Source organism: Artibeus jamaicensis, unplaced genomic scaffold (genome assembly GCF_021234435.1).
Source record: "Artibeus jamaicensis isolate MK-2021 breed Jamaican fruit bat unplaced genomic scaffold, CSHL_Jam_final scaffold_474, whole genome shotgun sequence".
Lineage (NCBI taxonomy): Eukaryota > Metazoa > Chordata > Mammalia > Chiroptera > Phyllostomidae > Artibeus > Artibeus jamaicensis.
The window spans coordinates 43995479-44066762 of NW_026522046.1; the positions used below are offsets into that span (position 1 = coordinate 43995479).

The 71284-nt window shown below is 46.2% G+C and overlaps 1 protein-coding gene and 1 pseudogene across 19 annotated transcripts; one reads left to right on the top strand and one right to left on the bottom strand.

The window, feature by feature from the left end:
• Window positions 1–1531: 1531 nt before the first annotated feature.
• B3GALT5 (beta-1,3-galactosyltransferase 5) lies at window positions 1532–32364 on the bottom strand. Of its 19 annotated transcripts, XM_037144617.2 has the most exons (9): window positions 32193–32364; window positions 28590–28679; window positions 20896–21029; window positions 17067–17145; window positions 12219–13139; window positions 5116–5180; window positions 4935–5022; window positions 4574–4719; window positions 1532–3916 (listed from the first exon to the last, which is right to left on the bottom strand). In XM_037144617.2, the coding sequence occupies exon 9, from the start codon at window positions 3914–3916 to the stop codon at window positions 2981–2983; it is 936 nt and encodes a 311-aa protein (XP_037000512.2). In that variant the 5' UTR covers window positions 4574–4719; window positions 4935–5022; window positions 5116–5180; window positions 12219–13139; window positions 17067–17145; window positions 20896–21029; window positions 28590–28679; window positions 32193–32364; the 3' UTR covers window positions 1532–2980. The 19 variants fall into 19 exon arrangements, with proteins under 19 accessions (XP_037000512.2, XP_053513810.1, XP_053513807.1 ...); XM_053657835.1 differs by lacking the exon at window positions 4935–5022 and having other exon boundaries at window positions 12966–13139; XM_053657832.1 differs by having other exon boundaries at window positions 4935–12532; window positions 12966–13139.
• A 1164-nt stretch (window positions 32365–33528) lies between these two features.
• LOC119048843 (tropomodulin-2-like) lies at window positions 33529–44324 on the top strand (annotated as a pseudogene).
• The last annotated feature ends 26960 nt before the right edge of the window (window positions 44325–71284 follow it).

A 71284-nucleotide genomic window follows, 5' to 3' on the forward strand; every position in this document is an offset into this window, starting at 1 on the left:
AGGCCACACTCCAGTGGGGGAAGGACCACCAGAAGTTCATTTTGGATGGTCTCATTAACGCAATGTCAAGTTCACAGTGCAATGTACAAGACAGCGAGCAAGAGAGAGTTCTGGGCTGAAAACAAACAGGGGGTCATCAACAATGATGAACATTTAAAACCCCAAGGCCAGATGAGTCCTCCAGAGCACAGAGCAGAGACAGGGAAGAAAGGGGGCCCGAGGCTGGGCCTCCAGCACACCCGTACTGGAAGTCAAAGCGAAGACACGATGAGCAAAGGAGGCGGAAGAGGAGTGCCCAGTGAGTAGGAGGAGACACCAGAGCATCAGACGTCCCGGACGCCAGTGAGAAGAGCTGGGCTGGGAACAGCAAGCCCAGGCGTGTGTTCTGGCAAGATGAGAACTGAGAACTGACTGTGGACCCAGCCTCACGGGTCACTGGTGACCCTGATGAGTACCACCTGATGGAGCAGGGGTCACCCAAGTCTGATTAGACAGGGTTTCAGAAAGAACAGGAGACGGGTGTCTGAAGACAGATATATGCAACTCCCCTGAGGGCACGAAGAGCAAAGGGAAGGGAAAGGGGAAAGGGGGCGCGAGGGAAGGTTGCTGTGGTTGTTCAGGTAGGAAATGACAGCGCGTTTGCACGCCTGTGGGGCAATCCGGCCCAGAGGGAGAAAGTGACAGTGAGGGTGGGCATGAAGCACAGGCAGGAGTCTCGCTCCGCAGGCGGTGAGAAGAGCTGGAGATCAAATCCAGAAGTGGAGGGGCTGGTGCCTGGGGAACCCAGTGGACGGCAGGGTCCAGGGATCCAGACAATGACGGGTGGGTACAAGTAGTGGTTGGAGACTGAGGACACGCCAGGAGGGGTGGCCTGAGCAGGGAGGGAGCTCCCGAGTCTTCCTGGACACTGGCAGCCCAGAGCCACGGGGCTGCGTGTCACCAACACATGGTGCCCCCAGTGGCTTGGGTTCACATGCTGTTCCTGCTACTTTCAGTTACGTAACCGCAGGCTAGCCAGTCGCCCTCTCTCTCTGCCTCGGCCTCCGCATCGGTGAAGCGGGGACCCTGGTAGTGCCCTTGCAGCGGTGCCACTGTGAGCACGTGAGGAGGTAGCACCTGCACATGCTTGTGCTACAGCTGATGCCGAAAAGGCAGGACCCTGGGCTGCCGGGGCAGAGGGGCTGGCTTGCCTGGCCTGGGCCCCACGGACACACATACCGGACAAGCAGATGTCTAAGCACAGACCCAGCCTTACTGCCCAACCAACACCATTACCTGCGGGCTCAGAGGTAGCCCATCCTACGGGACTGAGGGACGTGGCCTTGGCAAAACCTGGGCTTCAGAAGACATGCACAGTGTCCGATTTTCCCACCTGAAAAGGCGGCTCTTCTGAATGTGACCCAGCACACTGGGAGCAGCCAAGGGAAGGAAACACATCTAAAAAGCAGCAGCTCAGTCCAAACACACACACACACACACACACACACACACACACACACACACAGCACACACAGACACACACACACTCACATTGCACTTCGGCGTGGCCGTGGCAGTTTGCAGCGAATATCTCTTCCTGAGTTCAGGTCAGAGCTTAGTCCAACACATATATGTTACGTAGCCATGTGAGGCCTTTGCTCTGAGCGCTGGCAAAGTCAAGTCCAATAAAGTAAACACTAAACCTTCTATTCCTATGATCAGCAGCAAGATGACCAGCATGTAGTGTGACCATGGCTGAATGAGCCAAGGCCCTTGCAAAGAAGCACCCTATTTTCACACAACCCTGCACAAAAGGCGCGCACATCGTCTGGGAGGGCGTGGAAGGCTGAACTCCACACCACGAAACTCAACTGTGTCTTGGCCACATGAGTAACTCAAAGATGGAACTCGGGTCAGACTTGGGCAACAGACACAGGAAGACCGCTCACTCGAACAGGGCTCAGTGCAGCGATCAGTGTCCGAGCGGACCTTGAAAGGGTCTTAACAAAAATCCACCTGAATTCCCGGAAAAGCTCCCAGAAGACTTCCCCGACCAACCCTTGCACCCCACTGCCCTCGGGTGTGAACTTAGAGACCTGACGCGCAGCCCCGAGCGTCCTGTCTGGGGCAAACAGACGGGAGGCTGGAGGTGGCTCGGAGGAGATGCCATGCTCTTGGGGGGGGCAGCCGTGTGCCAACGAGTCCTCCACACGAGGGGCCAGGCTTGGCGGTAATTTCTGAGCAAAACATATAAAAACGGGTTTGTCGGGGACTGAGCTGCAGCCATGGCAGGCTCTCTTCTGCGAGGAGCTGAGTACCCTGCTCACAGGGACTCAGTGCCCACCCCACCCCCCACCGCAGATCCAGGGCAGGAAAGAAGGCAGCGGGGCACACGTGTGCTCACCCCAGTCTTAGCCCAGGAGAGCACAACACGGGGAGCTGAGGAGGAGGGGCCCCGACGAGGACGGACCGGCACCAGCAGCAGGGCTGCGCTCGGAGCCTCCTCGCCACCACTCTTTTCCAAGGAAGTGGCGGACCAAGCTAGGGGCGCCCACTGGACCCTGACAGCCCTCGATGTCCCTCCCTGCTCCGACGTTTGTTGGCTGGGAACCTGAAGACAAGTTCCTGTCCCTCCCAAAGCTGCTGTTTCCTTCTGTGTCAAACGGGAATGACAACACCCCCACCTCACGTGGACGCTGGCCCCTGAAATGAGAAAGTGCAGGTGTGCGCCCAACACCTGGCACGATGGCAGAGGTGCCCAAGAGGTGGCGCTATTATTGCTTGGGGCACTAAGTCGAAAGTGATCAGTGGTTTCATCAGAGCTCTCGTTCCAGCTTAGATTTGGAACACTACATGACGTCACCCTCCCTCTCCTTCCTCCTCTCCCTTCCTCCCTCCCTTCCTGTCCCCTAACAATTTTCAGCAATGCCATCTCAAGATTTTTCAAAGACCATCACCGCGGATTGTCAGAAGCACATCCAGAGGTGCCACTGGGCTCCCCTCACTCAGCTGGACACTCTTCTCCCAGGGAACTTTCCAGAGCTCGCCAATAGATCAGCATTTTCTGAGGCCCCACAAAATGGCAGGCCACGATCTTCCTGAAACGGCAGATGGAAAAGCTCAGCCCGCCGGGGAAGAAGGTCTGCTGGGAGTGAAGCTCCTCCAGGCCGATGTCCAGTTTCTTAAGGCAGAGCCCCACGAAGACGTCTTCCAGCTTAAGGAAGGGGACGCTTTCTGACACGTTGTACACCTGACTCGCGACGTCGCTGGAAAACACGTAGGCTGTGCCGGAGCAAAACGGCGGGTACTTCTCCCACGGATATTCGTATTTACTGACAAACCACTTACTCTGTTTCTGCCGGATCGGAAAGTCGTTCATTTTCAAGAAGCCAGTGAAAAACCTGGTTGTCCTGTTTTTCTTCAGCAGCAGCTCCGTCAGATAGTAGACGTTGATGAACATGTCGGAGTCTGTTTTCATCACGAATGCTGCCTGGGGACAGAAGTGGTGGATCCACTCTATCCCCATCATGGTCTTCAGGGTCAAATTGAAATAAACGTCCACAAAGTCTTTCTGGATGATGTCGCGATGTCGCCTGCTTTCCTGGGCCACCGCCTCCACGATGGTCTTCCTGGCACTGATTCCCAGGAGGAAGAATGTTTTTATCCGCCTTCCTCCCACGACCATTTCTTTTCCCCACGTGTTCCGGATGACCAGGCGCGCGAACTGCTGCTCGGGCGATGATGTCACCAGCAGCACAAGGAAGGGAGGGTCCTGCTGGCAATCGGTGTCTGGGAGCTGGAGGAACTTCCCGCTGTCTTTCTTGAAAACAAACAACTCTTCTTTAAAGAAAGACAGATCATGCATGCTGAAGTACAAACAGAGGGCTCCCAGAGCCACGAGGGAAATATACATCCACCTCATCTTCACGGAAGCCATCTGAAAGGAGCAAAATGGCACAGTTACACCTCGAACACAGGGGAGCATGGCAGCCTTATCCCGGGAGGCTGGGACGGAGGAAGAGACCCGTGTTTCAGGGCTGGTGTTTCAGCAGCTCTGGGGTCTCAGTGCACGCAGACCAGATGCCGTGGTTCCACAGTGAGGCATGGAGGACTGTCAGGGCTGTGCACTCCACGCTGTACAATCAGGCCTGCAGAGAACAGACACTGGTCCTGGCCCCAGGGCCAGCCGCCCCTTCACGGCCCCTTCACCACCCCTTTCTAGAAGGACATGCAGCCATGTCTCTCACTAGCTCCTGCCAGCTCTGCCCTTCTCTGAGTCTATAACAATGTCTGGTGGGAGCACGTACAAGACTGGAAACCACGCGCACTAGATCCGAAGGGGCGGGCCATCCACGTTCTTCTCGGAAGGAATCTAGCACCATTTCATCACTCCCAGAAAGCAGACCAGTTCCCTGACTTGTACAGCTGCCCTGCACTCCACCCCTGCTAGTGGTGATTTGTTATTTTATTGTTTCAGGTTACTTCTTCACATCACTCGAGTCTGTCACCTTTTGCCCAACCACCTCTGTCTGTTCTCAACAAATACAGGATGATTCATGTTAATGTCAGAGTGTTAAGAAAGCAAAAAACTCACATTCTCCTGGGCAAGATGAACCACTGGTTTGAAAGCTAAGCCACAGGGTAAAGTCCAAGAGGAAATTTGTTCCACGCTGTTGTCAGCACAGGCTGTTCTGGGCTCTCAAGTTCTAGCTTGGTTAGCTTCCTGAAAATGATGGCGTTCTTTCTCAGGAATCAGTAAAAGAAAACAACGACAAAAAAGAATAGCGTCATTCGAATCGCTCTTGCCTCACAAGCAGCGCTTCGCCACCTACCGAGCCTCACTAGTCGCTAGAGCCCCCCCCCTAACCTTCATAACCTTGAAAGGACGGTACAGCCCCACCCACGCTCACTTTCGTCATCTGTAAAACAAGTACAATGGAGACAAATTCCACTACCTGGTTCACCTGTCGACAAAAATAACATCACGCAACTGTCTGAGCGTCCTTTCTGGCCCAAGGTACAGTAGTAGCAGCACTCGGAGCACTGTACAAAGATGTAAGTCAGTCACCGTCCCATTTCTCCTGTCACCGTCGCCTCCTCTACACCCAAAGTGTGGCTGACGCTCGAAGAACTTACCATGGAGAAGGAAGAAACCCATCAGTTCTCAACTTGGTGCCTGTGTCTTCAAAATGCCACCCCACCTGAGAGGACACAGGGGTCCGAAGAAGAAGAAATGACCAAGTGACATGAAGGAACATCGTTAACTGTCAAATCAGCACCTACTCCATTTTCCACTGTGACTCAGCTAAGGGTGCTGCAGCACAGAAAAAAAAAAGTCCCCCTGTGGACTTTGGGCAGGCTGTTGGGATGGGGACACAGGGGTGTGGGAAGCAAAGACTTTGGTCCCGGGCGGCTTATCTGTTGGGAACCACCCTGTCTGGTTTCAGGAGCTAAGGCTGAGTGAGTGACCTTGGGACCATCAGCCACTAAGGAAACAAAGCTTATCTCCCTGGCAGGAGCGCTGCTTCTGCTCCTTTTTCCATAACTGGCCTCCAGTGCTTGGTTGGTTAATGACGGGCAAGATTCCCCAAGGGAGGACTGACTTAAGACAGGCATGATCACGTGGAGGCCCAGGGAAGGACTTGGGGGGCTATGAAGAAAGGGGGTGATGGACCCTTGCCCCTTGGTTTTGACGAAGCCTGACTCCCCTGAGTCTGAGAGAAGTCTCCCAAAATTCCATGGCTATCTACCTCCTCTGTCTGACTTAAGCCTGAAACAATGACTGAGGGTGGTGCAGCCCTGTGCTGAGAATGGTGGGCTCCCCAGGTGATTAGGCCTGAGAAAGGATATGTAAAATCCTGTGAAGCCTGCTTTGCTAAGAATGTTATTAGTTAAATGATAAGGGCCCCAGCAGAAATTGAGTTTGCTTCCCCAAAGTTTTGTAGCCTTTTAACTGATAGACTCTGACTTAGAAGAAATCCTAATAGTTCTTTGTATGCTATCTACTGTTTACTGCCTGACAATGATTAATAAGTTTTACCTTTACTCCTGCACAAAAAAAAAAAAACAACAAAGCCTATCTAGGCAAGGGTTGGGGCGCTCTCCCCTTGAGAGAGTGGCCAGGCCGTTCTGAGGCTCTCCCGCCTTGAGGGAGCAGCCATGCCATCCCTTTTTCTCCACAGGACTCGGTAGTCCAGGAATTTGTCTTGACTTATCATCCATAACGCCGCGGGCACTGCAGGCCAGTTCATGCGTGACTCATCCACAGCGGTGGTGTGATGTGGCACAAGGCCACAAATGTGCCAGACCTCCTCCTCTCCAACTGGGGTGACGATGCCTCCCTCACCAGAGGGTTAGAAGGCCCTGGATGCTTGGCTGTCATTATTTCTGTCATGACTTCTTTCCAAAGTTTGCCCTTTAATTTTTTTTAATCCTCACCAGAGGATGTTTATTGATTGTAGAGAGAAAGGAAGGGAGAAAGAGAGAAACACAGATATGAGAAGCATCAATAGGTTGCCTCATACCCTGACCAAGGATGGAAACTGCAACGTACGTATGTGCCCTGAATGGGGATAGAACCCACAACCTTTTGGTGAAGGGATGATGCTCCAACCCAATGAGCCAACTGGCCAGGGCAGAGTGTGCCCTTTAATAGCATGGGTGGCACTGGGTAATGTCAGCTTGGTCCCACCTTGCTAGAGCATTCTGCCCTCACGTTCCCGGTCACAGACAAGTGGACTGTATTGTCCACGGGACGCCCAAACCCAAACAGCAGGAAGGGTGGTCTGCAAGCTGCTCTGACAGCCGCACCCCTGACTGCTGGCTCACATCCCAGGCCACGCCTGCAGAAGCGCCAGGGCACCTGGAGAGAGAACACAGCCTGGGGGGCCACCAAAAAGGACAGCGAGTGGCCTTTTGATGCAGATTCATAGCTCCACTCTCTCAGTCCTTTTGAATGCAATGGCCGCACAGGACACATGCTCACTCAACACCATCTACTGTCCCGTTGACCAGTACAGTGAAGTTGTCATTGTTCACGCATGCGCCTTCCAGTTCACTCTCCTCGGCTGCCAGATTACATCGATACCACACAAACCATTCTCGTTATATTAACAACGGCTGGACTTTTTCCAGACAGGCCTCATATACCATGGATCTTTTTAACACAGTTCATAAAACAAAATACTTGGGACCACAAAAGAAGTCAATTATGTTGAAATAAATGTATTAAAGTATCTTTAAAGCACTCTGGAGCGATGTTCTGTGCCACTATGAGTGCACTTGCTCATTGCTGTCTCTACCAATGACTTCCAGCTCCGCGCTGAGTCACTGTGTTTGTGGTAGAGGCAGCAGAGCTCTGTCCTTACTGGGAAACATACACAACTACACTACGATGTGACAGTATCAGTGACTTCTTTTGGAGACAAAGGCAGAGACTCTACTGCTATATGGTTCAGTGCTGTTGGGAACCACTCTGCCTGGTTTCAGGATTTGTAACTACCTCCCATGGCTAAAGATGAGTGAGCGACCTCTGGAATGCGAGCCACAGGAGACAAAGCTTGTCTCTGGTAGCGAATGCTGCCTCAGTTTCCTCCCTGCCCCCAAAGCATGGTCAAAAGTCCATGATGGGTAAGTCTCCTCACAGCAAGGAGCAACCTAAGCCAGACTCGATCACTTGGGAGGCCATCATGGAAGGACTCGGGGGGCTGCAACAAAGAGCAAGCAATGGACCCTTGCCCCCCCGGCTATGTGACATAGCCCGAGTCCCCTAGTCCTCTGGGTGAAGCAATTCCTGGCTCTTATCCACTTAAGCCTGAATACCTGCTGGGGAGGGGTGCAGCTCCTTGCCTTATTAGAGCAGTTCCTAGGGGAAAATCTGGCATCACAAAGACTTCCTGATAAACCTGTGAAAACTGCTCTGCTAAGAGTGCTTTCATTCATATGTTAAGGGTCCAAGCAGGAAACCCTAAAGTTTCTGCAAAACCCTCTTCCTGACAAACACTGACTCAGACTAAGCCCTCAGACTTCTTTGAAATGTTATCTACTGTTTGACACTTGCCGCCCTGTACTCCTGTGTATTACAACCCAGTAAAAGCCCTTCCCTTCTGAGGGATCAGCCACCTCTCCTCCCCAAGCCAATCATTTACCTTCATCTGTGGTGGACGGGGGGGGACTTGTGGGCAAAGCCGCCCCCACACAGTGCCTGTTATGGGCTGAATTGTCTGCACCCTAAATTCATATACCAGAGTCCTAACCCCCACTACCTCAAAAGGCCCCGTTATTTGGCAACCAGAAATTGACCCAGTTACAACGAGGTCATTAGGGTGGGTCCTAATCCATTTACAACTGGTATCTTAATTAAAAGGGGAAATCTGGACACAGACACACACACACACACACACACACACACACACACACACAGAATGTCACGTGACGATGTCACTGACTGGGGTGCTGTTTCTACAAGCCAAGGAACCCAAAGATGGCCAGCAACCATCAGAAGCTGGGGAGAGGATGGGACAGACTGGATGGAACCAGCTGGAACCAGCCCTGCCAGCACCTTGGTTTTGGACTTCCAGCCTCCAGAACTGGGAGACAGTAAGTACCCGCTGCCTAAGCCCCTCTGTGCGTGGTACTTTGCAGCCCCTGGAAACTGCTCCAGTGCCCAGAACCATGATGGAAGAAGCACTCAATTTCAGTTAAAGGTCCATAAAAATAAGTAATGTTTTCCCTATCTAAGGTGTCAGACCCCAGGGTATTGCTCCTGGTCGGCGTTCGGGGTCTTCTCCCGGCCTGACTCTCACGTTTCAAAACTGACGCCGGCAGCAACTCGAGGAGCAGGAAGACAACAGCCCTGTGGACATCTGGGCAGTGGGCCAGGCCACCCCTGCATTTCCTGTCACTCTGAGGTCTGTGGTTGTCACTGTTATTTCTATCTGACCTGCCCTTCCGACAGAGCTAGGGCTGAGCTTGGGCCTGGGAGTCAGGATGGGGGTCGAGCACAGTGGGACACTGTGAACAGCACACAGTGAGAGTTTCCAGTCTTTTTGGTAAAAGATTTTTCTTTAATTTTATGAAAAAAAATGGTAATAGTGCTGACAATTTTTAAAATTTTCCTACTTAACAAATCACCAACTCTATTTCAACCCCTCCCCCATTTAAGAAATGTCTTACCCTCTAGTGGGGCACCCCATGGCAGCTCCACGGGGGGCCCAATGGGGGTGCCCTCTGGCTGTGGCCGGTCACACCAGCTGCCGGGGACTCTGTGGGCTGTCGCCCAGCCAGGGCTGGGGGGCTGCAAGCAGAGGTGTTTAGAGGGCACCTGGCGGGAAGGAAATTCACGTGTCCCGACCCAGTGAGGAATGGTTTCTTTCTCTGCCTTTCACTTCACCTGATCAGCTCAGCCAAGAGCGGTGAACAAAAATCGCATTCATGCTTCACCTTTCATGCTGGCCGTGGCTGCGGGGAACTTCACTGGGAAGTGCCCCCACCAGCACGGCCATGAGAGCATTCTGTGCGCGTCCTTTGAGGCTGTCCAGCTGAGGACAGAATACATCCTGCTGGAAGGACTTCCGGTGTAACCCACAGGCCGCACAAGGGAACACAACGGCCTCACCCCAGGTTCCTCCACTGCCTCAGAAAACCTCATCTGAGAACCGTTGCCTGAGAAGGGATTAAGCAGAGAGAGAGAAAAGGAGAGACAAGACTCACGGACACAGGCGACGGTATGGTGACTGCCAGAGGGAAGCGGGAGAGTGGACGGTAAAGGGGATGGTAGTGACGGATGGAAGGAGACTTGACTCGGGGTGGTGACCGTACAATACAATGGACAAATGATATGTGACAGAATTGTATACCTAAAACCTATACAATTTTATTAACCATTGTCACCCAAATAAATTCAATTTAAGAAAAAAGAGAAAACCTCACCCGAGTGCGGCAGGCAGCGCTCAGGGGTCCAAGGTTCAACAACAAGAAGAACAAATCTTTGAGGAGTCACAGCCCCCAGGACAAGCAGGGCAGTAACTAGGTACGACCAGCTAGGAGGTAAGTGGGCCTGACCAGGAATCTCCCTGAACCCCCTTCTCAACAAGACCTCAGCCTCTGGAATTCCATGTCCGTCTGTGCATCGCCCAGTTTTAGCAAGAATTCTACTGAGTGGGCTGAGCTAGGACCCCCCACCCTCATTATCTGATCAAACTCCCCATCCTCCGGGCGTGGTATCTGCCCGGCCTGGCCCGCCTTTGGCAAGAACCCTGTCGAGTGGCCAGGATCCCCCCGTCACTCCCACCCACGGAGGCCACCCTGCCCCTAGCCGGGAAGCCCTGCTGCCCGCACTACTATCGGACAATGGCCCAGCCCCACCTCGCCGCAACCATTTCTGAACCAAACCTGTTTTGACACGTTCTCCCCTGTCCAGCTGCTTTTTCTCTGACAAACAGAGGAGACAGCAGGAGTCCCACATGGGGACATTGAAGACGGCTGTCCTTGTAAGGCCCACGGGCAGAGGCAGCAAGCCCGGAGGGGCCTGGTGGGTTCCAGAAACAGGGAACTGTGCAAAGGGAAAGTTTGGAGGCGAGGCTGAAAGTCAGGCAGAGGGAGCTCAGCACAGCCTTACAGGACACGCGAGCAGCTGGACCTTTTCTGAAGACAGCAGGGGGTCCACGAGCCTTCTCTAGGCTTTAAAAGCTGATGAGTCCGGGGTCCGATAGGGCCCTTCACCCTTCTCCAAAATCCAACGGAGAAGCCCCTGCTCACTTTGCATATGGCATCTCCAGTCAAACCAAGTGACTGCAGAGAAGGGGTCCAGGGGTTCATGCCAATGACCACCGGCCTCAGAATCGATCACCGTAGAGTTTTAGGAAGGCACTTGGGGGACTGGCATCTTAGGCAGCTCGGGGCGGCCCTAACAAAATGCCACAGGACACCTGGCGTCCACCTTCTCACTGCTGTGGAAGCTGACAATTGGAGATCCGGCTGCTGGCACATTAAGCTCTCTCTCTCCCTCCCTCTTTCTAAAATCAATAAATATATCCTGGGGTGAGGACTTAAGGGGAAAAAAAAAGATGGCCACTGGCCCATCCACCAAGCTCCTTACAAATCAACTGCGTCCTGCCCTCCCCGTGACAGCTGACTCCCTGCCTGCACCCTCGGGCCACACTTGTTCCCTCTCAGCTCACGGAAGAGACCCGCCTCCTCCCTGTGCACAAGCCCCTCACGCCTCCTTCCCCTCCCACCCCACTGCACCTCTGCTCAGCTGGCCTAGCTTAGCCCTCCGGGCACAGTCTGGTTTCTCTTCAGGACACATAAATCCTTGGCCCTTTAACCCTCCAGGGCAATGTCCTGTATTTATTACCCAAGCCACCCATTGCGTGGCATTTTATCAATTTCATTAATAGGATCAGGTTTTATTATTTCTTTGGGCAAACCTCGGACTGCTGTCCACCTTCCCGCTGGTGAATAACGAAGGACAGAGCACTTTCTGTATTTTTCCCCGCTGTAGTGTTGGCCGATGCACCGTGTTTGGCACACAGAAGCCCACAGGGAAGCCCTGAATGGACCACAGGAGGTGCCCACGTCTCCCAAAGCTGAATCATGCGTCTGTGCCACCGGGTGCACTTCCTACCGGAGAACAAGCACTCGCTTTGTACAGCGTCGCCCCGGGGATGGACTTGCCTTACGAAATTTTTCAGTGCATTTGGGGCTTTTGCTTTATGTACATTTCATTAGGCTCCAATCATTTCCCAGAAGAGCAAGAACCTGGCTTATTTCAATGAAAGAGAAAGTAATATCATAATCTCAAGAATTCCACCCCTTGTTCACACTGAGGAGGCTGGCAGGCACTTGAGGCAAGATGTGGCTGTGATTGAGAGTCAACCACTCTCACATGAGCGGAGTAAAAAATCATGCAGAGGCGAGAGATGGGGGACTACTTGTACCCACAGTGTTGACTCCAGCACTCGCCTGTTGGCCCCAGGACGTGGGCCTAGTAAGAGGATAGAAAATCACCTTCGCTCAGAAACCAGCGCATGCCCAAAACAAAGCACAGCCACCCAGGCACCAACTTCAAGTGTACAGGCTTGTCAACAGAAGCAGCTACACCTCTGCAGACCCTCCCGACTCTCGTGCCTTCACTCTCCAGGGTGCAGAGACCACGCTCAAGCCACTGCTTCTCATGGGAAAACTCCCTCTGCCCGGAAATCTCCCAACCCGGACAGGAGGTGACCACAAAAACCCACAAACGAGCAGAAAGCTGAGTCCACACATCCCGAGTGTGGTCCGCACAGGCAGGCCCACTCCCCAGACCGCCGTGGGCAATTGCAATCATCATCATTTATCTTCTGCTAGCACGTCCTTTGGCTTGTGGGCTATTTTATGCCCTCAGTTTCACTGCAGAAAGTGAGGCTGAACATTCCTTTGTCAAAGTGGAGCCTCCGGTAGCAGACGGGTGACTTCTCCCTCCAGGTGATGCGCTGCTTTCTCAGCGGTCCATTCTCTGTCGTTTTTCCTACGCCGCGATCACATAGCTTCCTCCGGCCTGTCATGACTTGCTCTGGAATAGTGGCAGATTCTACCCAGAACACAGGACTAGAGAAGGCATTGGAGTTGTTTCTCTCACAGAAGTAGAGCGAAACCTCATGACCTCTGCACACTGAGTCAAGGTCAGCTGGCCTGGCCTGAAGCAACTCCTGAACACAATGGGGAGGGGGAAGGTTAAGGTCCCTTTTTAAAAATTTAAACACTGACCTACAGAGTTGTCAAGAGACCTCACTGAAGCTTCAAGGCTGCTCAAGTTAGACGTTCACTTACAAATGTGAGCCAGGAAGAGGGAAACAGTACATAATTGAAGAGAATCAGCAACTAGGAGCGGGGGAAAAAAATCTTTACAGTTTTCTTAAGGAAGCCAATCTCTACATGACACTCTAAAAACAAATTTCAGAAAGCCATCTGTGTATAAATATTGCGCTGGTTATAAACATTCTTACCCAGATTATTACTGAACAGGAGCCAGGTCCGGAGCGGATCTGCCCCGGGCCAGCCTGCAGAGTGTGGGTTCTTGGCTTCGTGCAGGAAAGATTTCAGTTTCACAACAGGAGTCCAGACGGTTCTGAGAGTACATTTATTACGGCTGGGACAGTGAGACAAGGAAGGGCGTAGGGCTGCAAAACAACAGGAGGGAGCTTAGGCAGGGCTGGCTCACGGAGATTCAAGGTGAGGGGAGTGAATGAAGGCGGAGCCGCTGTCCGCTCACCTGCTCACCGGGAAGTCAGAGAACAAAAGGCCTTGAGGGCAGGCTCAGGGGGTCAGCCAGGACGAGCTTCTGCTGCCCACTGCGCCCCAAGCCACGCAGGGACCCTTAGAACTTAGGGAGAAAATGCACATCTGAGAAAGAAATGGGGAAGGAAGGCGTGGACGTGCCCCAGAGGGACCCTGCCCTAGGTGCTTGTCTTGAGGGCTTTTAAAGGGTTGGGCGTTTAGGGCAGCTCTCAGAGGGGATCACAACAGATGTTCATCCGCTTTGTGCTGATGCGCCACAGTAAGATTCACTGCCCTGACTTCATCCTCCTTGGGTGGGGCTGGTGTAAATGATGCAAATTGGATTTCTGCTGTCTCCCTGAGTAGGGTGCTATCAGCTATTTTCCCTGTGGGTGGGGAGGAAAAGTGCCAAGCATTCATTCTTGTGTCCTTGGTTAGGGAAGACAGGAGTTTGCGATTAAACTGCTTGGTCTAACTATCTGCCTCCGTTTCCCTCTTCTTGTCCTGGCTCACTGGCCTGTCTCAGGATCAGAGTGCAGGCCCCTCAGGACACCTCCACAGCCAGTCTGCTCATCAGTCTGTACCTCCCAGGTGTTTCTTAGATGCAGAAGCAAGAACAGGAAATGTTATTACACATAACAACCATTTCACTGATTTAAACTGAACTTCCTCCAAACTACCGAACTTGGCAGCGCCCTACTGCAATGGCGACAAGTAATGCTGAGTCACACCTACCTTTCAATTCTCTTATTACCGGGGGATCGAGGAGCAAGACAGATCATCAAGGATGAGCCTCAAAGCCCCTTTGCAATAGATAGAGCCACCCGTCCACATCGGCTTCTTCCCCACCACGGGGTAAACCATGGCAACCACTCCCCTGCTCCCAGACCAAAGTCACTCAGCCTTCTGCAAAGAATCCCATGTTCGCTGCCCATTAGGAATCTTGGGGTCAAGAATAAATGAGCGCAGGAAGAACAAAATACCGCATCTGCCTGGCTTCGTCCCCAAGCGCCCCAGGAGCCACACGGCTCAGCGCTGTGGGAAGGAAATCACACAAGACACACAAATATTTGTTGAATAAATAATCTAAGGTGAATCATCTGGGTAGAGCCTATGACCATAAAACAAAGGACATTCTTTCCCTGTATCAATAGGCCCCAAAGTGTACCCACATTCACAACTCCATTCCCGTCATAATGCTCAGGCAGAAAATGCCCATATTCTGGGCCCCAAGCTTCTGGCCTGGTGGCTCTGTCAGCTGCAATGACAATACATATTGACAATGAGCTATGCAAACAGTGTTGATTTTCCTCCTAAGACAAGAGCCACTGCCAAGGTAGGCTCCTGATTTACGCACGAGGGCAAAACAAAAATTCATTCCAAACAAATGTTCAAAGCACCAAACGCCTGGTCAGTCTCGCGTCTTCTCTCCCTTCCAGGTGAATCTTCTGGAATAAACAGCCTGTGCTCCCACTGTCAGGCCTTGGCCACTCCCACGGTTTCTGGGAAATCACTCTGCCAAAGGTGACCCACCACCTGCTCTGGGTTGGACAAGAGCTGACCCAGGAATGCTCACAGCCTCTTCTGCCCCGCAACCTCCCCCAAATCCTGCCTTCCCCAGCTTGCCTGTTATGTGAAATTAGGGTGATGGATAAGGGAAGAACTGAGAAACTCTGGAAAAAGCAGAGTTACTAGGAGAACAAAACAAAGCCCACAGAGAAGAACAGAGGCATTTGGGATGAGAGAAGGGGCCAGCGAGGGCTGAGCTGGAGAGACTTTGGAGAACTGAGAGGAAGGGGACAGGGGAACTGGATGGCGCCAGGTACAGAGTGTAGAGATAATGTAAACTTTTGTTGGGTATCATGAAGAAGACTGTCTTTGGTGTTGTTTGAAAAATTTTAGCAGAGGTTCAAATTGCCTTTTGGGTATCAAACTGACGACACATACACATACACCAGATAAGATTCTGAAAGACAAAATGTCAGCCCTTATTAGTGTGGCTCAATTGGTTGGATGTCGTCCCACAAAGCGAAAGGTCCCGGTCAGGGCACCTGCCTGGGTTGTGTGGTCAGTCCCCACACAGGGTGTATACGGGAGGCAACCAATCCATGCTTCTCTCCCTCCCTTCTTTCTCCCTCCCTTCTCCTTTCTCATTAAATAAATAAATAAAATCTTTGAAAAGGGGAGAAGAGGAAAGAACACAATGTCAACACCGACCCACAGGCACACGGCTTTATGCAGATCCGACCTTCCGCAGGCCGGACTGCTGGGTGTTTCTGCCCGGGCTTGCCTCTCTGTGTTTCTTCTCTGCTCACGTTTCTTCTCCCAGATCCTGGATTTTTCACTCTGCTTCTCTTCTGTTTTTCTCATCCCGCCCCTAAAATTCAGGCATGTCTGCCCTCTCTTCTCAATGACACTCCCTTATCCACTTCCATGACCGCGGGCCGACAAAATAACCCGCAAACCCAGGTTGTCCTCCCACAGGTTTGAACTAACTCCAAACCCAAAGGTGAGCTCCGTGTCCCAGAGACATCCTCGCCTCACTCCCATCCCTCCTCTCAGGCTGAAGAGCCCCATAGTCCACGACATCAGCACAGACTGCTGCCCTCTGCCACTTTTCAAAAGCACAAGTCCAACAGCATCGCTCTGACGATTAAAACTTTCCAGTGGCCACCCATGACTCCCCAGTGCACCCTACACTCCTGTCACCAGGTTCCAGGAGCGTGCCATTATGTTTCAGGGCCCCAGGCGGCTCTTCCAGTCCAAGGGCTGCGTTCCACCCAGAAAATCCTTTTAACCCCTTCAGACCCAGCCCGAACTTGGCCCCTTCCATGAAGCTTCCCTGACCAGAAGACTTAACCATTTCCCTTTTGGTACCACAACTTCCTGTACATACGTTTATCCAAATGCTACCAGAGTACAGTTGTTTGCTTATACATCACTCTCCTCCTTACATGTAAGTAGCTTGGGACAGGAAATACTTATTTAAATCTCAATGCCTCATACCACACTTTTCACATAGTGAACGCTCAGTAAACATTTACTGGGTACATAAATATTTACTGGCATGAGTTAAATCGTGTTCCCCTAAATCCATATGCTGAAGTCCCCACCCCAGGACCTCAGAACGTGGCCTCTGTTCTCAACAGATCACTGCAGGTGCAATGTGCTAAGGTGAAGTCATGAAAAGAAGAAATTTGGACACAGACACTCGTACACAGAACACTATGTAAAGACGAAGGCAGAAGTCGGGATGATACCTCTACAAGTCAAGGGACCAACGACTGACCTCAAACCACGGAAGCTGGGGGACAGGCGGGGCAGACTTTCTCTCAGCCTCACCCTGCCCTCTCCTTGATCTTGGACATCCAGCTTCCAGAGCTGTGAGCTAATGCATTTCTGTTTTCAAAGCCCTTGGTCTGTGGTGCCTTGTTATGGTAGTACTTATATGTTTACGAAGTGAATCAATGAATAAAATCACTCAGAGTAGCTCTTAAACAAATAATTTGCACTGTGCCTTTGGTGCGCTTTGCTAAGTAACAAAGAAAACAGCAGTATTAGATGGAACCATGCCCACGGCAAGACTGCATTCGGTTCCGCCACCCTGTGCTTCCTCCTCTCACCATGAATCATCTGAAACAGAAATTTTTTCCCACATACGAGAAAAGTGTTCCCACACTAAATTTTTATTTGTTTGGAAAAAAACTCTACAGGCAGAAAAAGTTATCAAAGAGCAGGCAAACGGTTGTGTTAATGATTTGAAAACAACTGGGGAACTATTTCTATTCGGCGGTGTCCCTTCCTTGGTTTGGTATTTCTACCAGTCTCACCTCCCAGGGACTGCGTCCTCTCCTCTGGCCACCTCGAGGCAACCACAGCTTTCCAGTGAATCTGCGGAAACCACCTTCCCTGAAATAGAAAAAGAAAATGCTAACACACGAACATCATGTCCTAGTCAGAGGACAATCACTTCCTGTGTCTTTTACTATTTCTCAACAAACCACAGAGCAAGCCACAAATGTGTGTGACCTAGGTCACCAATGCCCAAGTCATCACTGCATGAGACACTGCCATGGGGACATCGGAGAGTGTGGCTACAATGGTCACAGGGAGAATTAACAGAACCAAGACTCCACTGCTCAGAAAATTCCTCCTCCAGCATTTGGGTTGACTGTGGAATCTGCTCTGAGCTCACTATCTTACTCCACTCCAAATCTGCCTAAAAGTACACAGCTTTCACAAAAGACAACTTTGGCAGGAAAACTACAGATTTTAAAGTGAAATGATTCACAGTGAAAAATATGACACTTCTTAAAAGCTCATTAAAAATGTTCAGCATTAGTGGGTTTGTTAAAGAGCCCTACTGATCCACTTAACGACACCTCTTCATTTTCTCACTTTTAGTGCCAGTTGTTACAGAACAGACTGGGACCATTTTCCTACTGAAAAAACCAAAGCTGGCAATGTGCCCTAAGAATTTTATTAAGGATATAGATTATATTTTAACAATAAAAAGAACAAAACATACAAATTGAAGAAACAAGAACTCAAAGTTAGACTAAAATAAGTGATTTCTATGCACCATTTTCAAACTCTCATCATTTTCATTTTAAACCAGCATTTCCATTAATATAACTGCATGTGTTTCTAAATAGCAATGTCCACAGATCTAAGAGGAAAACAAAAGGCCATCATCCTGGTCATAAAGCAATAAAACTAGGAATTAACATTAATTTTGACCAAGATCATCAAAAATCCCAACCACTTAGAAATAAAGAAAATTAACTATGAAGTTAAAGTAGAAATTAAATGTGTAACAAGAGATTACTTATAAAACAAAACAGATAACACTAGATATAACTTTTCATGACGTGCTCAAAGCTGCTTGTAGAGGCAAATGTATAGCCTTAACTTTTTTCATTATTAAAGGAAATAAAGAAAAGAACTAAGCTCGCAAAGATTTTACAAACAAAAATTATAGAAAAGAGCAGTAATAATAAAACTGGAAGCAGGATTATATTTATCCAAACATTAAAACAAAATATTACTGATAAATACAAGCATTCTCTCTCTTTCATATGGACTAAGCTCTAACGCATCCAATACAGAAAGTGGGAATTAAAAAATAAAACGAGAAATGGACATGGGAACTGCTGGCTTTATCTATAGCAGACAATCAAGATATTAAGATTTGTGTGTTTGGAACCCATGAGAACCGGGTCAGATCTTAAGTCTGACACTTGTTAGTTATGAGACTCTGGGCATATTTAGCTTCTTAAGACAGTTTCCTCTATAAATGAGAAATGGAAAACTTTTCAAATGAGAAAATAATGTGAATGACCTCCTAAAGTTTTTATGAAATCAAATAAGTGCTTCGTGGTACCCGGGAAGTAGTAAGCTCTCAGGCAGTATTCGAAATAACCCCTAAGACTTCTGTGATGTTAGTTTGCTTGATTTGTAAGGCCCTGTAGTCCCTTCTGACATGTGCTCAGGATACAATCACTTGACGTGTCCCCATGAGGTCCACTCACAAGTGTGCAGGTGGGCAAAGACAATCTTTCAGAAGACAGCAAATGGTAATCTTTTCGAAAGAGAGGGTGACACTTATGATTTCATCTTCAAAGAAATTGCTGAAAGGTCAAATTCTTCCAGACTTAGAATGGAACTGACATGGCAGAATCTGGTGAGAAAGCAGGCTGACATGGAGTGACTGACAAGGGTCAAAATGTTCTCCAAAAAATAAGTCCTGGCAACACAGTTGTGTGCAAAGAGAGGGGTGAGCCCTCCTAAAATGTCCAGCGGTCACCTAGTTAGAATCTGCCTGCACAAAGGGGGACCATGAAGTGCCAACAGTGAGACAACATCTAGGAACAGAACAATGAAGAACAAAGGGTAGAATTTAGAAAACAAGGGTCAGGAGGAGAAAACAGAAGTGAAAAGGGATCAAGTGGATACGAAAGAGAAAAACCACATTGATGTCCCAACAATGGCTAACACACGTCCTATGTTCCAGCTACTGTGCCAAGCACTTTTTATGTGGGAACTCATTCATTGTCACCATACCTACCAGGGGGTGCTAATGTTCTCTGTTCTTGAAGAGACCCCGCAGAGTGAAATCACTAGCCTGGGTCCTAGAGTGAGTTAAAGGTCAAAGCCAGCATCCGCAGCCTGGTAAAAGCACCCATGGGCCCACAGTCCTAAACCCCACTGCTCACCAACCCCGATCTGTCAGAGCCACAGAGAAGTGCCCCGGGGCTCAAAGGAGCCTAAAGAAGGGAGAGGTCATCATCAGTGTCAACCTACAGAAAATTGTGGAGCCCGAATCTCACAGATTTCCAAAAGGCAGCTTCAGTGGAGGAACTGGGACTAAGATAGGAGAGCAAATGGCAATCTTTTAGAAAGATAAAGAAGGCAACCAGGGCAGTCAGCTTGAAACTTCCCATACACAGAACCAACAGCTAAAGAGACCAGGATCCAAAACATGACATGTGGCTGCTGGAGAGCTCCTACACATCCCTTGGAACCCTGCTCAGACACCGCTACTTCTGTGCAGGCTTCTCCCATCTAGTCCTCCCCAGAACTGATCGTCCCTCTCCTCCCTGGACTCCCAGAGCACACGGTAACATCTGCTGGAGTGCTGGTTTGCACTTTCCTCTCTTCCAGCTGCCTCTCCAACTGGACTACGAGCTCTTCATAGTCAGGGACCAGTATTCATCTATTTAACCTGGGGGGTCTAGCCTAGTGTCCCACTTGGAGCAAGTAGGCAGGTACTCAGTAAATAGTTGTTGCATTAAAAAAATGGGATGTGGGAAGGGGGGGGTTATAGGGCTGTTCAGTCAAGCCTAAGGACAAGACAAACTAGGAGATTAATAAGTGATGACTAATGAAGAACTGTGATGGAAACAAGAAAACTGAAAAGAAATAAATGCCAGTCAACATCTTTCCCAAAACTAAAGTCCATGGCAGTAAGAGTACCCTACCGGTTAACAAGTGGGGGTTCGTCAATGACAAAGAGCAAACAACCTGATTTTAAAAAATGGGCCAAGGACATGAATAGACATTTCTCCACAGAAGATTTTCAGATGGCCAATACAATCATGAAAAGATGCTCATCACCACCAATCATTAGGAAAATGCAAATCAATCAAAACCACAATGAGATACTACTTCACACCTACTAGGATGGCTATTTCTAAAAAAAAATTTTTTAATTAATAAGTGTTCGAAAATATGTAGAGGAATTGGAATTCACCCTGTGCATTGCTGGTGGGTGAATGTAAAATGGTGCAGTACTGTGGAAAATGGTATGGCAATTCCTCAAAAAAAACGATTACAGTACAATCCAGTAACTCTACTTCTGCGTATAAACCCAAGAGAAATGAAGGCAGGGACTCAAATATCTGTAAACCTACGTTTATAGCAGCATTTAGTTACAATAGCCAAAAGGCTGGAAGCAACCCAGGTGTCCATCAGCAGATGAATGGATGAACAAAACGTGTTTACATACAGATAATGTATACACATATGGAGTACCATTTAGCTTTAAAAAGGAAGAAAATCCTGACGGACGCTACAACACAAATGAAACCTGAACGCGTTATGCTAAGTGAAGTGAATGCACCAGACACAAAAAGACAAATGCTGTGTGATTCCACTTACACGAGATACCTAGCACGGTCAAGTCCATGGAGACAGAAAGTAGATGGTGGGTGCCAGGGGCTGAAGGACTGTTGGGAGAAGCGCCTGATCATGGGGACAAGGATGCCTTTTGGAGTGATGACAATATCCTGCAACTAGAGAAGGAACAGTTGACAACACTGTGAATATGCTGAACACCATGGAATTGTGGCTAGAATGGTCCACTCAACTTAAGTGTATTAAGTACTTCACCACAATAATAAAAAAGAACTTGGGTTTCATTATACTGTAAAGTTTATGGGTAAAATATATGATATTGGTATTATACTCCAATAAAACTGTTCATTTAAAAAAAAAAGAATCAAGGGTTGAAGGGAAGTCGAGATCAGAGCTAAAGGGAATGCGCAGTGCTTGCTGGCAGTGGAGTCCAGCTTTCCAAAACTGCGCCCCACCAGGCACCGAGAGGCCCCAGGTGTGCTTGGGGCAGTGGGTGGGGTATGGGAGAGGGGCGGGATTGCAAGCCGGGGCACCACTGGATGACACAAAATGAAACAGGCTTCTTTACAACAGGACTTGTTGGAAACTTGCGGAATTGATGTGCACAGCGAATCTCAAAAAGAAGATTGGTGGGCAGGGTTATCCAGATGTCTCTGATTCTGGAACATTTTGTGAGAAATGCATCCCACAGGCTAACGAAATGAAAGAGATAAAGACTGGCTGAGTGTGGTTACAGCTGAGTCATCAGGGGAGTGAGAGCCACTCTCCTGCTTTACGAATCTCAATGACTAGGAATCTATCACACGAAAAATTCCCTTCTAAGTGACTCCTGGCCAAGATGGAGGCATATGTAGATACCAATGACCCTCGCACAACCAAAAGAAGGACAACAACAAATTTAAAAACAAAAAACAACCATGACTGACAAATAATCTAACTGCATGGAAGTCTGACAACCAAGGAGTTAAAGAAAAACATTCACCCAGACCAGTAGAAGGGGTGGAGACAGGCAGCTGGGCAGACAGGATACCTGGCAAGGTGGCAGCTGGAGGACCAAGCAGTCCCACAACTGAGTGCAGATAAACCAGGAGGAACAACTAGGGAACGAGACAGACTACTCAAACCCAAGTTTCCAGTGCGGGGAAATAAAGTCTCAAAACCTCTGACTAAAACACCTGTGGGGGTTGAGGCCGCAGGAGAAATGCCCAGCCTCACAGGAGAGTCTTGGGGAAACCTACGGGGTCCTAGAATGTACACAAACCCACCCACTGGGAATCAGCACTAGAGGGGCCCAACTTGGTTGTGGGTAGTGAGGGAAATGACTGAAAGGTGGAGAGACTAGCAAGCGGCACTGTTCCCTCTCAGACCCCTCCCCCACATACAGTGTCACAACGCAGCAACGTGGGTTGTCCCACCCTGGTGAACATCTAAGGCTCCGCCCCTTGCTACCTAACAGGTGCCCCAAGACTAAGAAATATGGCCCAAATGAAAGAACAGATCAAAACTCCAGAAAAAATACAACTAAGCGACAAAGAGATAGCCAACCTATCAGATGCACAGTTCAAAACAGTGGTATGCTCAGAGAAATGGTTGACTACAGTCACAAAATAGAGGGAAAAGTGAAGGCTATGAAAAGTGAAATAAAGGAAAATATACAGGGAACTAACAGTGAAGGGAAGGAAACCGGGACTCAAATCAACAGTTTAGACCAGAAGGAAGGAATAAACATTCAACCAGAACAGAATGAAGAAACAAGAATTCAAAAAAATGAAAAGAGCTTAGGAACTTCCAAGACAACTTTATGTGTTTTAACATCTGAATTATGTGTTTTCACATCTGAATCATGGGGGTGCCAGAAGGAGAAGAGAAAGAGCAAAAATTGAAAACTTATTTGAAAACATAATGAAGGAGAATTTCCCCAATCTGGCAAAGGAGATAGACTTCCAGGAAGTCCAGGAAGCTCAAATAGTCCCAAAGAAGTTAGCCCAAGGAAGCACACACCAAGGCACATCATAATTACATTAGTCAAGATCAAAGATAGAGAGAGAATCTTAAAAGCAGCAAGAGAAAAGGAAATAGTTACCTACAAAGAAGTTCCCATGAGACTATCAGCTGATTTGTCAAAAGAAACCTTGCAGACAAGAAGGGGCTGGAAAGAAGTATTCCAAGTCATGAAAGGCAAGGATCTACATCTAAGATTAGTCTATCCAGCAAAGCTATCACTTAGAATGGAAGGGCAGATAAAGTGTTTCCCAGATAAGGTCAAGTTAAAGGAGTACATCACCAAGCCCTTATATGAAATGTTAAGGGGACTTATCTAAGGAAAAAAAGATGATCAAAAATACAAACAGTAGGCCCTGGCTGGTGTAGCTCAGTGGATTGAGCATGGGCCTGTGAACCAGAGGATCACAGTTCGATTCCCAGTCAGGGCACATGCCGGGGTTGCAGGCAGGTTCCCTGCAGGCCAGTTCCCTGCAGGGGATGCACTAGAGGCAACCATACATTGCTCTCCCTCTCTCCTTCCCCTCTAAAGACAAATAAATAAAATCTTTAAAAAAAAATACAAACAGTAAAATGACAATAAACTCACAACTATCAACAACCAAACCTTCAAAAAAAAAAGGAACTAAGCAAACAATCAGAACAGGAACATATTCACAGAAATAGAAATCACATTGGCAGGGAGGGAGAAGAAGGAGAATGAGGGAAAAGGTACAGGGAATAAGGAGCATAAACGGTAGGTACAAAATAGACAGGGGAGGCTAAGAATAGTATAGGAAATGAAGAAGCCAAATAACTTACATGTACAACCCATGAACATGAACTAAAGTGGGGGAACGATGATGGGAGGGGGCACAGGGCAGAGAGGGGCAGAGGGAGATAAAAATGGGACAACTATAATAGCATAATCAATGAAATACATTGTTTTAAAAGAGGAAAAATTCCCTCGTCACCTCCTAACTCTTCTCTAAAGTTTAATCTCCCACATGGCACTTAGCATGATCAGTTTTCATTATGCTGAAGGAGCGCCACCACTTTACCGGATGGAATAACAAGTGCAAAATAGGTAATACTTAATGTTTAAAGTTAAATATCGGAACACTAGGCAACAGTTACAAAATAAAGAGAATGACAGTTTGATTATTGAAGTGTGCTAAGGTCCTTGTCATGAGAGAGAAAATGATATAAATAATGAAAAACTTTAAGTTATATACGTTTAAAATGCATCTTCAAAATTAAGGATAATCATTAAAAGAATGAAAATAAGGTTTGAGGCTTGCAAACCAGCAAAGGGAGAAAATGGGAACATAGAAAACTATCAATTCGACAGGAAACCAAAAAAAAGTAAGAGAACTAAAAAGAAAAAAAAAATGTTGACAAAACCACAGATAACAGAATTAAGTCCAAGTACCTCAAGATCAAACGTCTTATAAATGGATTAAACTCAGTTATTTAAAAACAGAATTTGTCAGGTTGGCAAAAAAAAATCCATTTATATTCAGGTTCAAGTGACATGCCCCAAGTCAAGGGACAAAGACAGGCGGGAAAGATACCCGCAAACAGCAGGGAAGGGAAGGGGGCAGATGCCAGAACAGCTGTGACACAAGAGAGAACACAAGCCCTGGCGGGTGGGGCTCAGTTGGAGCATCATTCCATAATCCAAAAGGTTGAGGGTTCAATTCCCAGTCAGGGCACACACCTAGATTTTGGACTCAACCAATCGATGTTTCTCTCTCACACCAATGTTTCTCCCTCTCTCCCTCTCCTTCCCTATCCCTCTCTCTAAAATATCAATAAGTGACTTCCGGCCAAGATGGAGGTGTAGGCAGACACACTGTGCCTCCTTGCACAGCCAAAATAAGGACAATGAAAATTTAGAAACAAAATAACAACCAGAACCGACAGAAAAGTGAACTGTATGGAAGTCGGACAGCCAAGGTGCTGAAATACACATTCATCCAGATGTAGGCGGGGTGGAGTCAGGCGGCCGAGCAGAAAGGGGTCACGGCACAAAAAGTGGTGACACCGGGCGAGCAAGGCACCCTGGGTGTGCAAGATGGCACCAGGCAGACCCTGGGCGCCCAGGCAGCAGCTGGCAGACCCCGGGCTCATGGTGGCAACGGGCAGACCCAGCAAGGCAGCGAGTGTGAGGTGAAGCACTGCGCACAAGGTGGCTGGCTAACTGGGCGGTCCCACATTCACGCACAGATAACTGGGGAGCAAGACAGACCGCACAACCCAGGGTCCCGGTATCAGGAAATAAAGCCTCAAAACACCAATTGAAAACACCTATAGGGGTCAATGTGCAGGGAGAGACTCCCAGCCTCACAGGAGAGTTCATTAAACAAACCCACAGGGTCCTAGAATGTACACAAGCCCACCCACATGGGAATCAGCACCAGAAGGGCCCAGATTGCTTGTGGGTAGTGGGGGAAGTGACTAAAATCTGGCAGAGAGTGGAGCAAGCACCATTGTTCCCTCTCTGACTCCTCCCCACATACAGCATCACAATCCAGCAACTGGGTTGCCTCGCCCTGGTGAACACCTAAGGCTCTGCCCCTCATACATAACAGGTGCAACCAGGCCAAAAAAAAAAAAACTGGCTGAAACAGAAGAACAGATCAAAGCTTCAGAAATAGTACAACTAAGTGACTAAGAGATAGCCAACCTATCAGATAGATGCACAGTTCAAAGCACTGGTGATTAGGATGCTCACAGAACTGGTTAATTTTGGTCACAAATTAGATTAAAAAAAATGAAGGCTATGCTAAGTGAAATGAAGGGAAATGCACAGGAAACCAATAGTTATGGAAAGAAAACTAGGACTCAAATCAATGGAGTGGACCAGAAAGAAGAAAGAAACATCCAACCAGAAAAGAATGAAGAAACAAGAATTCCAAAAAATGAGAAGAGGCTTAGGAACCTCCAAGACATCTTTAAACGTTCCAACATCCGAATCATAGGGGTACCAGAAGGGGAAGAGGAAGAGCAACAAGTGGAAAAGTTATTTGAACAAATAATAAAGGAGAATTTCCCCAATCTGCCAAAGGACATGGAAGTCCAGGAAGCTTAGAGAGTCCCAAAGAAGGTGGACCCAAGGAGGAACATAGCAAGGCACATCATAATCACATTAACCAAGATTAAAGAGGAGAGAATCTTAAAAGCAGCAAGAGAAAAGGAGACAGTTACCTACAAAGGAGTTCCCATCAGACTGTCAGCTGATTCTCAAAAGAAATCTTGCAAGCACAAAAAGGCTAAAAAGAAGTATTCCAAGTCATGAAAGGCAAGGACCTTCATCCAAGATTGCTCTATCCAGCAAAGCTTTCATTTAGAATATAAGAGCAGATAAAGTGCATCTCAGATAAAGTCAAGTTAAAGGAGTTCATCATCACCAAGCCCTTATTTTATGAAATATTAAAGGGACTTATCTAAGAAAAAGAAGATAAAAAACATGTATAGTAAAATGACAGAAACACAATTATTAAAAACCACAGCTAAAACAAAAACAAACTAAGCAACCAACTAGAACAGGAACAGAACCACAGAAATGAAGATCACATGGAGGGATAGCAATGGGGGAGTGGGAGGGGGAAAGAGGGGGGAAAGGTACAGAAAATAAGTAGCATAGATGGTAGGTAGAAAATAGACAGGGAGAGGACAAGAATAGTATGGGAAATGTAAAAGCTAAAGAACTCAAGACACATGGACATGAACTAAAGTGGGGGAATGTGGGTGGGAGAGGGTGTGCAGGATGGAGGGGAATAAAGGGGGGAAATGGGACAACTGTAATAGCATAATCAATAAAATATATTAAAAACTAAAAAATATATCAATAAGTATGTCCTTGGGTGAAGGTATAATTAATTAATGAGTTAATTTTTTTTAAGTTTTTTGAAAAAGAAGAGAATTAAAGCCAAGACCACCAATATGACACCGCAATTCACCATATGATAGGTTAGAGCCTTGATAAACCTGTAAGCCTTTCGCATCACCTCAAATCATATAACACAAAACTGACAGTATTACAAAGGTAAAGTGTATTTTTACACATTTCTCTCAGAAAGTGTTACACAAACAAACCAAAAAATAGTAATAATAGTGCTTGGATAAAAATAATTTCATTTCATAAATACGTAAAGAAAAATATGTAAGTAAATAGCAAATGAACATTCTTTTTACTTGCACATGTACCATTTATAGGAACTAAAACTTAACATAAAAACATAACAAAGAAAATTATGTTTTGAAACTTTTTAATATATACATGAAATAATTATGGATTAAGGAGGACCCAAATACTACTGAAGTTATCGAACATGAAACTAAAAATTACTTAGGAATAAATTTATGGATCAAAAAAGAATAACTTATAATAAATTAAGCACATACTTCAAGAAGAAAGAAAAAAGACAACAAAGTGAACACTTATAAGGCAGAAAGGAGAGAAATACGGATGTGAGTAGTGAATAAAAAGAGACAAAAACAAAATAGAGAATAAAACAAAAATGACATCTGTATACTCAAAAATTGTTTATTAGGAAAACTAATAAAATTCTTGCATAATTTAACCATGTGACACAAATAAATCATATTAAAATTTAAATGTCCTCAACCACAGAGAAAAAAGCTTAATTATAAGAGATGATGAACAACTTTATGTCAATAAATTCCAAAACTTGGATGAAATTACTTTTTAAAAATTCACATGTAACAAAGTTCACTAAAGAACTAGAACCTGAACAAAGCGATGATGTCTATAATCAAAATCCCACCTGTTCCCACTCTAAAACACAATAATACAAAAAGATATCGAGGTAAACTTTACTGAATGTTAGAGGGACCAAAAAAATCTATCGTGTGTACAAGCTGTTTTAAAAGAACAGAAAAAATTCTCAACTTCAGATGGGGATAGTAAAAGGAAAGAAAATTAGAAACAATACCTTTCAAACAAATGGAAAGTTCTTAAATAATACATCAGCTTTTTATGAATATATTCTAGCAATAAGTTAAAGGAGGGGAAAAAACCACATGGTTATCTCAGAAGATACAACAATAAAAAAAGAATCAATAAAATTTAGCAGTAACTCATAATAAAAGGAACTTTCTAAACTTGACAAAGGGTATTCCTCAAACACCTAATATAATCATACTTAATAGTGAAAGTAACAGAATTCCCATTAAGATCAAGACGAATATGTCTGTTACCACTGCGTTTATTAAACATTGTAGAGGCCCTGGCCAGTGCAATAAGATCTCCCAAAATGAGACATAAGAATTGGAAGAGAGAAAACTAAGCTATTCTTATTTACAAACAATACTGTATCAGATCTGATGGTCCAGATTATTATATAATCGCATTAGAGATTTTGGTTCTTTGTGTCTTCCTGGCAAGTGTGAGGGTTGTGCGTCCCTAAACTTTTGAAGCCAGGCATGGTCACATGACTTTTCCTGGCCAGTGAAATGAGAACTGAACGGAATAGTGCTGAGGGATCTCATTGCAGGTGCTTCATGTTCCAGCTCGTTGCTGAGCTTGCGTAAGCACATGCTGATATAAATATGTCATATGATCAAAATATCATGAAATGAATACTCAACATTTGAAGGACAGCTGGTTTCAAAACCATCCTGGATCAGCCCTGGCCAGTGTGGCCCGGCTGGATGGAGCACTGACCGAGAACCAAAACATTGCAGGTTCGATTCACAGTCTAGGCACATACCTGGGTTTCAGGTTCAATCCCCAGTCCAGGTGCATATGGGAGACAGCCAATCAATGCTTCTCTGTTGCATCGATGTTTCTCTCTCTCATCCTAAAAAGCAATGGAAAGACATGCCCTCAGGTGAGGGTTAAAAAAAAATGTATTCCGAATCAGTAATGGACTTGACCTACGTGAAAATAAATTTTTACGGTATCTGAGAAAATAAGATCTTAAGACGTCTGGGACTCCAATGCGTGGCTCGGAGCCCAGGGCTAAGTCCACACCCAGGAAGGGGGTACAGAGCCTGAAAGCCGCCCGGGATGGGGCTGAGCTGGCCTAGTGCCTGACTTCGGACGGAGGGCCACAGGCCCCGTCTCCCGATGAAAGGATGAAGACTGTCGCCCATGCAAGGAAGCTTGGCCAGGTATGCAGATTCCCATAAAATCAGACGTGGGTGGTGGTCCTCGTTTACTCAAAGTCCCTGCTTAGAAACCCTACAAAAGAAAGGGGGCCCTATGTCTGGAGAAAGCTTTGCCAACTAAACACTGCCCTTGTCAATTTGCTGAGGTGACAGCTTGGTGAAGTGACTTCACACTCTGAGCTGCAATTCCAGGACCTAAATGTCAGTGGACCTCACAGTGACATCCTCGCTGCGCTTATCCCAGCTTCTTTATTTCCTAACGTACCTAACAAAGAACCTGTATAAGATGAACTGACTTGAATCCAGAAGTATACGATTGTCTGACCACTAGGCTGTACAACTGAATCCAATACAAAATAATACTGAATGTAAACTGTAAATGAAAAAGAAATTTTTTTAATTGTGAAAAAGGAAAAAAATAAAAGGAGGTAGAAAACAGGCCTGAACAGAATGCAGCCACTCCTTAAAAGAAAGATAGAGAGATAGGTAGTTTTTGCCAGGCCGTACATCACATCCCCAGAACTTATTTATCCTACAGCTGCAACTTTGCACCTTTTGACTCCCTGCACCTGTTTTGCCCATCCCCCACCCCCATCACTGGCAAGCACCAAGCTGTTCTCTGCATCTGTGAGTTCAGTTTTGTATTGTTTTGTTAGATTCGACACATAAAGGGAGATCATCCAGTATCTGCCTTTCTCTGACTTATTTCACCAGAAGGAAGGTATCGAGTGTGCTCCCTGTGCAACAATCTGCATATTGCATGTACCAGTTTAAGAAGAAGTGCCATACAGATAGGCATGAACAAGACTCTCTCACTTTACTGAAACGTGTTATTGCGTGTGAGCAGGGGCAGAATCAGCAGGCAGTTCCCCACCACTGTGAGTCTAGGAACCTCTTGTCCGTGGAGCATGGACTGCAGCAGCCCGGCCCCGCCCCCAGCGCTCCCTGGAATATGACCCCTCCCCAGATCTGTATCTTCCTTAGATTCTCCTCCTCGGTCTCATGAAACAAGGGCAGAGACAATAACTGAGAGAGATGCAGAGATGGGAGGGGATGTCCACTGTTTACAAAAGGTAATTTTTTTTTAAGTTTGTCATGCTACCGTAAAGAGAGTAAAGGAGCTTTTACAACATCTGACTGCCGCAGGTTTGAAAGGGTTTTCTGTTACTGGGAGCTATATTTATCCCCAGGAAGTCAGAAACCTAAACCGAAAAAGAAGTGAAACAGAAAGAGGACTTTTAAAAAAGTCAGAGGCAACAATAACTGGGTATATTTCACACACACACATGCACACACTTGCTGTCTCACACACGCACACATGGCTGGAATAGATATTGTCAAAAATGTTAACAAACTCTGAAGGTTCCTCACTGCATGCAGGAATGACCCAAAGGGACTTAATTCCAGTCCCCTCCACAAAGCCCAAACCCTACCGCCACTCCTTAATGTACAGATGTCCCTTCAACCACCCTGCCTGTCAGCCTCCCCATAACTGCCAGTCTGCAGGGACCTGCAGAGGTGACAAGTTTTCTCAGATTAGGTTATCCATTTTAACTGTGAGATGTCCATTCCCTCATCTCACGTTGGCTCTGCACCCACAGAGTAACAGAACTGCCTGCCGGGTGCCAGGACAAGGTAACACTTCATAAATAAAGACATCAATTGCAAAAGCTACATAAATAATCCAATTAAAATGGGGGAAGGACTTGAATGACATTTTCCCAGAGATACATGCCAGTGACCAACAGGTCTGTGAAAAGGCGGTCGAGGGCACTCACCTTTCACATAAGGTCAGGGAAGTGCAAACAAAACATGAAGTATCACTGCAAGCCTACTAGGATGCTTGCTGTCGGAGGCAGGAGTCACCGATGCTGGGGAGGACATGCAGGGAAGGGAGCCCACCCGCACGCCTGCCGGGAATGTGAGTTTGTGCAGCCGGGGTGGGAAACAGCACAGAGGTTCCTCAAGAAGTTAAAAATAGAACTGCCTTAGGTGTATCTGACAGCCCCTCTTCTGGGTATATAATTCAAAGAAAATGAAACATAGTCTCAGAGACTCCTGCACTTCCTGTTCACTGCAGCATTTTTTTTTTTAGAACAGCCAAGGTACAGAAACAACCTGAGGGGCCGTGAATGCATGGACAGATCAAGAAAATGTTGTGTCTATCTACAGTGGAATATTACTCAGCCTTTAAAAAGAAGGAAGCCTTGCCAATGGTGACAATATGGATGCGCCCAGATGGAATCACACCAAGTGAAAGGAGCCATCCATACAAAGCCAAGTACTCCATGGTATCACTTCCATGTGGAATTAAAATAATAATTAAATAAAAATAGAAAAAAGTTAAAAAGCCCTGGCCATGTGGCTCAGTTGATTGGAGCTTCGTCCTATAACCAAAAGGTTCCGGTTCAATTCCAGGTCAGGGCACATACCTAGGCTGCAGATTCCAGCGAAGGTCCCAGTGGGACCCCGAGGCCACCAATGGGTCACATGGATGTTTCACCCTCTCCCCAACCTCTCTCTAGAAGCAGTGAAAAAATATGTCCTGGGGGTGAAGATTTTTTTAAAGTCGAACTCACAGAAACAGTAGAGAAGTCATAGCTGGGGCCTGGGGCTCTCGGGGGACACGGGACCACGCTCCACCACACTGTATAAATGAAATTTCCTGAGAGTAGAACTGGAAAGTTCTCACCCCCCGCCCCAGAAAAAAAAAATGTAAATAAAAACAAAATGAACACTGGCAGCCCAAGTTTGATAAAATTTGGTCTGTAACCATTTTACTCTCCGTACTGTAAAAATAAAAGTACCTCAAACCCGCAGCACAGGGTGCTCGGCGGTCCAAAGCGCTCCAGCCAGCGCCGCCCCTGGCTCACCAAGCCTGCCCAAGTTTCCGCGTCGGCACCTCCACAGCGAGCCCGGCACTCTCCCGCCCCGGACTCCTGCGTCCTCTGCCCTCTGCGCTCCACGCCCCTGAGCGCCCTGAGCCCCCAAGCCCCCGAGCCCACATCTCCTCTGGTGCCCGCGCGCCCGGACCGGTGCTGCCCTGTGCCGTCTCCACGGCTGGTTGGTGTGCACGCCCCTACCTCCTGCGTCCCCTGCGTCCCCCGCGCGTCCTCCCGTCCATATCCCCAGAGGCCCCTGCGCCCGGGCGCTGGCACAGCCTTTGGCCCCTGTGTGCGCGCCCCCGCACCCCTGGCCCTCACCATGCGTCCCGCATGGCTCAGCGGTCCAGCCCGGCTGCAGCTGCAGCTGCAGCGAGCTCGGAAGGGAGACCTGCAGAGCCGAGCAGCGGCGGGACCAGGAGCAGCCGGGTCAGGCCGCGCGCCGCCCGCACCTCGGGGTGGGAGGAGCGGCGCGCGGTGCGCACACCGAATCTGATAGGTGAGCAGGCTGGCCGTGGTGTGGGGGGGCGGGCATTGGAGGGCGACACGCAGTGCCCGGCTACTCGTGGTGCTCTCCAACTGTAGGGGGGAGGGGCGAGAGCCCCGGAATCCCCTTCACAGCCCGGCCCGGGCTCAGAGAAGCCTCAAGACACCGGCTCCGGGCGGCGTGGGAGGTAGCAGGAGCCGTCTGCAAGTTCCGCCTCCATGGCCCCAAGGGGGAGAGCATCTTTCTCTGAGCGCCAGACGCTCCCTGTGGTGGGATTTGTTCAGATTCCCTTCGGCCAGTGCTGGGCGCTCCCTTCCTGCCGTCTGAGCGGCGGTTTCAGAGTTAACTTGGAAACACTCCTGTGTTCTCAGAGGGCGGCGCAGTCTGGTGATCCCCGAACCCCCAAGGCCTCCAGAAGGAACACCCTCCCCGCCTTTCAGAAAAGAGATGCATTTTCAAAGCATCTCCTTGTGAGCAATAATTAGTCAAGGTCAGGTTAGGAATGATGCGTTATGGGGGGGAGTTTAACCCTTAGGACAAGGGAATGAAGTGGGGAATATTCCAATTGCCCTTTCACAGATGAGGGCACAGAGAAGTCAGGAGGCACCCTGAGTTGTGAGACAGGTGGGACCCCACTGGGGTGCCACTGGGACCCCAGCTTTTCCTGGCAGGAAACATATACTTGTGTACAAAAATATGCATGTGTATTTTTAAGAGTTGGGAACATATCATTGATCATCTGATTCGGCAGATGTCATCCTTGGTTGCCCAGTAAAACCGAATGGAAATTTCTGAAAATCCCCAACGCTTAAGCCCTACCCCAGGCCAAATGAATCAGGTTTCTTTTCTTTAATCTCTCGGTGCTCCAATAGCTTCAAAACAATGCGAAGCCCCATTTCCCAGTGGTTAGCATGGGATTCTTCGTGGGCAAAGATGAAGTGAGCTCATGTGTGGAACAAGGTGAAGAAGACTCCTGGAGATTTAGGGCCAAGGCTTAAGAGGTGTGGAATCAGGGTGCTCACCCAGCCCAGTGCTGCCCCCACTAGTGGCCTGGCTACCCTGGGACTGATGGACTGACTGACAGACAGCTTGTACCACTGGCTCTGGCATGGGCTTAAGGCTGGTGTTCTGAGGTCTCAGGAAGCTGGCCCATTTACATGTCCATGGCCCATGAGAAAGGCATATGAGAAACCACAGCACTCCTTTTTCAAAGAGCTGGAGAAATACAAGAGCACTGATGGAGACGGGCTTCTTGGCAAACTCTCAGAAGAGGGACTGGAGCACTTGGAAAATGTTCCTGATGATCTAGATCCCCCGAGGGTCCCACTGGATTCCCACAGAAAGATCAGACACAGGAGCAGCCTCCGGTCCACTGGACCTCAAGCCCCTCCCCCTGTACCTAGAGGAGGGGGTTTTGGAACAGAAAGATGGGGGGCCCGTGCCCTTCACTGGAAAAAAGAAAGGGAGAATCTTTCTCACCCAAGAAAAGCCCTTAGAAACTCGTAAAGGAGAAAAAGTGACCCTCGATCCAGAACTGGAAGAAGCTTTGGCCAGGGCTTCTGACACTGAACTCCACCACACAATTGGCTCAATAATCCAACGTCTGATGAAGAAACGTCCCCCAAGAAAGGTGGCAAAGGGCCTGTGAGAAGTGCAGTGAGAGGCACAAAGGTCAAGCTGATATCTGAGTAACCACCAAACCCCACAAATAGGGAAGTCAGGCTGCAGCAGACGAAAACCAACGATGTCAGCTTCCAAGAAGCCAGTCTCAGCACAGAGAACATCCCAGTTCCGACCCCAAAGGCATCTCGAAGGCTTTGGAGACCGAGGCTGCCGTGAAGAAGTCCGGCCTGGCTGCCACGCACCGCGGCGACCCTGCGCCCGTGACCCATGCGGGAATGCTAAAAGGAAGCCAGCTCTCAGAAAGCCTGAACATTGGGCTCGACTTTGTAGCTGGAACCGGGATCCTGGCCCTGGTAGAAGGTCTAAGAGAAAATGACACCTTGACGGAAATCAAGGCGACAACCAGAGACAGCAGTTGGGAGTGGCCATGGCTCAAGGAGAATTCAAGGACCCTCAAATTTGTCTGTTTATTTTTTTCCATTACCATTTAGTCCCTTCATACCCCCCTCCCTGCCCCCACAATCCCCACACTGTGGTCCTTGTCCCTGAGTCCTTTCTGCTCTTTGCTGGATCCCGCCCCACCGGCCCTCCCCGACTAGCTGTCATCTGCTCTCTGTCCATGGGTCTGGCTCTGTTTGGCTTGTCAGTTCAGTGTGTTCATTAGATTCCACACAGGAGTGATGTCATGTGGTGTTTGTCTTTCTCTGCCTGGCTTATTTCACAGAACATCACGTTCTCCGGTAAGGATGCTCAAATTTGGATCCAGTCTAGAAGCAAGGGCCACAAGCCCTGTGTCATCACAGCGAGCAGTCGCCATCACAAAGAATAATGACCTGGTTCCTACAAAGCGAGTTGAAGGAGGCCAAAGGTAAATTTCTGCAAGAAGTGAAGTGTCACTTCAGCAGCCACTTAAAACCAAACAAAGCCCGGGCCTGGTGGTTCAGTTGGTTGGAGCGTCATCCTGATGCACCAAGGTTGCAGGTTCGATCCCCAGTCAGGGCACCTATAAGAACAACCAATGATTGTGAAGATATTTCTCTCTCTCTCTCTCTCCCCCTCCCTTCCTCAATCCCTTCCTCTCTCACTCTAGAATCAATAAATTTAAAAATTGTTTAATTTTTTAAATAAATGAAAAACACAAATGAACAAAAACTCTTCTCCCTACCTATCAGGACTACATTATCAAAGGTGTTCATTTCCATTAACCACACAACTAATAATGTAGTTGTTATTCTTTTTCAGCACTACTTATTTATCTTGGACTTTTCTAATCTTTACAATTGTTTTATCTGCTCAGGGGCACCTCTGGCAAGGTTGTAGCCCTCAGGACGCTGAAAGCTAGTCCGGTGAGCCGTTGGAGCTGTGGTGTCCGTGGCTGACAGGCGTGATACCCGGAGACTCCCCATCACCCCACTGGGGGACACCCCGCCCCACCTGGGCTGACAGCGCCCTCCACAAAGGGGCCGGCTTTTTCCCCGGCTGGGTGAGGGCTGCAGAATATAACTGCGAGCCCAACCTTCCAGGGGCCGAGAAACTATTGGCTGGAGCCGGTATGGCCCTCCAGGTTATAACAAAACAAGGCTGTGGCCAGTCACACCGTACAGGTTGGGACAAGTGTAGCCCCTCTTCCTTCTGACCAGATGGGACCACATCTTCCCCAACAATTGAGGGATTGTCACTCTGAGTGGGACCAGAAAAGGCAGCAGCCCACACTGGTTTGATGAGGGTCAGATTGGTGAGGAAGGCTGAAGTCGGATGACACAGCACCTGTGGGAAAAGAGAAAGAGCCAACAGCCCTGGCTCGGTGGCTCGGTTGGAGCAGCATCCGAACACCAAAAGGTTGCAGGTTCAATCCCCAGTCACAGCACATACCTAGGTTTTGGAGTTTATCCTGGTCGGGGCGTATATGGAAGGCAATCTGTCAATGTTTCTCTCTCTCTCTCTCTCTCTCTCTCTCTCTCTCTCTCAATAAGCATGTCCTAGGGAGAGGCTTTAAAACATAGAGCCCTCCAGCCCTCAGGACACAGCCAACGTGTAGCTAACTGTGTAGGAACCTGCATCAGTACATCTTGTATTTCGTATCTTCACATAAGCATTTTATTTTAGTGTTACTCCAGAATAGTGCAATTTGGGGCACATGAAAAACCCAAGGACTCTTAGAAAATGACCACTGACTCGGCTGTTGAGGTGGCTGTTGACACTGAATCTTCACCGTCGTGCTCTGTCACTCTGCCAGGGGTACGCCCTGTCCACACCTCCGGTGTGTGTGGGGTCCTGACCCCAACCAGACTCCGGAGTCTAAAACTAGACATTCACCACCTGGCTCCTTTCACTCAGCATAATGCTTTCCAGTTCCATCCATGCTGTCACAAAGGGTATGAGCTCACCTTTAACAGGAACCTAGTCAACAAAACAAACAAGCAAGCAAAATACAACCAAAGACACTGACGTCGAGAACAGGCTGACAGTGACCAGAGGGGAGGGGATTATAGGGGGAAAGGGCAAAGGGTTTGCAGGAACAATTATAAAGGACACATGGACAATAACAGGGGCGGGTAGAAATGGGAGGGAGGTGGGAAGGGCTGGAGTAGTGGGGAGGGGTGGGGGGAAAGGCAGAAAACTGTACTTGAACAACAATTTAAAATATAAAATAAAATAAAGAATTTAGTATGATCAAAGTGAAAAATAAATAAATAAAACAAAAATAGGCGTTCATCCCAAATCTTAAGGCTGGGAGTCCCCGGCCTGGGAGGTGATGGAGAAGTAGCAACAGCTGGGTCCGCGGCCTGCCGGATCTCCTGTGAGTGGGCTGCACCTTCAGCTTCCCCAGCTGCACCCTGAGCGTGGTCACAGAGTTGTCCCGAGGGCCCAGATAGTGTGACCAAAGGCTGGGAACCCTCCTGCGGCATCCGGTGCTTTCTCTTTTATACGACTGAACTCTAAGGCACTGTCCGTTCTCTTTCCACATTTCACTGGAGTGTCAGGCACCTTGCCCATGTCTCAACACGGCCTTCAGAACACTTGCCACCCCAACAAGAAACCCATTCTTGGAGGGACACGTCGTTCTCATCAGAGAAGCTTTCTACCTGGTTGCTAAGTGACTTGTTGAGGTGTTGACAACTTCACACTTAAAGATCTTTCTACACCTGCGGAGATTTTCCAGTTCCCTGCGCCCTGTAAACAGCATCACACTGGAGAGAAGCTTGACTCCCAAGGCCGTTGGCGAGAGAAGAGGTTCATTCAAATGCATGAATTCTGGAGCATCGGCTCGATACATTGCTTGTCCTTTGAGGAGGGCACCAAAAACAAAAAAGATAAAGGTCATTATCCTTGTCCTTCAGGGACACCCAATGGCAGAAGAGAGAGACCCACTGGTTGGTCACTGATCATGTTAGGAGTTGGGCCTGGACGTGTTACCAGAAGTTTTACCAAATGGGCGGGGAGTGCAGAGGAAGAGACAGGTGGTTCTAGCTGTTGGTGGGGCTTCATCAGTTGTTTTTCATCTTTTTAGTGTTAGAAACTCCTCCTTCAAACAGAGGGTGAGTGGGCCTCCACCATCCCAAAATGAACTAGGTCAGAGCTGTTCAATCGGGGGTGTGGGAAGGAGCCTCCAGCCCACGCAACACCTTTTTCCTCCTGTCACCCGGAGATGCCACCTGGGCCCCTAGGAGCATGCGCAACACTCTTTCAACTGCCAGAAACTGAAGCTGGTAAAGTGAGAACTGGAAAGGTGCCGAGAACTCTGCCTGGCACGTAGGGAGCCCTAGGTACCTGCCGGTTCCTGTGGCTTGGCAAATGGCCCAGGGGCACACGTCTAGCAGGTGGGGGGCCAAGCCCCAGGACCCAGGCTCTGATTCCCCCTTGGAGCCTTCCCGAGCCCTGCTTTTCCATGGTCTTCTGTGCCACAGAAGTGCTTCTGATGCCCAAAACAAAGCCAAAAGGGTTAGCAACGCTTGGTAAATGAAGAAAACAACACTGTGTTGTGTAGGCTCCATTTTCATGATGAGTTTTGTTGAATAAAACCTAGGGAAAAGAATTAAGCATAATCATTGTAGGAAAACTCACTCAAGGATCTTTTTTTAGAAGTAAAATTATTGTTATTAAAGCTCTGTGCCAATTATCGTTCTAAGTACTTCTGCAAGCATTGACTCATTTCTCCCTGCAGTTCTGTGAGGTGGTGTTCTCTTCCCTTTTACAGATGAGAGCACCGAGCCACCGAGAGGTCAAGTGTTCGGCCCACATACAGCAGCTCCTTGCCAGCTAGAAACAACGTAGTGACATACGTACATGACTTTGTTAGCCCACCTAATTCCTTCCCACCCTTTTTATTATAAATGTTGTGGGTCTAAAATCTGAAGTGAGAGGAAAGAGTTAAGGACACAGTGCTTCTCACTTTAGCCTGAAGCAAATGAAGAACCGGCAGAAATTAGCAGAGATTTGTTTCAGAAGGGAAAACCATAAGGTCATAATTAGCCCCGGGGCTGGAAGCGATTTCTTTTCAAAAGAGACACAGAGCCAATTACCCTACTTTCCTCTGAGGCAAAGCCCCCAGGAATAGGGGGAAGAGCAGCAAGGAAAATTAATTAGAGACCAGGTAAAATGGGAAAGGGAAGATCAATGCAAAGAGGGCCAGAGGCCCTGCAGGGGCCCGGGGAGGCCCTGCAGCCGTTCCCACAGGGCCTCTGCTCTGCCGTGGAGTCGAGAACAGGACTTTAAAAGGTCCTTGTGGTCTGTGTGTGCTGGGACGACATTTACAAAAGTCTGTCCGCTGGATCTTACTCATGGATTTAAAAAACAAAAAGCAGAGTCCGAGATCTCATGTACTAAGAACTTAGGGAGACGCTATCTGTATAGTTTTTTCCGTTTTACCATGATGTAATTGTCATATAAGATTGTATGAGTTTAAAGTGCCCATCCATGTGACATAATGATGTGACATAATCACATGTCATATGGACATAATGAGCTAATGTCCTGAGGTCTGTCCAGAAAAAGTCCAGCCATAGTTGATATAACAAGAACCGTTTGTGTGACTTCAATGAAACCTGGCGGCCAAGACGAGGACTGGATGCGCATGTGTGAACAAGGACGACTTCACTGTACTAGTCAGTGGGGGCAGTAGACACCGCTGAGTGAGCACGTGTCCTGTGTGGCCATCATCACACTCAAAATGACTGAGCGAGTAGAGCAACGGATCTGCGTCAGATTTTTTATTAGGCTTGAACACTCCTCCACGGAAACCACCCAGATGACTCAGAAGGCTGCAGCTGTGGGGAGCTGGTGAGTGGCAGCTTCATCACGACAATGTGCCCGCTCATGCATCCTGTCTCGTGCAGTTTTTGAGCAAAACGTCAAATCACCCAGGTGACTCATCCCCCAGTACAGCCCAGATTCGACACCCTGCAGCTTCTGGCTTTTCCCAAAACTAAAATCACCTTTGAAAGGGAAGAGACTTCAAACCATCGATGAGATTCAGAAAAATATGAGGGGGCAGCTCATGGCAATTGGGAGAACTGTGTGAGGTTCCAAGGTGCCTCCTTTGAAGGGGACTGAGACATCATCGTCCTGTGTACAATGTTTCTTGTACCTTATTTTTTCTTCAATAAATATCTTTTTTTTTATAGTATATAGCTGGATACCCTCTGGACAGACCTCATATGTATGTATTGTGAAATGTTAATGAAGTTTAATGAATATCCATCACCTTAAAGAGTTACAGTTTTTCCTTGTGGTGAGAAGTTTTAAGATCTAGTCTCTTAGCAACTGTCAAGCAGACAGAAGTGTGGTTAACCACAGTTACCAGATTGTACGTCACTGTACGGATTTCAGTACGGGGCTTCTTGGGGCCTTTGTTGTGCAGTGGGGGGGGTTCTAGAGGGGCTTGCAGGGTGCAGCCTGAGACTACAATCTGATACTCATTTGGCAACGTGACATCTACATTCCTGAACACCCACGAGAGGAAGCTTGGTGAGGCACATCAGGGTTGGTGCTGCAAACCAAGTTCTACCCACAGAACTGTAAACAGTTCCTGTGTTCCTATGGGAAGAATTGTTGTCATGGGTAAAAGAACACTCTCCTGGAAGAAAGTGCAGTGTCGTGCTGTTAGCAAAAAAAAAAAAAAAAAAACTGGAATGAAGTGAACCACTGAGTTAAATCAATAATCTAGAAAACCAAGGAAAGTGAATAGTTTTATTTATTTAAATAAAGGGAGAGCAGAACTTTGTAGTGGGTACAGGTTTCCACCTGGGGAAGAGAGGTTCCAGTAATTCACCCAGGTCTCAAAATAGGGACCATCACAGGTATTTTCCACATCAAAGGCTTTAATCTTAGAAAAGAAACTGTAGAGTATTATGCTACGTGAAATAAGCCAGGCAGCCAGGGACAAATACCACATGATCTCACCTTTAACTGGAACCTAATCAACAAAACAAACAAGCGAGCAAAATATAACCAGAGACAGTGAAATTAAGAACAATCTGACAGCAACCAGAGGGGAGGTGGGGGGCGGATAATAGGGGGGAAGGAGAAGGAGTTTCAGGAACAAGTATAAAGGACACATGGAAAAAAGCAAAGTGGTGGAAGTGGGGGAGGGAGGTGGGGATGGGTGGGGTGGGAGGAGCAGTGGTTAGATGCAGACAACTGTAATTGAACAACGATAAAATAATTTTTTAAAAAATAAAAGGAAAGAGATCATAAAAAGATACATCATTACTCTTATTTTACAGCATAAGAAAATGGTTGGTGATGAACGCCTACTTTCTAAATGAGTGCCGTCAAGTTCACTTTTTGTGTTTTAGTGATAATAATAGCTGTTCCAAAGTTGGTCAAAGTTCCCCATTGGTAAAGCAAGTTCTTATTCAATAATTTACAGTTCTGGTCCTTCCCGGTAGGTTTCTATAGAACGAGGAAGAACAGGACCATTTTTCTCAGCCTTTGCACTTGACCTGCCACAAGAGTTCTTTCCACCCAGCCCGGAAAAGGTGCAGGGATTCAGAAGTACAAATTGGCAGGTACAGAATAGACAGGGGTGTTAAGAACAGTATAGGAAGTGAAGTAGCCAAAGAACTTATATGCATGACTTGGGTCAAGGAAGGAAAGGTGGGGAAATTGGGACAACTGTAATAATATAAGCAATAAAATATATATTTTTTAAAAAGAGCTCTTGAAAACATTTCTTTTTAATTTACTGGGCATTCTCTGCAAACATCCTTAGCTCCCACTTCAGGTTACCTGCCCCTCTTTAATCCAAACCGAGTGTTAAAATCCTGACTACAAATGCCCCTGGCTTTGCCGTCTCAGCTAGACATCTCCCAAACTGAAAAACAAAAATCATAAATGCCTTCCAACTAAGATGGAGGTATAGGTAGACACACTGTGCCTCCTCCCACAACCAAAAAAAGGACAACAACAAATTTAAAAACAAAAAACAACCAGAACTGACAGAAAACCAAACTGTATGGAAGTCTGACAACCAAGGGGTTAAAGAAGAAACACCCATCCAGACCAGTAGGAGGGGCAGAGACAGGCTGGGCAGAGAGAACTCATGGCAAGGTGGTGTCCAAAGGATCAAGGCAGGCGGGGTGGCAGCAGGCGGACTCAGTGAGGTGGCTGATAGTAGAGCGGGGCGTGCAAGGTTGCAGCTGGCAAGGCAGCAGCAGGCAGAACCAGCCAGGTGGCTGATAGTGCAGATAAACCAGGAGAAACAACTGGGGAGCAAAACAGACCACGCAACCCGGGGTTCCTTCATAGGGAAATAAAGCCTCAAACCACCAGTTGAAAATACCTGTGGGTGTTGAGGCAGTGGGAGAAACTCCCAGCCTCACAGGAGAGTTAGTTGGACAGACCCACAGGGTCCTAGAACATACACAAGCCCAGGCACATGGGAATCAGCACCAGAAGGAGCCAGTTTGCTTGGGGGAAACTGGGAAAGTGACTGAAAGAAGTACTCCAAATCATGAAAGGCAAGGACTTACATCCAAGATTGCTCTATCCAGCAAAGCTATCATTTAGAATGGAAGGGCAGATAAAGTGCTTCTCAGATGAGGTCAAGCTCAAGGAGTTCATCATCACCAAGCCCTTATTTTATGAAATGTTAAAAGGACTTATCTAAGAAAAAAAGATAAGAAATATGAACAGTGAAAGAACAGCAAACTCACAGCTACTAACAACCACACCTAAAATAAAAACAAAAGCAAACTAAGCAAACAAATAGAACAGGAACAGAAACACAGAAATGGAGATCACACGGAGGGTCAGCAACAGGGGAGTGGGAGGGGGAGAGAGGGGGGAAAAGGTACAGAGAATACGTAGCATAGATGGTGGGAAGAAAATAGAAAGAGGACGGGTAAGAATAGTATAGGAAATGTAGAAGCCAAAGAACTTATATGAACAACCCATGGACATGAACTAAAGTAGGGGAATGTGGATGGGAGAGACTGTGCAGCATGCAGGGGGATGAAAGGGGGAAAATGGGACAACCGTAATAGCATAATCAATAAAATATATTTTAAAAAATTGTTTTAAATCATGAACTTTAAAGTGGTGGCTGCAAACCAGGTTTCCTTCTTGGGTCCTTCACTCAACATGACCCACAGGGAGTCCCTGCGAGCCAGGCACAGCACTAGACACTGAGAAAAATGGGGCTTCCCTTCAGAGGTTTGCTGCCCACACTCATGGCAGAGTCTCACCACTAGGACAACCCACAGGTCAAAGCAGAAAGATAAAGAAAAAAACCCAGAAGACTCACCCTGTGTGGGTTGCTGCATTGCACTCTGACCCCTCTCCTGACTCCGCCTGACATTTCACTTTTCACAGCCATCAGGTAATGGCCGTTCGTGTTCCTCCGGAATTTCAGTGCACTCTGTGGTAGACAGCAGGCTGGCCAGCGCCAGCAGGGGGCGTCTTAGGTCATTTTGGGTGAAGCAATATTCTTCCTTTGGAAGGATTAATACTCTCAATTATTGTGGTGTTGGCTTCCCCCACATTCATTTTTTTAAAGATTTTATTTCTTTTTCAGAGAGAGAGAGAGAATCATGGATATGCAAGAAAAACATCAATCAGCTGCCTCTTGCACTTCTCCAACTGCAGACCTGGCCTGCAACCCAGGCATGTGCCCTGACAGGGAATCGAACCAACAACCTTTCGGTCCATGGGGTCATCGCCCAACCCACTGAGCCACAGCAGACAGTGCCCCATGTTCATTTTAAATGCTGTGTTTTCACTGTCACTAGTGAGGATGCCAACAACTATTTTTTGTTTTGTGGCCCATCTTTTCTGAGAAGTCATTTTAATTTTGTTTTTCCAAATTCAGACCCCAAATTTAGAAGCATGAAGCTGCAAAGATCGCTTTGACACCTAAAATATCTTTCAGGCTCCTGAGCACCACTAGACAAACACAAATATTGGCTCCTTTGCTTCCTGAAACAAGGTATAATAAAGTAATTGAATTTATGTGGCATTCTCCAGATTTTAGTTAAGTCAAAACTACCGCAAAAGCTCCTGTGTTTATCAAACCCAGAATATAAGAAAATTTTAACAAATTAAAAGGGAAGCAAGTCTTCCTAGATTAACTTTATGGAAACAATTTGTTGCTATAGCTATGTCTCAGTGATTTCAGACTGTTCAGGTTGAGAGGACTGATACTCATGTTCACGTGCAAAACCTGCTGTCTTGACTATCTACCTATTGATTTGTTTTAAAAGAGACTTTGTTTCTACTTGTACATACCCTTCTCAATGGAGAATAATCATAACACCTTTTATGTTTTAAGATGAAGGAGTGGAGATCTGTTTATAATATGTTCCTACTTTAAGTTAACTGCCGATAGTATCCTTATAAATTACATATATTAGGCCTTAAAGAAAATGTTTTCTTTCATTCTGATATGATGAATGATCAGAACAAATGTAGAGACACGATTTGTTCGCCCTTCTTTAGTCATGAAACTTCAATTTCGACCCCTCTTGACCACCCTAATTCTGTGACAAACCAAAACTGAGATGACAGTGCGGACCGCCAATTGGGACGACGTGCCTTTCCTTTCCGGGGTCATCTTGTGGTCTCAGGAGACCCAGGAGGGGGCATTGTGAGGGGTGCCTCCCACTTACAGCGTCACGTGGCTACAAATGACCAAATCCGACTGTGGTTTCCTAGCCAGCGAATGATGGGTCTTCTTTTGCCCAACGGGGCTCGTCCCAGCCTATTCGCTTCCAGTGCTTCTCGATAACCACACGAACTCCTCCTTTCTGGCATGTAAAGCCCCTGACCTTCCCCACCTGCAAAAATTAGCGGACAAGTGCTCAGTCAGCAAGGAGTCTGAGACAATGGCCATGGACCAGGACTGAGGGGGTAAAGCTGGGACTTGGAGCCCATTTGTACGCGGATCTTATCACCCTTTTCAGTTCCACAGGCTAAAGGTTCTGCTGTGATTCCAGTACCTTTGTCCAACCTGCTTCCCTCGGACCTCGGCCTTCGGGCTGGACCCCCCAGGGGTTGAGAACCCCACCCGCCATGTCCCTGGACTGATTTAATCTGAGGCAGTGCTCCTCCAGAAACACATCAAGACAGGTTGTCTCTGGGCAAAAAAAAGCATAACAGAAAAGTGAATTATGCCACTCCTTCGATAAAGTACAGGAAGTATTGAACATGCATCAGTGTAGATAAAGATTTATCAGGTAGAAAAAGGAGATTAAATAGAAATATGTACTAAAAATAGGCGAGCCATATAAAAGAAACCCAAAGCCCAGGGCCTTCTGAACACAAGCTCAGGGCCTTGGGCAAGCTGCTGACCACCCTCAGACGGTGTGACTGAGAGAGTGAATGTGTCAGTGAGTGTGGGGTGGGCTGAGGCCCAGGGCAGCTGGTGTGAAAGCACGGGCACAGATTCATGTAAATCCTTCGTGGCTAACTAACATCATGCTAAGATTAGCCATGACGTGTGGCGTTCAGATGGAAGGGGCAGAATACTCGCTCTTTTCACAGGAAGGCAGAGTAGGTCTCCGCCCTCCTGGGGGCAGGGGCTACGCGGGCCTGGGAGGCGATGGTCTCCGCGGGTCTTGGGTGAAAACTCAAGTTCAGGTATTTCCACGTCCGTAGTAAGAGGTCTCCTTGCTTTGTTTTCTTTGTATAAAAAAGATGTCCTGGATCACCCCCTGTGATGACATTTGTTGCCTGAGAAGACAAACACTGCCAAAAAGCCTCATAAATTTTATTTATTTTTTATTTTTGAAAGTATTCTTTGTTCAAGCACAGTAGTCTGCATTTACCCCCCACCACCACCACTCCCCGCTACCCCAGCCATCCCCTGCTTCCACCCCTCCTGGGTTTTGTCCATGTGTCCTTGTTCCTGAAAACCCTTCCCCTTAAATGACTGTGTTGTAAGTGACTTTGCCTCTCCACATATTTGAACAACAGAGGACAGATAGGAGCGAGGCTGTTTATCCAGGATAGGCAGAACAGTGGGGGATGGGCCCTCACAAAGCTCTCTCCGTGGGAGTTTGGAAAGCCCAGGGAAGTGGAAATACCCTGGCCACTAAGTCAATGTCACATTTGAAGCGACTCCCTGCCTCATAAAAGCAGTGTGATCGTAAGCAGTTTACATGCACCCTCTGAGCCTTGGTTTCTGTATCTGTAAATTGGGGGCAATACTCATTCTTTTATAGGTTTACTGTGAAGAGGAACTCAAACAGCATAAGCAAAACACCCAGCACACAGTAGGCACACAGTGTAGGTTAGTTAGTGTCCTTCTTCCCAGCATGAGAGTCCCATTTAAATTCATATCCAATAACAAAAACCTAAGAAAAGAGAATCAATATGACTTTGAATGTTTTAATCAAAATAATCACTAGGTAAAGAGAGTTTTCTTTATTTCCTTTTTTCTCTGTACAGTTGATCCTTGAACAAGACTAATTTAAAATGCATGGTCCGCTTATGCACAAATTTCTTTTAATAAATACTGGAAATGTATTTCCTTCTCCTTAATAACATTTTCTTTTCTTTAGCTTACCTAATTGTAAGAATACAGCATGTAATATATACGACATATAAAATCCACTAATTGACTGTGTCTTTTATCAGTAAGGCTTCCAGTTACCAGTAGGTGGGTTATTAGTAGTTAAGTTTGGGGGGATTCAAAAGCTTCACGTGAATTTCCCATTGTGTAAGGGGCAGTGCCCCAGGCCCTGCACTGTCCGAGTGTCAACTGTAGTTCAGAAATTATGCTTCCTCCTTCTGTTCTTTGGGGGGTAGTCCTTAAAATTAGACAAGGCATACAAGACATAAGTCCAAAATTCATCACCTCTCTGGTTCTACTGTGCATGGCAGACCTCACAAGTGGGGTGCAGTCTCCCCATCTGGTGCCTCACAGCACTGTCGTTCTGCACCCATCTTCCCTTTACCGGTCATTGTTACTTTCATTTTATATAGTTTTTCCTTTTATTTTTAGTAGTCCTTGTCACTGGAGGTGTAGCTCTTGCCATTTTGTTAGTCTGAGAGTGTCTTCCAATGTCTTATAGATTGTATATAATTTTATTAACCAACATCATCCCAATAAATTTCATTTAAAAAATGCTAAATTCAAGAACAATACCAAAGAACTCTTTAGAGCTCCAAACTACTTATTTAAATCCTAGAATTTGAGTTATCTTTACGATAATGCTAAGCTAATCATTGAAAACGAGGGATTACTTGAGTTTAAACTTCCTCTGACTGGCACGCAGAGGGTGACCAGAAACCTTACTGACCCGCACCCTTTCCCCAAGAACAACTGCCTGCAGGAAGCCCTGGGATTCCTCAGTGTTTTTTGAATTCCCTCAAATTCAATGCGGATGTACGTGCGGTAGGTTCATGGGCCAGCACAAATCTGGTATGCTACTCTAGCAACGAGTTCACCACCAAGTTTCTGTTCTCCTTGGTTAAATGTTCCTCATCTTTTTAACCAGTTCTGTGTAATGGTGGTTTTCAATTGTCCATTTCTGGTCCAATCTGGACATTCCTTCTGAAAATATGTCTCACATAGCAATGGGTAAAACACTGTAGGTGTGATGTGTACACCACAGACAGTGAAGGAACCAGTTAGGCACCACCTCTCTATCGGCGTGGCCTACGCTTTTCCACAGCCCTAAGTTTTGCCCCAGTTTTAACTCACTGTCCATTAAGTCCCCAAGTCTTTTGCACGGGCATACAGAACATGCAGTCAGGGGGGGTGATGGTGGGGGAGGAAGTGATAAAACTAAATGCAGAAGTTTACATTTACTCGTTTTGAATCTTATATTGGTTCTTGGCGAATGTCCCAACATTTAGACAATGTTGTCATCTAGAGTATCCCATGGGAATTTCCACTTGGTTTTTGTGATTTGCAAATTTCATTCACATGCACTGTTTGTTCATTTATTCACTCAACACATACCTACTGATGGTCCACTAGGTGCAAGTCATTAGCTGAGGCCTTAGGTGAGGCATGAATTTCTACAAGACACAGTGGCAGCGTGCAGGGATACTGCATTCTCATGAGTAAATAAATCTACCAAGTTTTCATCTGCTTGACTGGCAACAAAAAAAAAATCCATCCTGGGAAACTTCCAGCCAAGATGGAGGCATAGGTAGATACACTTTGCTCCTCGCACAACCAAAAGAAGGACAACAACAATTTAAAAACAAAAAACAACCAGAACTCACAGAAAATTGAACTGTATGTAAGTCCAACAACCAAGAAGTTAAAGAAGAAACATTCATCCAGACCAGTAGGAGGGGCAGAGACAGGTAGCCAGGCAGAGGGAACTAACGGCAAGGCAATGCCTAGAGGACTGGAGCGGGAGACACAGCAGCAGGCTGCCCCACATTCGGGTAAACTGGGAGGAACAACTGGGGAGCGAGACAGACAGCACGACCCAGAGTTCCAGTGTGGGGAAATAAAACCTCAAACCTCCGATTGAATAAACCTGTGAGGGTTGAGGTTGTGGGAAGAACTCCCAGTCTCACAGGAAGGTTCATTGGAGAGACCCACAGGGTCCTGGAATGTACACAAACCCACCGACCCAGGAATCAGCACCAGAAGGGCCCAATTTGCTTGTCAGTATAGGAGGAAGTGACTAAAAGCAGGCAGAGAACCAAGCAAGCAGCATTGTTCCCTCTCAGACCCCTCCCCCACAGACAGCACCACAGTGCAGCCAAGTGGACTGCCTGCCCTGGTAAATGCCTAAGGCTCCACCTGCTACTATATAACAGGCAAGCTGAGACTAAGAAATATGGCCCAAATGAAAGAACAGATCAAAGCTCCAGAAAAAATACAACTAAGCGATAAAGACATGGACAACTTATCAGATACACAATTCAAAACACTGGTAATCAGGATGCTCAAAGAAATGGTTGATTATGGTCACAAAATAGAGGAAGAAGTGAAGGCTATAAAAAGTGAAATAAAGGAAAATATACAGGGAACCAACAGTGAAGGGAAGGAAACCAGGACTCAAGTCAGTGGTTTGGAGCAGAAGGAAGAAAGAAACATTTAACCAGAACACAATGAAGAAACAAGAATTCAAAAATATGAGGAGAGGCTTAGGAACTTCCTGGACAACTTTAAACATTCTAACATTCAAATCAGAGGGGTGCCAGAAGGAGAAGAAGAAGAGCAAGAAATTGAATACTTATTTGAAAGTATATATTTTTTAATTTTTTAATTTTTTTTATTGATTATGCCATTACAGTTGTTCTATTCCCCCCCTTCATTCCCCTCCACCCTACCCCCATCCCTACCATTACCCCCCCCCTTTAGTTTATGACCATGTGTCTGAAAATATAATGAAGAAGAACTTACCCAATCTGGCAAAGGAATAGACTTTCAGGAAGTTCAGGAAACTCAGAGAGTCCCAAAGAAGTTGAACCCAAGGAAGCACATACCAAAGCACATCATAATTATATTACCTAAGATTAAAAAGAAGGAGAGAATCTCAAAAGCAGCAAGAGCAAAGGAGACTGTTGCTTGCAAAGGAGTTCCCATGAGACTATCAACTGATTTGTCAAAAGAAACCTTGCAGGCAAGAAGGGGCTGGAAAGAAAGTCATGAAAGGCAAGGACCTACATCCAAGATTGCTCTATCCAGCAAAGTTATCACTTAGAATGGAAGGGCAGATAAAGTGCTTCCCAGATAAGGTCAAGTTACAGGAGTTCATCACCACCAAGCCCATATTATAAGAAATGTTAAAGGGACTTATCTAAGAAAAAGAAGATTAAAAATATGAACAGTGAAAGGACAGCAAACTCACAGCTGTTAACAACCACACCTAAAACAAAAACAAAAGCAAACTAAGCAAACAACTAGAACAGGAACAGAAACACAGAAATGGAGATCACACAGAGGGTTATCAGTGGGAGGAGGATGGGAGAGAAGTGGGGAAAAGGTAAAAGGAATAAGAAACATAAGTAGTAGGTACAAAATAGACAGAGGGAGGTTAAGAATAGTATAGGGAATGTAGAAGCCAAAGAACCCACAGACATGAACTAAGGTGGAAGAATGATAGTGGGACAGGGGTGGAAGGGAATAAAGGGAAGGAAAAATGGGACAACTGTAATAGCATAATCGATAAAATATATGAATAAATTAAAAGACAAAAAATATCCATCCTGGGACAGAGACTTGTGGCCCAAGGTTACAGTGCTTTACCTCAAAACCACATCCTTAATCAGCTCCATCCATTCGTTCAGACCCACCGTCCAGTCTCTAGCCTCTCATTCCCCTACTTTTCCCCTTAGTGAAGAATAGTTCTGCAAGAATCTTTATCAAGTGTTTTCAGGAGTTGAAAACATGCATAAAGTAGTCCTAATTAAAAACAAGATGAAAAATGAGGCTCACTGGTTATGTTTTCCTTTCATTGGGAACCTCAGCTGGCCCTCTCTTTTCATTGTCTGTCTTTGTAGATGTTCAGAAACCATCTGTTTCACACGCCCCTCCAAAAGCCACCAGGGACAGACCTGAAGTCTCCTAGACCAGAGAGCCTCCATTTTCCCAGCCCCAGTCCCCTTCCCATGACGATGCATCCTCAATGGCACCTGGCAGCAGCTCTGAGAAGTACTCCAGGATGATCCCTGTCCAGAGCATCCATTTGCCATTTAAATGTGTGTTAGATTTTCTGACACCCTCTCAGCTCCCCAACGTCCACTTCCCGTCATACATTGTTCTGCTCTTTCCAACGGGAAGACCTCTTGGCAGACAGACCATAGACTGAGTGACTGTCTTGGCTTTTCTCCTTTTATGGCTCAAAACCATCTTCCTCATGGGAGGTCATGCACTCTTCCTGACCCTTTTCTCTCGGGTCCCTGCCAAAGAATTTTCTTCCATTTGAATGGAACTCCTGGCCCTCCATCCTTTGCATGCTGTTTCTCAAGGCTGAGCACTAGGACCTTCCCATGCAACCTTCTCTCTCCTCCAGATGCCTTCCCATCTAGAGTCATTCGTGAGTCCTGATCATCGTTTCATTTTGCCAAACTTTCTGTTCTTGTTGGGTAAATATCCCTTTAAAGAATCTATAGCCAAGCCCTGACCGGTGTGGCTCCATTGGCTAGAAGTCATCCTGCAAAGCAAAAGGTCGCCAGTTAGATTCCTGGTTGGGGCATGTGTCTGGGTTGCAGGTTCAGTCCCCAGTTGGGGGCACACAAGAGGCAACTGATCGATATTTCTCTTGAGATAGCAGAGAAATGTGTAGGAGTGAAAGGAAGTAAGCGCAGTTTCCCCATACTTGCACTAAACACATGGAAAGTACATGCCTTTTGTAAAATAATCCAAACACTGCAGAGCTATTCCAGGACTTGCAGATGCCACAGCCACCACCCTGACCCAAACCACAGGGGACCGTCCTAGGTGGGCCATCCCTAAAATGGGAGGTTATTTTTTAATCCGAAAACTCTAATGAGCTTTCATGGCAGAGAATCATCAGAGTTAGTAAGGTTTGGCAAACAGGATGTTCTAAACCAAAAGTAACAAAATTATTTCTAAATATGCCATTCAGTCCTCAGGGCACCTACCAAAGGTGAAACTCTGAAACAGCTGCTCAGAGCCTTGCTATAGAGGCCACCCTCGCGGGGGACAGAGGTTGACAGCTTAGCACCACCCAAATCAACCTACTGAGGAGCATGCATCTCCCCCTGTTTAAAAGGATTCCCCACCCCTCATACCAAAATACAATGAGATTATGCAAATGCATGTGTGTATATATACATATATATGCATATATATACATAAATGAGTATGCATCCCTCTTTCTCACCATCGTACTTGAGGCTTCCTAACTAGCTCGGACTCTGCCACTCCCCCTGTGTTAATTCCCAGGAATGTCATAACAAAGTACCCCGGACTGGGTGGCTTAAACAACAGAAACGTATTGCCTCACAGTCCTGGAGACTAGAGGTCTGAAGTCAAGGTGCTGGCACAGGTGCTTCCTTCTGAGGACTGCAAGGGAGACTCTGTCCCACCCTCTCCCCTTGGCTTGTAGATGGCTGTTTTCATGTTCACATGGCTTTCTTCCCATCTGCAGGTCTGTCTCTGAATTTCCCCTGTTTATAGGACAACAGCCATATTGGATTGGGGACCTTCATAATGACCTCATGTTAACTTGGTAAAAACCCTATCTCCAAAAACTTCCTGAAGCAGTAGGGATCAGGATTTCAACCTATAAATTTGGGAGTAACCCAGTACAACCCATAACACACTCCCACCTCCCACTTGCACCCTGAAAGTCACATCAAAAGACAGACCAGATGAGAAGAACTGAGGCTCCAAAGGCTACGTCCAGATCTTGTGGAAAGGCAGCTTCTAGTTGGCGGGTCTCTATGAAAAACCAGCCTTGTCCCAGGAAGCAAGACACACAGCCTGTATCACACCAAGGCAGACAAACAGCAAAGGACAGAAAAGCACAGCCAAGAAAAGCACTTCCCGTGGTATGAGAGTTGCGGAGGGAGCAGAGCAGCTGAGCGTCTGTCTGTTCAGCCCATCTTCTCAGTCCCACTGTGGGCCAGAAGCCCAGGGCCCAGACAACAGGAGCTCCACAGGCCACCCAGACCTGTGATGCCACCCACAGTCCTTAGCGGCACACTTGACCCCTGCAATGTCACACATGGAACCTACCAGCTAAGCTGCTGGGCAGATCATCCACTGTCACTGAAGCCATTGTTCCCTTCCATATTCTAGACATAGGAGGGGTGTCGCAGGCTATGGAGGTGACTTTGCGTGGGCCCAAGCATTGCTCTGAATCCTATGTGCCACCATTTCTTTATTAATTCTTTTTAAAAATATTTTATCTTTTTTGTATTCTCATTTTTTCATGTTTTATTGATTATGCTATTATAATTGTCCCAATTTTTCCCCTTTTGCCCCCCTTCCACCCAGTACACCCCATTCCCCCTGGCACTCCACCCCCTTTAGTTCATGTCCATGGGTCATACATATATATAAGTTCTTTGGCTACTCCATTTCCTATACCATTCTTAACATCCCTCTGCCTATTCTGTACCTACCAATTTGTACTTCTTAATCCCTGCACCTTTGCCCCTCCCAACTGATAACCCTCCAAATGATCTCCACATCTATGATTGTGTTTCTGTTCTGCTTGTTTGCTTAGTTTGTTTTTCAAATTCAGTTGGTAATAGCTGTGAATTTATTGCCATTTTAATATTCACAGTTTTGATCTTCCTTTTCTCAAATAAGTCCCTTTAACATTTCATATGATTGTGGCTTGTTGAAGATGAACTCCATTAGCTTTATTTTGTCTGGGAAGCACTTTGTCTGCCCTTCCATTCTAAATTATAGTTTTGCAGGACAGAGTAGTATAGGTTGTAAGTACTGGCTTTTCATCACTTTGAATACTTCTTGCCAGTCCCTTCTAGTGTGCAAAGTTTCTTTCAAGAAATCAGCTGACAGTCTTATGGGAACTCCTTTGTAGGTAACTATCTGCTTTCCTCTTGCTGCTTTTAAGAGTCTCCCTTTAGCCCTGGCTAGTGTGGAGCAATGAACTGAGTGCCGGCCTGCAAATCAAAGGGTCACAGGTTCGATTGCCAGCCAGGGCACATGCCTGGGTTGCAGGCCAGGTTCCCAGTATAGGGCATGTGAGATGCAACCACATATTGGTGTTTCTCTCCCTCCACCTCTCTCTAAAAATAAATAAATAAAATCTTTTTTAAAAAAGATTCTCTCTTTTTCTTTAACCTTTGGCATTTTAATTATGATGTGTCTTGGTGTGGTCCTCTTTGCATCCATCTTGTCTGGGACTCTCTGTGCTTCCTGGACTTGTATGTCTATTTCCTTCACCAAATTAAGGTAGTTTTTTTTTCATTGTTTTTTTCAAATAAGTTTTCAGTTCATTGCTTTTTCTCTTCTCCTTCCAAGACCCCTATGATTCTAATGTTGGTACATTTAAAGTTGTCCCAGAGGCCCCTTGCCTGTCTTTGTTCTTTTGTATTCTTTTTTCTTTTTGCTATTCTGATTGAATGTTTTTTTTTCTTCCTTATATTTCAATTCATCAATTTGATCCTCAGCTTCATCCCCTCTAGTGTTGGTTCCCTACAAATTTTTCTTTTATTTCATTTAGTGTAACCTTCATTTCTGCCTGGGTTGTTTTTATATCGTTGAAGTGCCCAATGAGTTCCTTGAGCATCCTAATAACCAGGGTCTTGAATTCTCCATCTGATAGGTTGCTTATCTCCATTTTGTATCATTCTTTTTCTGGAGTTCTGCTCTTTCATTTGGGCCATGTTTCTTTGTCTCCTCATTTTGGCAGCCTCCCTGTATTTGTTCCTATTTATTAGGTAGAGCTGCTTAGTTGTGTGGCCTATTGTAGAAAAGAGCATTCATAAGTTGGATGGGGTGGAGCCTTTCTATGAAGTTAATATTTTATGTAAGTGTAACTGGATTCTAAGTGAAGCTTGAGTAAAAGGGGGTGTGAGGCTGGGATGACTTCAGCCCCATGCAGGCATCCATTTTCATAAGCTTGTTGGGGCAGATGGTGGCCCTGGGGCTGAAGAAGGAGAAGTGGGGTTTGGGGTCTGAGAAGGAACCTTGGAGGGAACCAGGGAAACTGCAGGTGCCCAGCCCATTACTGGGGGTCTCCTTCAGAAAGTGATGTTGTAAGTAAAAAGCAGAGGGGATGTTTTATTTAAGACTTTGTGACATCAGGGCTCAGGGACAAACTTCTCCCAGTCCTGTGTAAACCCCATTGTCCCAGCAGCACAGGCCTGTGAAGGGCAGCAGAGCTGTTGCCCAGCCCTGTCCTGCCTTTAGGACCTTCTAAAGTTGCAAACTTTCCCAAATTTGGATTAAGAATTTGCTTTGCAAGTATTTTCTGAACCTGTTATTCCCAAAGTATTTTGTCTCTGGTAACAAGATTTTAAGACATAAATAACTGCAAATTTTTTATTGAACAATTATGACTTATTTAATCCTATCAATTTCTAAATTTCTTAAGTAGCCATTACAGGAGGCTGAGAAATGTCTCTCTGTTGTGTCTGGCCACCCAGAGAGTTTCTGGTGATGCTCTTTGAAAGCTGAGAACTGCACCTGTTTAACAAGGATCCACTATGTTATAAAAGAAAGCATTTTAAATGCTTGGCTTCATATTAGTATTTACAATAATGTTTTAGATTGGCCTCTCCACATTTTAAAAGTCCATTTTCATCCCTCTTAAATAGCCATGATTTACTCAAGGCTTGCAACCTGTGTGTGCATTGCAGGCTGAAGAAGGCTTCACTATCTTCTGTGTATTATCCCTACAAGATCACAAAAGTCATCAATTTTGCTTTTTTTCTCCAATAAAAAGTCTGTTTCTAACCATATCATTTCTCAAGCAGTAGTTTATGTTTCTCTTACTTCTGCCAGTGCAAAAAAAAAAAAGGTTCTGCTAAGATTTGTATATAAAGTTGCTAAGTGAATTCAATCAATGTGTAAAATGTATGTGTTACCTCCTGTGCATATGTAGAGACCTGAGTGTGAGGGAAACTCATTCATCCTCATGCAACAGGGCAGTGGAGCTGCCCCAGCAGAGTTGGTTGGCGCAGAGCATGAGACAGTCACTTTATAATCCATGGATGGCATTCTGGAGTAGTTCCTAGTCCAACTTCCTGCAGCCTCACCCTAAGGCTTTCTTTGCTATTGGTGGGTTCTCTCAGCCACCAGCAAACAGGCTGGCTATGCACCCAAGCACCAGTTTCTACTTGTTTCCACTTATCCCCTGGAGACTTCCTATCCCCTTTTGCCCAAAATTAACATAAATATGATCATCAAGTGATTTTCAAGTCTGTACTTATTTTGCCTTTTCAGGACATATTTATAACCAATAGATGTAAACCATACTTCAAAAAATCTACTTTTGGCCAAAATCATCATTCCTTCATTTTATACTAATGTTTAGATTTCTTCTTTCTTCCCATCTCCTCCTGCATCCCTCCCTGCATTTCTCCACTCCTCCCAGTCTGTAGCATTTCCAGGATGAAATACATGGAGAGCGAAGAAGTGGGGCCGGGAGGAGAGAGAAGTCATCCCCTTTCCTACCCCTCCCTACAAAACGTGCATCTGTGGTGGCCAGATGCTAGGGGACTTTGAAGAAACTAGATAGGATGTTGGGAAAATGAGGCAGCTTTTCCCACTTATGGTCTTTTCTTCTTCCAAATCCAGAGCCTTGTTCTTCCCTGTATCCCTGACTAGATCTTTGAAATGCTTTCAATGTGAAGAGCCCACTCCTTCCTTCCATGGCTTCCTTAGCCTCTAACCCACCATAGCCACACTTTCTATTCTTCAACAGAAGAAATGGTTTTAAAGTAGAATTAGTGGTTAAACCTGGCAACAGGTGTTGTAGGGTTAGTTTTACTCATCTATGTCCTTATAAAATAAAATGAATGTGCGTAGAAACCCTTCCCCCAAAATGCTGTATCAAGAGGGCCAGGAATTCAGAGAGCAAGCAGAGAAAGGAGGAAAAAAATGACAGCATTATGGAGTCAATGCTTCAGACAGCTTGTAGACTCTAATGGGTGTGCATGTCATCTGTTAGGTTTCACAATGTTCGGGCCACAGTCTGATTTAGGTTGTTTTTTTTTTTTCTTTTTCCTTCTCTGCTCAGTATCAAAATATGCACATCATTCAGGTCCAAGGACCAAAATGTTTACATTTTGCTGTTGTAAAACTTGGGAGTGCTTAAGTATTGGGTACTTTTTAGGCCATGAGAGTCAAGCAATGGAACTCCACACAGCAAGAAGAATGAACTGTCTACAACAAGCAATAAATATAAATGAATCTTGCAGATACACTGTTGAGAAAACCTAGGCAGCAAAGAGGACCAGCTGTAAGAGTTTACTGACACAAAATTCTAAAACAGACAAAATTAATCTCCACTGTTAGAAGTCGAGACCGTGGTCACCCTAGCAGCATACCAGTGACTGGAAGGGGGAAGGGTCTGGGGTTCTGGTGATATGCTGTGTCTTGTTTGAGTTTGGGGTCAAGGTGTGAACTGAGCCCTTAGGATAAGAGCTCTCTTCTGAATGTGCATTGTATTTCCATAGATTTTAAGTGTGTGCTTTCATTGGTCCATTTCCTACTTGGGCCCCCACTAACCTTTTTTTTCCCTCACTCAACCTGGAATTTCAACACAGATTTTTAGGGATGAATCCTTGTGCTCAGAGAAGACCCATTCCATCATGAATATAGTTCAATATTTGCACAACCCCACTGGCTGACTTCAAAGTTGCACCAGCAGAGGGGTGAACCCCAGAAAACTGGGCTTTAGAAAGAGTTTACCTATATTCGGTGGCAACTGGATTCCACAGGGAAAAGAGCAGATTTCAAAGTTAGCCCAAACAAGTCACTAAACAAAGAAACAATTGGAAAAAAAGACTATTGAAAGCACTTAGGTGGAAAAATAAGAATCCAAAGTGGGTAAAATATACCATGTAAAATAAATTTGCAACAAAAAATTATAAGACATGCAGATAAAACAGTGACCCATAATCCAGGGGGAAATTTTCTGCCAATAGACTGTCACCAGATATTGAATTTAGCTGACAAAGATGTCAAAGCAGTTGGTGTAAATATACTAAAGAAACCAAAGAAAACCATATGTAAAACCTTTTAAAGGAAATTATGACAATGATAAATCAACAAGTAGAGATTTTTTAATAAGGAGATAGAAATTATAAGTTTTTAAAAATACAAATTCTAGAGGTGAAAAGTCCAATGAGTGAAAGGAAACTTTCACCAGAAGGACTCGATAACAGATTTGAGAGAGCAGAAGAAAGACTCTGTGACCTTGAAGATACATTATAGAAACTTCCATCTGAAGCACAGAGAGAAAAAAGACTGAGTAAAAATTAACAGAGCCTGAGAAACCTATGAGAAATTGTCAAGCATGGCTACTGCATGTAATGAGAGTATCGGAAAGAGTAAAGAGAGGAAAGGAAGCAGAAAAATAATTCGAAAAAATAGTGGCCAACATTTTCCAAAATGTAAATGTAAAAAAAAATGAAGCCATTTTAAAAACCACTTTTGGCGGCTTCTTTAAAAGTTAAACATAATTGTACTAATTGGCTCAGCAAGTCCAGCCTACCCAAGAGAAATGAACTCTGAACAATGGACCCCCCCCCAAAAAAAATGACCAGCAACTGGGTTGCCTTGCCCTGGTGAACATCTAAGGCTCCACCCCTCACCATGTAACACGCATTCTGAGACAAAAAAAAAAAAAAAAGGCCCAAACAGAAGAACGGATCAAAGCTCCAAAACAAATACAACTAAGCAATGAAGAGACAGCCAACCTATCAGATACTATCAGATGCACAGTTCAAAATACTGGTAATCAGGATGCTCACAGAATTGGTTGAATTTGGTCACAAATTAGATGAAAAAATGAAGGCTACACTAAGTGAAATGAAGGAAAATGCACAAGGAACCAATAGTGATGGGAAGGAAACTAGAACTTAAATCAATGGAGTGGACCAGAGTAAGAAAGAAACATCCAATCAGAAAATAATGAAGAAACAATAATTCAAAAAAATGAGGAGAGACTTAGGAACCTCCAGGACATCTTTAAACATTCCAACATCTGAATTACAGGTATACCAGAAGGAGAAGACGAAGAGCAACAAGCGGAAAAGTTATTTGATCAAATAATAAAGAAGAACTCCCTTCTAGGAAGCCCAGGAAGCTCAGAGAGTCCCAACGAAGCTGAACTCAAGGAGGAACACACCAAGGCACATCATAATTACATTACCCAAGATTAAAGATAAGAAGAGAATCTTAGAAGAAGCAAGAGGAAAGGAGACAGTTACCTACAAAAAAGTTCCCATCAGACTGTCAGCTGATTTCTCAAAAGAGACCTTACAGGCAAGAAGGGGCTGGAAAGAAGTATTCCAAGTAATGAAAGGCAAGGACCTACATCCAAGATTGCTCTCTCCAGCAAAACTTTTATTTAGAATGGAAGGACAGATAAAGTGCTTCTCAGATAAGGTCAAGTTAAAGGAGTTCATCACCACCAAGCCCTTATTTTATGAAATGTTAAAGGGACTTATCTAAGAAAAAGACAATAAAAAGCACATACAGTAAAATGACAGCAAACTCACAGTTATTAACAACCACACCTAAAACAAAAACAAAACAAACTAAGCAAACGACTAGAACAGGAACAGAAACACAGAAATGGAGATCACATGGAGGGTTAGCAACAGGGGAGTGGGAGGAGCAGAGGGGGGGAAGGTACAGAGAATAAGTAGCATAGATGGTAGGTAGAAAATAGACAGGGGGAGGGTAAGAATAGTATGGGAAATATAGAATCTAAAGAACTTATAAGTACCCATGGACATGAACTAAAGGCGGGGAATGTGGGTGGGGGGGGTGCAGTGTGGAGGGGAGTGAAGGGGGAAGATGGGACAACTGTAATAATATAATCAATAAAATATATTTTTAAAAAGAATTCAAGATTACACCTCTTTTCAGGCTCAATACTTCCTATCCCAGACATTTTACCAACTTGGAATCTATTTTCTCCTCAATTTTATAACATACAGATTATCTTTGTTGACAATAAACTCCCTAAATCTTGTATCTAAAATTCTTGTGGAAATTGCATCATGAAAAAGGTGCTACTTTCTTTTTTTTAATTAGTTAGAAAATCGTACTGTATACGGGCAGATTCTAGAGGCCTTAGGGATGGCAATCATTTCTTACTGTTGTTCATTGAGGTATAACATACAAACAATAACACACATAAACCCTAAATGTGGTAGAATTCATGTTTATATATATATTTCTTTTTAAGATTGTATTTATTTATATTTAGGTAGAAGGGAAAGGAGGAAGAAGGAGAAGGAGAGAAACATCAATGTGCAAGAGAAACATCAATCGGTTGCCTGTTGCATACACCCTGACCGGGGACCTGGCCCGAAACCCAGGCCTGTGCCCTCACCGGGAATTGAACAAGTGACCTGTTGGTTTACAGGACAATGCACTACCCACTGAGCCACACCAATCAGGGCATAATTTATATAATTTATATAATATATTTATTATATATTGTTTAATATATAATATAAATTCTATATAATATATATGTATCACACCTCTGCTAACAGATAGCAATATTCCCTGAAACAAAAATTTAGAATAAAAATGTATTATTCAGAATTCACAAAACTAAGTAAGTGTAAAAGAAATTTAAACTTTTCTAGCATCTGGTCCAAATCTCAAGACAACACAGCAAGACAGGAGACTCCAGACAGTGGGAAACTCTGCAAAATAAATCAGCCTTTTCCTCAAACCAATAAAGCATAAGGAAAAAACTAAATTCATGGATTAAAAGAAACCTAAGGTACGTACCATCTGGTCTCAGTGCCGACAGAGGTGCTGCTTTGAATCCCCCTTTCTTTCCGAGCAGGGAGCTGGTGGCAAGAGCAGCTCAGGGACCCGCTGAGGGAAGCCGGGACTCTCACAACTGGAGCTCCGTCAAAGCTGATTCTGCAGAAGGGTGGCTTGTGCCATCCTGTCTAGCCCTTGGAGGCAGCTTTGGAGACTGCACCCTTTGTACATAAAATGAGGAATATTTAAAGAGCGAGGCCCAACGCTGTGGACAATGAGCACTGAATGCATGGCTGGGGGAGCTTGTGGAATGAAGCAAGTGTACCTTTTAGGAGAGAAGCCCAAATTACGTGGGCACGTCCATAGGGTTTGCTAGCATTTTTCATTCCTCCTCTTATAGAGTAATCAATGGAATGAAGATTAAGACTCACATTCTTCGCCCTGGCCAGTGTGGCTCAGTTGGTTGGAGCATCATCTCATAAACCGAAAAGCTGCCAGTTTGTTTCCCAGTCAGGGCACATACCTAGGTTGCAAGTTCAGTCCCAGGTCTGGGCTCCAAAGGCCAGAGGCAGCTGACTCACATGAATGCTTCTCTCCCTTCTCTCTCTCTCTCTCCCTTTATCCCCCCTCTCTAAAAATCAATAAGCATGTCCTCAGATGAGGGCTTTAAAAAAGAAATAAAGACTCCCATTTTCTCTTTCAGGTCTTCAGGCTGAAGGTTGGCCAAGGCCACGGTCAGGACCCTGGGCCCACTTCACCCAGAAGAGGCTTTCTAAGAGGATTTAGCCTCCAGCCCGAGGTGCTGAGCTCTGAGAGCCGCCTGCTGCGGTGGTGCTGTTGCCATAGTTACCAGGTCCGCACCAGAGGCTTCCCAGGTTACAAATATTGCTAGAAAACAGACTCGGTTCTTGGTTTTTACTCACAGTTTCTATTGGTTTTATTCTTGGATTAAACACCATCGTGCCCCTTAGAGGGGAGGAAATCATGCATCTCAATTCTGGCGTTTGAGTGTGGTGCGGCCCTGCCAACAGTCAGGCAGTACGTGACTTGGCAAATGGAACTTAATGCCTTTACACACGTGTCTTTACCGTGTGTCCACACCAGGCCTGGGTGGGGCTTCCTACCAGGGAGTCCCATGACGAGCTACTTCAAAAAGGATAAAAACCCCTCCCCTTCAAACGCGCATGACTGACACATTGAAGTAAAAACACGCAGCTTAGGCACCGCCAGGGCCTGAGGAGTGTCAGCTACGCTACATGGAGCAGGGAGCCATAAGCTGCAACGGCTGTCTCGGAAGCCTGACTCTGACCCGGGTCACATTCAGTGGAGGCAGGAATATGAAGTCAAGACTAATCATGAGGATTCAGCAGGAGAGAAAAATCCAGTTACGCTCTTACAGGAAGTATCAGCAATAAAGTCTCAACAGCAAACTTTGCCCTAAACTTCAAGCCAATTGCTGATAAGCAGAAAGAGCCTGTTTTTAATAAGACTATGACCATGATATAAGAACTACAGAAGCAAACGGACCCAGAGCTCACACTACAGACTGAAGAAGAGAAAACGGCAGTACAGCTATTGAAATCTCTCGTCAGACTTACGAAGAAAAGGACTTGCAAAAGGGAGCTCTACCAAATTCCAGGGGGATTTGGGAAGATGTCTTGTCGGCGCCTGGTGACCAGAGGTGGGTGGCGGTGAAGAAGAGGGCTTAGCCCATAAGAAGGGCCGATAATAAATTCCAGTCAAAAGATGGAAAGGGAATAAAGGCATAATACGCTATGCACACACGCTTAGTTTTGCAAGTTCAGGAAAGAAAGTGTTGGCACTATTTGGCACCTGCTTTTGTGTGATCAAGGTGACACAGACATCCTGGCCTACTGAAAATGAATGTTTAGGTACTGTCAGTCAAAATAAACAATAGCAACCAACTGAAAACCATAATTTGTGCTCCGTAGGCATAGATTCTCTCCCAGAAATCAGAATTACTCAAGGTGAGGCACAGACGTATCATACAGGGCCCTGGAGGAACACAGAGGTCTTGGGCGGGGGGTCGCCAGCACCCCTTATGTAGTTCCAGCAGGGTCCCTCAGAGAGAGGCCACCAGAAGCCAGCCCTGTGCACCAGCCGCGGTGAGAGCCACATGTCATCAAGGCAGGACCGTTCTGTGTGGGCACCAGGATGTGGGCCGTCACTATGAAGGTGAGGTCAACCCAAGCTGCACAGACATGAAAGGAGACCGGGGCACACTTTGTTTACTTTGGAGTTTCACAAAACCTATGAGCCATTTAAGGCCTGGGGGCTACAGAACCCATGCCAGGAAGGGAGACAACCATATTTTGCCATCTATAATGTGCACTTTTTTGCCCAAATTTTTGAGGGAAAAATAAGGATGCGCACTCTACATGAGTATAATGATTACACACATGGGTAGAATAATGGGTATAAGAATCCCATGTATAATGCACACAAAACATGGGTGTGCATAATACACACCAAAATACAGGTGTGTGCTTTATTCTGCACGATGAAGACCCAGACAAACACATGTGTGGGTGTTCAGGGACAAGGCCCACAGCTGTGACAAGCACCAGCTCTGAAGCCAGGCAGACCGGGGGTCAAATCCCAGCCCCTCGCTATTGTGAGAACTTGGGGGGCCTGAGAAGGTGTCCAAGTGTCCGTCTCCTCCCGGCAAAATGGGGAGGATAATGCCAAATGTGTGACTTCATGAGATACTCCAGATAATGTCCTTGACACAACACTCGGGAAACATCCAGCGAGTGGCAGCTGTAGTAACACTGAGAAGAAAGAAGGTGGAGGAGGAGGAAATGGAGGAAGAAAAGGAAGAATGTCAGAAAGAAGTGGGACAAAGGAAAAGGGGGAGAAAGAAGAACATACAGAGGGAAGAGAAGGGAGAAAGGGGGGGAAGAACCAGAAGGAGGAGCAGGGAGGCTTTGCAGTGTCCGTGGTGTCGTGCTCCAAACGAGCACAGAGAAGGTGAGTCATGGCCCCGAGGTGTGCAGTGACCTGGGTTCAGATCCCAACTCCAGCAGGTGGCATTCATGACCCTGTAAAGGTCCCTAACATCTCAGTCTATACCCTCTGGCCTTCCCTCTGACCACACTGGTTCACTTGTTTTAAAAAGATGCTTATACAGATTGTAGACTTTACTCTTGTATATTATATTTAGCCTTTCTTTTTTATTTTAGTTTTTTATTACAGTTTGCCAAAATGTATAAAGAATGCAGACAACTCAACTCCAAAAAGAAAAAAACAAGTGATCCAATTAAAAACTGGGCAGAGGACCTGAACAGACATTTCTCCAAAGAGAACTTGTAGATGGCCAATAAACATGAAAAGATGCTCACATCACTAATCATCAGACAAAGGCAAATTAAACTCACAAGAAGATATCGCCTCACACCTGTTAGGCTGGCTAAAGGAATTAACCCACCCAAACCACACCTACGTAAGCAGAACATTCGGTAGGAGACAAAACTAGTCTCCTTCTGAAGGTGGCTTTAGAGACTCTCAGTGTCCCTTGCCCATTGTGTCTGCTTGTCTCTGCAGAACAGTCATTCTGCTCCAGCCTCGTCTGCAGTGTGTGGCCAGAAAGGGGGCTTCAGAGGCTGGGTCGTTACTCAGATTTACTTGGGACCCCTTCACTGCTATCCTCATGAAGTCAGCTCCTCCAAGTGGCACCAAGCACCAAGGGGCAGTCAAACAATATTGGCTGGACTGCAGGGTATGGGGAATTTATGAGGCCATCTGCTGCCTTCGGCAACATGTTTCGGCTTTAAAACTGGGCCTGGGAGACCGAGTAAAAATCACCAGAGAATCACATTTAAGAAACAATGCTGCCCTGATTGTATCTTTTTGCTGAGACATTCCAACAAGATAATATTTTCCCTTGAAAAATTTCCAGTGGCGAACAGTTTTCCTTCTGTGAATGAAACAGGACTTTGAGCCAAATTTAAGTAAAGCTTAAAGGACAGCTAAGCTTAGCGGACATTGAGATTATACCAGTAAAAAGAAAGAGGACTCTAAGACTTCTGTTATATTATTACTCTTCATAAAAAAAAATAACAAAAGCCTATCTGCGATTGCATCTTTGAGAAAAACCTTCCATCATCATCACTTAGAAATAAGAAGCCTTTCCACTTCTTAGGTATGTTTCTAGTTTCTTCCTTTGCCTTCCCCAAGACAAGTCAAATGAACTTTTAACCAAGGATAGATGTGAACAGAGGAGGTACTCTTAAATGAAAATGACCACTGTCCTTCAGAACCTCACCCACCACCTGTGACCATTTGTCCTGGGTCTCCGTGTGACTGACGCTGCCACCACGAGAACTGCCGCCTGATCCGGACGCTCCCTGCTCTCCACTTCCCGCTCATAGTTCCCATCTCTCTGGCATTATTTTCTCCAGACACAACACACGCCCCTCCCATCTTCACTTCCTGACATTTTTAACATAAAAGCTGCTATTGCTTTTGCCTTAAGCTGTGTGTTATTTTCATTCAAAAATACAGTCTTATCAAAAAAAAAAGAATAGCTGGGTAGAATAGGAATTTCTATATTTGTTATTATTCAAAACCAAATATTTGAACCCCAAGAAATTTGCAGGATTTCTGCCCCAAGAGGGCATAGATCTTAACATTCCAAACATTTTCATATGCAGGGCACACAGCTCTGGCCAACTTCCCTCCAACTGTGCAGACAAAAGGAGTAAAGACCGTGCATGCAAAACTCAACATTAAGTTTGTTTTTCATTTTTATATCCTGTCGTTTTCTTTATGTCCTATTTTTTTTTAATCGAATAATTCTCAAGGACAGACTCTCTGACCAAAAGGAAAACAGAAAGGCGGGGTGCCGAAATCAATGTCTCCCAAGTCAGTCGGAAGTAACAGAAGAAGCCGTTTTGGAATTCACAGCTGCAGCCCCAGGCATCTCACAGCAGCACTCAGCACTGAGGGACCCCAAAAAGGACCCCAACTGAAATCCTGGCCAGCACGTGGGGAGCCCTGGGGGTGAGCCTCTGCACCCACTGGTTCCCCGGCAACGCCGTGAAGTAGATGTTATCTTACCCAGTTTACAGGTGAGGAAACTGAGGCACAGAGAAGGTGTGTGACTTGCCGTAACTTGCCATGTGAAGATGTAGCAAAACAAAAATGAGAAGTGAGGCTGTCTGACCACCGAATTCATGCTCACAACTGTTAGTCAGACTGTGCTGGCTGCCTGTGCTTTGGCATGGCCAAAAAAGCATGGAAATAAACTTCACCAGGAGCGTTGGTACTTCGAGTACGTGTCTGAAATGTGAGGGAGAGAGCAATGCATTTTTAATACTGAAAAGTGGGTTAAGAATATGATTGGCCTGATACCTGGAAGGTTTTTTTATTTTTAATAATTGTGCCAGGAGTTACATTCAAACAATTTTGTGTCACGGGGACCAACCGGTGGCAACCAACATGGCTGAGACATTGAAACAGGGCTCAGTGGCCCTGTGTAGAGACAGGGGCTGATCCTTGAGAAGCTGGATTGTGGGGCAGTGGAGAGAAGGGGGGTTCAGGGAGGATCCGGGGCCGCGGGCCACTTACCTAGCGCCGCGGAAGTATTATTTCCACATGTTGTTCTTAGTCCCGTGGCCAAGCCGGGGCGCTCCACCCCAGGCCGGCCCTCTCGCCCACCTCGTTCCCACACTGCAGGCCACGCTGAACGCTTCTCGTGAACACGCCTGTGCTTGCTTTTCACACCCACTGGGAGGAGAGGAGCACCGAATCCCCACAAGGCTCTCTTTTTCTCCAAAGATGCCTGAGGCTCAACAAAAAGTCTCCAGCGTCACCTGCGGACTTTGTGGAAGTGTGGTTTACTAAGACGCAGAACATCAAGAGCCAGATAATTAGTCTAAATTCCCACAAGGTCACAATGAAGAACTTGCTTAATAGCAAAAAGGTGATAATGTGAAAAATGGGGGTAAAATTTTGAAATCCCGCTGACAAGTCTCTTGTTTTTAACAGGAAATGACAGGACAACAGGGCCAATATCCCGGAGTGGCGGGCTCACTGTCACCCTCCGCTGCAGACGGCTCCGACCTAGTCCGGTGGCCAGAAAGGCTCCACGGACACCGCAGAGTCTGTCTGGAGAACAGACAGCATTTCCCGCAAATGAAATCGCCTCAGCTGTTTGGCAGGCAGCCAGAAACGGCGGTTACAGATGAACGTGGCCCTTGGAGTCGCACCAGGGTCAGCCTCCTCGGCACCCAACCCAGCAGCCATGTGCTCCCGGGCCAGCTCCTTAGCGTCTTTGAGCCCCTGTTCCTCAGCCAGAAATACAAATCCGCAAAAATAACACTTAGGACTGCAGGGCGTTGGAAGGACTAAACAAGACACTGTATGAAGAATCTTTTCAGCCGTGTCTGGCACACAGCAAACAGTGAGTTTTGTTTCCTTTCCTGGCCAAGAAATTCATTTAACACAGAGGTTCAAGGCGCTGTGCTCTGGGCCACAGGACGATGGCATGTGCACTCTGTCCTCAGAACATTACAACCTTGATGTTGACTCAGCAGAAATAAATATGTTTGTCTTCAAAAAGACTCGTCCACAAGTGTTCATGGTCTTTATTCAAAATAGCCCTAAACTGGAAATGACTCCAATGTCCACCAACGGTTGTATGAATAAACACACTCGGGCAATCCCCTACTCAGCAAAGGAAAGAAATGAGCTACTGATACCAACATGCATGAATATCCTTTGAGAAGGAAGAGAAGCCAGACAGAAAAGAGGAAATAAGAACAGCATCAGAAAACGGAGGAGAGGTCGCCTGGGGCCTCGGGGAGGGGAGAGATTAGCTGCTGAGGAACACAGGGGAACTCTGCAGAGTGACAGGAATGTTCTGGATCTCACTGGGGTGTTGGTAGGTGAACAGACACACTCGTCAGAACCCATGGAACCCGACACTGACTGACGATGGGTGCAGTGGCGCAATGAGAGGACATCTGGCCGCAGTGTCTGGCTCCTGGCACGGAGCTCTGAGAAATCTGGAATGGTCCTGAGTGATGGGACCATCTTCTGTTATTTGTGAGGAGCCCCTTTGGAGCATGAGTCGACTCACGAGGAGTGGGGGGATCCAGGGAGCTTCCGAAGGGAGCTGATCACCAGAAAAGCCAGTCACGTGGTTGGGTTAGAATTTCCAGCCTCATCCCCAGCCCCAGCTCCAGGGAAGGCAGAGGAGCTGGAGATCAAGCACAATGGCCCAAGATCTAATCAATCCTGCCTATGAAATGAAACCTTGATAAAGACCTCAGAAAGATGAGTTTGGGGGGGTTTTCTGGTTGCGGAAGATGCCATGGGTGTGAGGGCAGTGCACCCCTACTCCATAGAGACGTGGGTGCCCCCTGAGGACCCTATTGGTCCTTGCCCTGTGTACATGTTCATGTGGCTGTTCGTGTGTCTCTTACACAGTAGATTATAATCATGAGCTGTGTGCTTCTCTGAGTCCTGTGAGTTGTCTTAGTAAACTGTCATGGCCGGGGGAGAGGGACCAGTTCCCTCTGTGACTGGGGCAGCCACGGCAGGCACCCCGAAAACCCGGGAGAAAGGGAAATGGGACCACTCCCCACGACGGTTCACTAGTACCATGGCGTCAAATCTAAGGACAGAATCTGTGGACCAGAGGAGGCCCAGGCAGGGCATGCTCTGAGCACACGATGCACGCTGCCTACCACCCCAGCCAGCCCCTGGCCAAGGGGCAAGGCCATGGTCAAGGACAGAGAGGAAGGGTTTGCTGGGAAGGCTGGTCCGGGCTTCAGAGTGGAACTCGGGTAGATCTGACGCCCAGCCTGGCCATCTCTGGGCTGTGTGACCTTACACATGTACCAAACTTACCCCTGCCTCAGTTTCCTTACATGTAAATGAGGGTGCCCCCCCCCATCAGGTTACCATAGAGATTATGTGAAGCCCTAGATGCAGAGCCTGGCGCACAGCAAACTCCCGATAAACGTTAGCAAATTAAAATACCATGAGACACAGTACCGGACATCTAATTTTAATCCTAAACTGAGTTGGATGTGTGTGAGGGGGGGAGAGAATGCACCAGGATCCCGCACTGACAGGACCCTTCCCCTGGACCAGGCCCAGTTCCCCCCAGCTATTCCCCAGCCACCCGCCCCAGCCCTGCCAGGCCCACACACTGCCTGGCGGAGCCCTTCACACCCCCGGGAGCCACACGGCATCTTCGAACAATGTCCAATGTCTGGGTCTAGAAAACAACCCTACCCGCTGCTACGTCTTAAAGGGTTCACCCACTCATTTCTCCACTTATGAGCAAGTTTTTCCAAAAGAAATCATTTTTAAGTGGGTTCTTTTTTTTAAAGGTTTTATTTCTTTATTTTTAGAGAGGAAAAGAAGAAGAAAGAAGGAGAGAAACATCAATGTGTGGTTTCCTCCCACGCACCACCCTACTGGGGACCTGGCCCACAACCCAGGCATGTGCCCTGACCAAGAATCAAACCCACAACCCTTTGCTTCACAAGCCCAGGCTCACTCCACTGAGCTACACCAACCAGGGCAGAAATATTTTTGTTTAAGCTGAGTATCTTAGACAATCATAAAATGAATGCTTTGTTGAGGGCCATGAATCTATTTCCAGATATCTGGAAATGTGTTGTATTGTTGACTAAAAAGGCTTGAACCAGAGGACGATCAGCCACTTGGCTCGCCAGGGTTCTGTTTATACTTCTCTGAGGACCTAGAACCATTTATAGGCTAAAAGAAGATCCTGTATCATCAGAATTGTCAGTAAGTGATCGATTGCTGACTGCATTTTGCCTTCTTCTGTGTGTAATGCAAAGCTGAGAAATTCAAACAAGCAATTGTTGGTTTTAATGGCTTCAGAGAAGGTATAAATAACATTTTGCCCAAAATAAATTATCTTAGGTAAAATCCTTATAAACGATACACTAATTAATTGAGCAAGTGGTGTGGAGTTTTTCTGTTAGTTTCTTCCTCTGCCGAACAGACCTCGACAATGTCCGAACTTGGACGCACAGCCCAGGAGGCCGAGGGTGGACACTTCATCTAGAAGCTTGTGTTTTGTCTCCACCTAGTGGTCAGTCTTTATTATTACAACTCGCTGGGATCACGTCACTTAACCATGCAGGCACAGGTGTAGGGCCACACTGCTTTTGAAAGAAGGCAGTTTTAAATATCACTCAAGAGCCTTCTCAGCCAATACATTTCATCTGGAAAACTAAGAATTCAATGGCAACCACAAAGCATTCATAGTGGGTTCTTGTACCACATGATTTCAACCCACAGAACCCCAAGGAAACGAGAGGGAGATGAAGCAGAGAGGGGAAGGGAGCACTTCCTGTTTAGCGGTTAGAAAAAACGCCTTCAGATTTTGGGGTATTTGCTTTTCTAATTATAAACACAATAGGAACTGTTACTTTGAATCTTCAGGACTCCTATAGACTAATAAACCAAACTCTTTGAACTACTATTAGCATCAAATCATCACATAATTATATATGAATCATATAATTATTCCATTTCCTAGTCTTGTCTCTTTTGTGCAGAACGATTTTGCCTGTTCACTGGGCTTTTCTTTACTCTTTTGTACATATTCATAACACTGTTCAGGTTCCAGAAACTTCCTGTATTGATAAAGTATATAAATTTTATAGTATAATTTAAAGTATAATTATATTTTGATATTGCACAGTCTGTATTTGAGGATTTTCCTCCATCTGCCACTGGGCCCACTAGCCATTGAAGGTTAAGCCAAATCTGCAAGAGAACTTATTCTATTTATATGGCGTTGTTACCCAAGTAATGTCTGCATTTCAATAATCCTTTTAAAAAATGTAATGTTACAGGCCCTGGCTGGTGTAGCTCAGTGGATTGAGCGCAGGCCTGCGAACCATACAATCGAGGTTCGATTCCCAGTCAGGGCACATACCTGGGTTGCAGACCAGTTCCCTGCAGGCCAGTTCCCAGCAGGGGATGCACGAAAGGCAATCATACATTGATGTTTCTCTCCCTCTCTCCTTCTCTTCCCCTCTAAAGATAAATAAATAAAATATTTTTAAAAACACATTAAAAAATGTAATGTTACAAACAACAAGTGCTGGAGAGGTTGTAGAGAAAAGTGGACCCTAGTACATTGTTGGTGGGATTGCAGACTGGTGCAGCCACTGTGGAAAACAGTAGGGAATTTCCTCAAAAAACTAAAAATGGAACTGCCTTTTGACCCGGCAATTCTACTGCTGGGATTATACCCTAAGAACCCTGAAACACCAATCCAAAAGAACCTGTGTACCCTAATGTTCATAGCAGCACAATTTACAATCACCAAGTGCTGGGAGCAACCTAGGTGCCCATCAGTAAATGAGTGGATCAAAAAACTATGGTACATTTACATGATGGAATTCTATGCGGCAGAAAGAAAGACGGAGCTCCTACCCTTCTTGACAGCATGGATGGAACTGGAGAGCATTATGTTAAGTGAAATAAGCCAGGCGGTGAAAGACAAATACCATATGACCTCACCTATGAGTGGAACCTAATCAACAAAACAAAGTAAGCGAAATATAACCAGAGACATTGAAATAAAGAACATTGACAGTAACCAGAGGGGAGGTGGGAAGAAGGGGAAGGGTCATCGAGGAACATGTATAAAGGACACATGGACAAAGCCAAAGGGGGGAAGGATGGAGGGTGGGAGGTGGGGGTAGTTGGGGTGGGGGGAAATGGAGGCAACTGTACTTGAACAATAATAAAAAAAGAAAATGTAATGTGAATAAATAATACTCCCCTAGAATATTCCTTTTATGACTACAGAAAGACAACACAACAAAAAAGTAATACAATTTAAATAAGCGGTCTGGTTTGTTATCTTTGCTTATTAACACCAATACTTATTTTCATTTACAAATGTGAGAAATAGGAGGAAAACTGGCTCCTAGATGAATAAATTTATCCTCATCCTACCTTATCACAGAAGAATTAAACGTCAGCCTAGAGAAAGCGTAAGGCCTATTCATTAGTGCATGGAGCTGTTATACAATAATACAAGCTCTTAGATGGGACATGCTCTAGTGCAGTGAAGTACAAACAGAAATCAGCTTATTAATTACATGAATTTCCATTTCACTGTAGGGTCTCACATTATTTTCAGCAAAGGGAGAAATGTTTTTGAAGTCATCTACATCAACCGTTTGGAACAGAATCATCTTAATTCTCTTCAAACGGCCTGTTTTTGTTATTAGGGTGGTGGCCAAAAAAGAGCCGTTTTCCAGAATCCCTGAGATCCACACAACCTCTGCCACCATAGAAAACATTCTTAAATAACACGAACAGGCTTAGCTGGAAAACAACCAGCAGACTGGGGAGGAGGAAGAATTGATGGGCATGCCCGGCTGAATTGCCATAATCGTCCTTGAGTCAGAAAATCATCCTTAAAAAGCAAGGAAATGAGCGATTCCAACAGCACCGAAGCAA

What these genes read in the sequence shown, in the direction of transcription:
- B3GALT5 (XM_053657823.1), bottom strand. Translation starts at nt 3,916, where the DNA reads ATGGCTTCCGTGAAGATGAGGTGGATGTATATTTCCCTCGTGGCTCTG.